The sequence below is a fragment of the Balaenoptera musculus genome, chromosome 9 (assembly GCF_009873245.2).
Source record: "Balaenoptera musculus isolate JJ_BM4_2016_0621 chromosome 9, mBalMus1.pri.v3, whole genome shotgun sequence".
In the NCBI taxonomy this organism is placed as follows: domain Eukaryota; kingdom Metazoa; phylum Chordata; class Mammalia; order Artiodactyla; family Balaenopteridae; genus Balaenoptera; species Balaenoptera musculus.
In genome coordinates, this window is record NC_045793.1 from 31,933,550 (window position 1) to 32,005,638 (window position 72,089).

The window sequence follows — 72,089 nt, forward strand, 5'->3', positions numbered from 1 at the left end:
TATGAAATAAAAGTGACAAAACTAAAATTTGATGTTCTGGTTCTTCAACTTACTTGTATTTAATTAAATATTTCATTATGTTCCATAAATAAGTCAAATTCTAACTTAGTGAAGAGATTTTTTTAATTGCTTTTAGATGTAGAATATCTATTGGTCTTTTTAATCCATGATACATTAGGTCAAATATGACTAAACCTATAAAGAATCACATCTTTAAAAAAACTTTTAAAGCATAATTTTATTTTGAAGATAGCTTGATTGAGTACATGCCATCTGAGGAAAAGAACTTAAAAAATTCAAAGATAATTCTATCAATAAAAATCGGATGTAAAATAAATAAACATGAAATAAAATGTGAGGTTATACCAACATCAAATAAATGTTACTTTTTAATAAAGAAGCATCCTTTTCTCAGTTCTTATTTAGATCAGAAGTGTTTATGTTCCACATGAACAATAATTTCGCCAGTGTTAAAAAGGGCACTTCATTAAAATTTGTTATACACAGTTGAACAGCAATAAACAATATTGGAATTTTAATATAGTTAAACTTAATTATATTACAACTCCAGTAATCATTAAACTACAGATATTAAGGAGACATTTATTATATGGAGCAACTCCGTAACAAAATATATAATAGGTATGTTATAATATAAATTAACTACAGAGACAAATCATACCTACTGTCTGCTTATCTTGCTTCTGAATTCTCTGACAGATCTCCTTCAGCTCAATAAGATAGAACAAACATTAGACTGAACAAAATTTCTATTGAGCCAAATTATTTATTTAACAAATATTGTTGCCATGTTCTTTCTAGGTGCTGAGCTATAGCAATAACATAACATGTGTCCTCATAGATTGTATATTCTAATGGACAAAAATTTGGTATATTAGCTAGGGTGGTAAGAGATGACTGGGAACTTCAGTTTTAGGGGCATGATCAGGCATTTGGTTTTGGATCTGTTATACTGATAATGTCTATTAGTGATCAAACTGGAGATGCTTAGTAGATATTTGTGTCTGGAGATCAGATTACATTACAAACAAGATGTGTACATTTGAGAGTCACCATCATGGATAGGTAAGGCTTGAAGCCATGATATTGGATGAAATGAGGGAATTAATATAGATAGAAACAGAGGTCTGAGGACAAAGATCCATGGCACTGCAAGGTAAGAAATCAGGTAGATATGGTAAAACCAGTAGAGATGACTTGGAAAGCATAGCCAGTGACATAAAAGCCAATTATTCCATGATCATTTGTTTAAAAAAATTATCCTTTCTCCACTGAATTGCCTTTATATCTTTGCCACAAATCAGTTGATAAAGGTCTAGATCCAGATAGGTGTGAGTCTATTTCCAGATTCTCTATTGTTTCATTAATCCATATTTCTATTTTGTAAAGCCACACTTTCTTGATTACTGTGACTTTTAATAATCTTTGCTATCAGATAATATAGCTTTATTATTTTTCAAAGTTGTTCTGGCTATTCCAGAATGTTTGCACTTCTATGTGAGTTTACAATCAGCTTGCCAATTTCTACAAAACAAAACAAAAACACTTTTTGGATTTTTAATTGGGATTCATTTGAATCTATAGACCAATGTCAGGAAAATTAACATCTAATGAATATTCCAATTAATGAACACAGTGTATCTCTTTATTTAGATACTCTTTCATCTTTTCTCAGTAATGCTTAATAAATTTCACCATGATGGTGTTATACATTATTTCTAAGATATGCCATAAAGTAGTGAATAATTTGATGCTTTTTTGAATATTTCATATTTCAGTATCTCATTGTTTATTGGTTGTACATAGACATACAGATGATTTTTGTTAGAGTGTATTTTGCAACTTTACTAAACTAATTAGAATATTTCTAGTAGAGTCCATGGATTTCCTACATAGATGAACATGCAGTCTGCAAGTAATGAGGATTTCACTTCTTCCCTTTCAATATATAGGCCTTTTGTTCATTTAATTTGGATTTATTGAATCCTCTATTGATTTCCTTTTTTCTATCTCATTAATTTCTCCTCCTTACTATTTCCTTCTTTCTCTTTCTTTGGTGTAATTTGTGTTTCATTTTCTATTACTACAATATAGAAGCTGAGGTGTTTAGTGTTACAAATTTCCCTCTGTGTACCACTTTTACATACCTGACATTTTTAAGGCATTATATTCATATATTCTTTTATTTCATATTTTTCTCTAATTTGCCCCCCCCCCCTTTTTTTCTTCTTTAACTTTTGGGTTATTTAGAAGTGTATTGTTTAGTTTCCAAATATTTGGGGATTTTCCAGATATCTTTTTTAAACTAATTTCTGATAGAATTTATTGTGGTAAAAGAACATGCTTTATATGAAATTAATCCTTTAAAATGTAATTTGTATGGCCATTGGTCAAATCTTTTATACATTTATTATTAATTTTCTGTCAACTTGTTCTATGAATCATTAAGAGAGAAATGATAAAATTTCCAACTATTACTAGGGATTTACACCTTTTTTGCAGATCTGTGAGTTTTTGTTTTATGTATATCTGGGTTCTATTATAGGAGTTTGCAAATGTTTAAAATGGTTATGTCCTCTATCCCCAGTTACTTTTTTTTTTGGCTCTGAAATCTACTTTGTGTACTATGGGTATAACTACTCCAGATTTATCTTGTTTGGTGTTAACATGGTATATTTTTTCCATACTTTTCTTGCAACTTATTTGTGTCTTGATCTTAACAATTTGTTCCTTGTAAGCATTATACATTTAAATTTTGCTGTTCAAAAAAAATTAAATTGGCAACATCTGACTTCTAGTTGTTATATTTAGATTATTTAAATTTAATATGATTACTTACATGGTTTAAATCTGTCATCTTGCCATTTGTTTTCTATACATCTATTCTGCTTTGTTCCTTTTATCTTCTTTTTCTTGTACTTTTGGATTAACTGAGTAATTTTTATGATAGCAATTTATCTCCACTATTGGCTCATTAGTAATAACTTATTTTTCCCCTATTTCAGTGGTGACTTAGGGTGTATAGTGTATATGTTTAACTTATCAAAGTCTACCATCAAGAAATATTATACTTACTCACATATTATACAGGAAACTTACTAAAGTGCACTAACATTTTTCCCTTCCAGTCTTTGTGTAATTGTTGTCATACAATTTAAAATTGCTTATGTTATAAACCCCAAGATACATTGTTATTGTCTTTGCTTTATACAATTCATTACCTCTCAAAAAGATTTTCTTAAGTAAGTAAAAATGTACTTTATTTTTACTCACATGTTTAATGTTTCTGGTTCTCTACATTCCTTTGCATAAAATCAGAGTTCCATTTGACATCATTTTCCTTTGTCTGAAAGACTTCACCGTTTCGACTTCATCCATCATCATTCAGTTGACTCCCTTTACCCATTTTGACCTCTCTGCAACTTACCCTCTGGTAATCACTACTCCGTTCATTGTAACTATTTGTTTCTTTTTGTTTGGTTTGGTGTGTTCATTTATTTTGTTCTTTGTTTTTTATATTTCACATATGAGTGAAATCATACTATTTGTCTTTCTCGTCTGACTTATCTCACTTAGTGTAACACCCTCAAGGTTCATTCATGTTGTTACAAACGGCAAGATTTAATTTTTTTTTTATGGCTGAGTAGTATTATGCTGTATGTGTGTATGTGTATGTGTGTGTGTGTATACACATCGCATCTTTATCCATTCATCTGTTGATGGACACAAGGTTGTTTGCATATCTTGATGATTATAAATAATGCTGTGATGAACATAGGGGTGCATATATCATTTTGAATTAATGTTTTTGTATTCTTCAGATAAATACCCAGAAGTAAAACAGCTGGATCATATGGTAGTTCTATTCTTAATTTTTTTGAGCAATCTCCATACTGTTTTCCATAGCGGCTGCCCCAATTTACATTCCTGCCAGTGACACATGAGGGTTTCCCTTTCTCCACACCTTTGCCAATAGTTGTTATTCCTTGCCTTTTGATAACAGCCTTTCTGACAGGTATGAGGTGATATCTCATCGTGGTTTTGATTTGCATTTCCCTAATAATTAGTGATGCTGGACATCTTTTCATCTGCCTATTGGCCATCTGTATGTCTTCTTTGGAAAAATGTCTATTCAGCACCTCTGCCCATTTCTTAATAGGACTGTTTGTTTTTGTTGTTGTTGTTGAGTTGTGTGAGTACTTTACATATTTTGGCATATTAACTCCTTATCAGACATATGAATGCAAGTATCTTCTTCCATTCAGTAGATTTTCATTTTGTTGATGGTTTGCTTTGCTGTGCAGAAGCTTTTTAGTTTGATGTAGTCCCATTTGTTCATTTCTCCTTTTGTTTTCCTTGTCTGAGGAGGCATACCCAGAAAGATATTGCTATGACCAATGTAAAAGAGTATACTCCCTATGTTTTCTTCTAGAAATTTTATGGTTTCAGGTCTTATATTCAAGTCTTTGATCCATTTTGAGTGGTTTTTGTGTATGATGTGAGATAGTGGTCTAGTTTCATTCTTTTGTATGTGGCTGTCCAGTTTTTCCAACACCATTTATTGAAGAGACTATTGTTTCTCCACTGTATATTCTTTGCTCTTTGATTGTAAATTAACTGTCTATATATGTGTGGGTTTATTGCTGGGCTCTCAGTTCATTCCATTGATCTATGTGTCTGTTTTTTCTGCCAATATCATGCTGTTTTGATTACTATTGCTTTGTGATATAGTTTGAAGTCAGAGACTATGATACCTTCAGATTTGTTCTTCTTTCTCAGGACTGCTTTGGCTATTCAGGGTCTTTTGTGGTGCCATATAAATTTTAGGATTTTTTGGTTCTATTTCTGTGAAAAATGTCATTGGGAGTTTGATAGGGATTGTACTGAATCTGTAGATTGCTTCATGTAATATGGACCTTTTAGCAATGCTAATTCTTTCAATCCATGTTGCATCTATGCTAATCAGAGATACTGGTCTGTAATTATTTTTTTTGTGTTGTCTTTGTCTGGTTTTGATATCAGGGTAATGTTGTTTTCAAAAATAAGTTAGGAAGTGTCCCCTCCTCTTCAATTTTTTGGAAGAGTTTGAGAAGGATAGGTATTAAAATCTTCTTTGAATGGTTGGTAGAATTCCCCTGTGAAGCCATCTGTTCCTGGACTTTTGATTTGGGGGAAAGTATTTGATTACTGTTTCAATCTCCTTTTTGACTGGTCTATTCAGATTTTCTATTTCTTAATGATTCAGTCTTGGGAGGTTGTATGATTCTAAGAACTTGTCCATTTCTTCTAGGTTGTCCAATCTATTGGTGTATAGCTCTGCAAACTATTCTTTCATAATCCTTTGTATTTCTGTAGTATCTGTTGATATTTCTCCTCTTTCATTTTTTATTTTATTCATCAGGGACTTCACTCTTTCTCAGTGAGTCTAGCTAAAGGTTTGTCAATTTTGTTTATCTTAAAAAAGAACAGTTCTTATTCTCATTGATCTTTTCTACTGTCTTTTTAGTCTCTATTTCATTATTGCCACTGTGATCTTTATTATTTCTTCCTTCTATTGACTTTGAATTTCTTTTGTTCTTCTTTTTGTAGTTCTTTAAAGTGTAAGGTAAGTTTGTTTACTTGAGAGTCCTCTTGTTTTGAAGTAGGACTGTACTGCTTTTGTTACACCCCATTGATTTTGGTATGTCACATTTTCATTTTCATTTGTCTTCAGGTATTTTTTAATTTCTTCTTTTATTTCTTCATTGACTTGATAGTTATCCAGTAACATGTTGTTCAGTCTTTACATATTTGTGATTTTTCCAGCTTTCTTCTTGTAGTTGATTTCTAGTTTCATACCACTGTGATTATAAAAGATGCTTGATATGATTTCAGTCTTCTTAAATTCACTGAGACTTGTTTTATGTCCAAACATATGGTCTATCCTTAAGAATGTTCCATGTACACTTGAAAAAAATGTGTATTCTGCTGCATTTGGATGGAATGTTCTGCATATGTCTGTCAAGTTCATCTAGTCTAATGTTCCAATTAAGGCTGTTGTTTCCTTGTTGACTTTCTGCCTAGATGATCTATCCAATGATGTAGATGGAGGGTCAAAGTCTCCTACTATTATTGTGTTGCTGTCAGTTTCTGCCTTTATGTCTGTTAATAATTGCTTTATATATTTAGGCACTCCTATGTTAGGTTCATATATACTAATAACTGTTATATCTTCTTGATGATCCCTTTTCTTATATAATGTCCATCTTTGTCACTTTCTATCTTTTTTTGGCTTGAAGTCTATTTTGTCTGATATGAGCATTGCTACATCTATTTTCTTGTGGCTGCCATCTGCTTGGAGTATCATCTTCCATCCCTTCACTTTCACCCTATATTTGTCCTTAAGACTGAAGTAAGTCTCCTGTAAGGAGCATATAGTTGGGTCTTGTTTAGTAATCCACCCAACCATTCTGTGTCTTGATTTGTGAATTCAATCCATTTACATTTAGGTGATTATTGACGGATGAAGACTTAGTACTGCCATTTTATCTTTTGTTTTCTGATTGTTCTATATCTCCATCATTTCTTTTTCCTTGTGTTTCTGTCTTCCATTTTAGTTTGGTGCTTTTCTACGATGTTTTTCTCAGTTTCTTCTTTTTTATATTTTATATCTCTGCTTTAGATTTATGTTTTGTAGTTACCATGAGGTTTGCATAAAACGTCTAATAGAGATAATAATCTTTTTCACTAATCTTTTTCACTGATAGCATCTTATCTTCATTTGCCTATACAGGTTCCTTCCTTTATCTCTTCCCCTTTTATATTTTTGCTCTCTCAAATTATCTCTTTTTATGTTGTGAGTTTTTACCAAACTGAAGTAGCTATAGTTATTTTTACTGCTTTTTGTCCTTTAACCTTTATGCTATAATAAAGTGTTTTAAAACCTATTCTGATATAGAGTTGCAATTTTCTGATTCTGTCTATTTATCACCTTACTCAAAGTTTTGAGTACTTCTGTCTTTTTGTTTTAGGCAGAAAAGCATCTTTCAACATCTCTTATAAGGTCAGTCTAGTGCTGATGAACTCCCTCAGCTTTCATTTGTCTGGGAAAACCTGTATTTCTCCTTCATATCTGAATGATAACTTCATTGGATAGAGTATTATTGGCTGACACGTTTTTATCTTTCAGTATTTTGAGAATGTATTTCCACTCTCTCCTGGTCTGTAGAGTTTCTGCTAAGAAATCTGCTGATAACCTGATGGGGGTTCCTTTTTGGGTTACCAACCTTTATTCCCTGGCTGCCTTTAAAATTATTTCTTTGTCAATGACTTTTGACAGTTTTAATATAATGTGCCTTGGAGAAGGTCTTTGTGCATTGATAGGGGATTAGGTGTCCTCAGCTTCATGGACTTGTATATCCAGTTTCATCCCCACACTTGGGAAGTTCTCAGCTATTATTTCTTTAAATGAACTCTTTCCTCCTTTCTCTCTCTCTTCTCCTTCTGAGATACTCATTTTCCTAACGCTGCTCTTCCTAAAAGAGTAAGATAGTTCTCGTTGAATTTCTTACTTTTTTTTAGATCTTAATTCTCTTCTCTTCCACCTGTATTATTTCTAGATTTCCAACTCAACTTCTCTAATTCTCTCTTGCATATGGTCTTTTCAACTTCCATTGCTTTCTAATGCATTCTTCATCTCATTTCATTGAGTTCTTCAGCTCCAGAATTTCCGGTTGGTGTATTATTAAAGTTTCAATCTCTTTGCTATTCTTTCTATTCATTAACTTTATTCCTGAGCTCATTGAACTGCCTTTCTGAGTTTTCTTGTAGCTTGTCGAGTCGAGTTTCTTCATGACAGCTATTTTGAATTCCCCATCAGTTAGATTGCAATATTCCAGACTTTAATTTCTGGAGAACTATCATTATCCTTTCATGATACAATGTTACTGTGGCTCTTCATGGTGCTTGATGAGTTGTTCCTTTGCTGGTGCATTTGAAGTAGCAAACACTTTTCTTCTTTAGGTAAAGTTTTTGTTGTTGTTTGTTTTAACCTGATTCTAAGATTAAACAGGTTAGAAATGTCTTTTGGTTGCCAGTAGATGGCACTACAGTACAAGTTTTTGGTTTCTCTTACCTGAACTTCCTCTGGTTATACTTGAGAGTCTGCACTTTGCACCTTCTACCACCTCTGCTCCCCCTTTGGCCATAGGTATTGCTGTGGCCAGGAGGCTGGAGTTTTGTGTGCTGCCTCTCCTGATGCTACCAGGTTCTCTGGGTCTGTGGGTTCAGCCACTGCAGCTGGGTGTCCAAGATCATAGGCACTGCCTCCACTGTTCCCCTGGTTCTGGCTCCTCTCTGTGTTCTAGTCCACCCACCTCTAGATATACAGATGTGTGGAATTCTCTGGTGTCCTGGTGTGTTGGGCAGAGGCAACTTTGTTGAGTTGTGTATTGTTACTGGTTGTAGATTTAAGGGGAGAGACAAAGGAAGTGTTCCACTCCACCATGATGCTGACGTCACTCTTGAGCATATTTGAGTTTCAATTTTGATAGTTTCTCTTGCTATGCCTTCAAGTTTACTAATCTTTGCTTCTGCAGGGTATAATCTGTTATTAACCTCATCTATTGTATTTGTCTTTTAAGATATTGAACTTTTTATCTCTAGGACTTTGGATTGTTGTGATATCTTCTATGTCTTGGCTTAACATGCTCAATCTTTCCTCTACCTTCTTGAACATATATTACAGTAATAATTATTTGTGTCACTATGTGTCTGTTCCTATTGAGTGCTTTTTCTCCTCATAATGGGTCATACTTTCCAGCTTTGTTCATAATTTATAATTTTTGATTAGATATCAACGTTGTAAATTTCATATTGTGTGTAATTTATCTTTGTTTTCATATTGTGTGTAATTTGTCTTTGTTTTCCTGTAAATATTCTCATCTTTTGTTCTAGAATAGAATTAAGTTACTGGGTGGTAGTTCAATCATAAGTTTTTTTTTTTTTAATACAGGGACAGAGAGGCCTTTAGGGACAATTTTGCCTCAATATCGATGCAAAGAACTTCTTTGTATGTTACCTAATGTCCCATGAATTATGATTTTGTCTATTGGAAATATGAACTATTTCTTGTCTTCTCTAATTCCAGGGAGTTTTTTTCTTCTGTTCCTTTTGAGTAATTTTCCCTGGCCTTGTTTAGGTTTCTCACAGGTATGCACTGATCAGTACTTAGCTGAAGACTCAAAAGGGGCCCTCCACAGATCTCTGTCTCTCTTGCTGCCTCTCTCCTTTCCAGTACTCTGCCATTTGAACTCTAGTTGCTTTGGCATTCTGTCTTAACCCTGTCTATCAAACTCAGGACAACTGTCCCATTCCCCTTCCCTGTTCTGAAGCCTAGAAACTCTGTTTAGTCAGCAATCTGTAGCAGTTGTAGGATTCACTTTGTTTCCCCTCTCTCAGGGATCACTGTTCTGCGCTGCTTGAAAAACATTTTTACATATATATTTTTGGTTGTTTCAGACAACAGCGTAAATCTGATTAAAAAACAAATTCCTCACTCAATTTTAAGTATATTACTTGTTGTTTTCTTTGATAGCCAAGGAGTATTTTCCATATTTTTTCATTAAATGAGAGCTTCCTGTTTCTGGGTGCTTTTATTTCAAACTTAGACCCTTCTTTTCCTTCTTTTCAATTCTCCCTAGTTTTTGTTCTCTCCAGACTCTGCCTTGTTCATCACAAAGTGCTGAAGTGAAAATAAAGAAATATTTGAGCTTTAAATGCTATTTTTTTCTACGGGAGATCATTTGAAATTTGTAGAGTTCCTGGTCTTCCAATTATATTGAATGCATTGGATTTATATGCTTTTGTTTATTTTTCTTGTTCTGCATAGTTTGAGAGGATGTGTTGGAACATTCAGTTTTGTGTGGAAATACTACCTCAGCTACTCAGGAAATCTTTATTACATTTTTAAATTAAGTGACTATAGAAACAATATAAAAGACAGAGAGAGAGCAACATATTTGTTCAGTGATGGAAGAAATGTCCTCAAATAACTGGGCATTCTATAATAAACACTCAATTAAAGGAATTTAACATATATAATTGCACAGTTCTATACTTTGATTTCAAAGACAGACACATGTATACTGAATGTGGTACACAAGGCTAAAAAAACACACACTTAAAAGAACAGTTACAGGTTTTACTGAACTACAAACTTATACAAAATGACTGGATAAAACTATGAGAAAGTTTAAGATACACATAAATTTCGACACAATGATCGCATTTTGGCAATGTATCCTTTAGATATAAAAGTAGCAGTATTTAAAGATGAATTCAAGGGCTATTATTTAAACCATGTGTTATATGCAAAACAAAAAAACCACAAAGAGTAAATACCCATCAACAAGGGAAATGTTGAATAAATATCAATAGATCCATAGATCCATACATTTTTACAAATATTAAATGAATTGTATCTACATTTCAATAATTTTTTCGAAGAGAAGCACAAGTTGAAAATTAAAATGTAAAGTATGTTTAGCATCAGTTTTTCATTTTCTAAAAATAATTTTGATTTTGTACATTTCTATATATGTGTAGGAAAGTGGGAAAAATTGAAGATGGATACTCATAGGCCATTGACATTAGTTAGGTCTGGCAGTAGTAATGGTCTTAGAGGAAACAATATATGCTGTTGTATTGTTTCACTTGCTAAATTAATTATTATTTTAGAATTTAAATATGTATATATATACACAACATATGATAAGAAAACATTAAATAAATGGGCATACATTAAAAAGTTACATTTTGCAACCAATATGAAGCTGCACAAAGCAAAAATGAGGGAAGATTTGACCTAATCTAAACTAGTCAATGAAAAGCCCAAGAATCATATTTGTTCAAAATCTGAATGAAGCAGTTGTTGCTCATCTAGAAAAGAACAGACCAGTCACTCAAGACTGGCACAAGAAGATGTCAACAGCTCTCCACACTATGAATATGAGTGCTGTTTCTCATTTTGAAGTGAATGTTATATTAAAAGAAAGGATCCATAAAATATCAAATGGATTGTTTCAGGAAAAAAACTAGACCAAATGAAAAAAACTAAAAATATTCACAGCTAGTAAGCTTTGAGAGTAACAGGCATGAGAAACTTAATGAGTTTCAACAAATATTTAAAGAATGATTAGAATTTCACTGACACATTTTCATTATTTTTCACAGAAGAAGGAACAAGAGAAAATAAAAATGAAATCATAAATGTTTGGTTAGACATTAAGTACGATTTCTTCACTGAAAGGCAATTAACAAATGAAAGGTGTTTATTAAGAAGCTTAGGAAATAATTATTCATAATAATAAAATCCCTAATTCTTTATGTTAATATAAGCTAATAGATGTCTTGCACTATGTATTACATTGTATTTTCAATTTCTTTTGAACTTCAGAATATATAATAAAAAGGACACATTATAATTATTTCTATGTTGGAGGAAGTAAGCTGGGGTCACATATCCTCTTTTACTAAAAAAACAAATTTTTCTACTGATTATTGATTACATCTTTTCTACAAAACTGGAAGCATATTTGAACTCACTTTCCAATAGCCTGTTAATTGATTCTTCTGTAGTCAGCACATATTGCAAGTAGACTCTCAGCACAGCATAAATACAGTAAAGAAATAGTATGTTTTTAATAAAATGTTTGAAGTCCTTCTATTCTATTCTGCAATCCTAATAGTAAAATTACCTATTTTAAAAGATGCACTGATGAATTAGATAAAATTTCCTTCTACAGAAGGACACAACTTTACTGAAGGAACAATGTACAGTGTAAGGTTGGCAAGAAGCATTCAGTATTCCAGTACAGTTTCCCTTCCATTATTCCTCACCACAGAAAGAAGGGACCATCTATCAGAAGTTTCCACATGCTGTTCAGTGGTTTGTTGCATCAGAATCCCCTGTATGTCTCTTACAATATAAATTGTTAAGCTGATCTCAGAGATATTGATTCAATATACCTTGGTGGGCTTCTAGAATCTATATTTTAACAAGTGTTTCCATTGATTTGGAATCCAATATGACTGATTTGAATTTTATAATTTTTTATGTTTTGGGGAAATAATAAAAAATATGTTTTCAAAAGGATAAACATTTTCATATGTTTATTTAAAGAAAAAATGTCCAGATTTTATGTCATCATAATTATCTATAGAATAACCACTATGTATGCTCTAATTCAGCCCTATCAAGAATATAGAAGATACATTAATTCAAGAAAACTAGATATGAGAGTACCTCTGACTGCTGAAGCATACCACGCAGGCATTATTTTTTAAACTAACACACTATATGAAAAAATAAAAAAAATAGGGTCCCTGGTTGGGTTCTCCAGGAAGCAGAATTTGAGATGGAATTCAACGTGCAGAATGCCTGTAAGGGAATGCCTTTGGGAGATCAACAGCTATAGGAGAGAAAGCAGATTTGAGTAGGTAGAGAAATGGAAGTAAATTGGCAGTTGGTAAATGCCTCCTCTGGCTCTATAGAAAGCTCTGGAGCAAGTATGGCTCATCAGAGTTGTCCTGGGTTGGTCTGAAACGGCTAAGCCTTTATAATCTCTCATATAAGTCACTGAAGGTGGGCTGCACAGGGAAGGTCATGACTTTTAGAAAAGAAGTTCTCCACATCTGAGGCAATTGCTAAAGGCCCTGACAACTGAAGGATATCTACTGACAAATGCTCCCAACAGCTGGGGCAACAAATCCTTCCTGGAGAGCAAATCTTTGCTGAGCTTTGCCATATCAACTACAAACAGTTGTGAGTTGTAAAGTGTGAGATATGAAAAACAACTGTCCTAACAGAGCACTAATTATACACTTGAGTAAGACAATAGAAAATAATAGTTTCTTTTACCACTGGACGTTAATTTAAATAATATTATTATTGTCATTACATCAAGTTGTAATAATTCATGGATTTGGATTTTTGTGTCTGATCTGTTTTGTTTGGTCCTGGAGGGAGGGATCCTTCTCTTTTGGATTTTTGTTGTTGTTGTTGTTTTGGTTTTGTCTGGTTTTTCTCCTAAAGCAAGCTCCCTTATTCAACATACCTGGTATGTAATAGCAGAAAAAAAAATAAAAGAAAAAATTTATTCAGGAACTTAGAAGTTTTATATCAAAATATCTGTTACACTCGCAGATTTATCAGTTTTTTTAAAACTGACTTTTAATGACTTGGGGGTGGTTACTGACTAAGGAAGTATCATAAACGTGCTACATTACCATCTTTTTAGTGATGTCCAGAGCAATCTACATTGGAAATACACTTTTGTGATATTGCTGTCTATTGCATATTAACCAAAATCAATTTGATGATTCAGGAATTATTAGTTTCCTTTTGGTAATTATCAGTCCTTTCTATAGAGGTAGGTAATGGATATAGGCCTCCCCACTAACAACCTATCAGGAATAAGGTTACAATTATAATTTTCACTTGGAATACTACCACGTATAGCTTTATGAACCAACAGAACCAAAATACATTGATAGCAGCTATTCTCTAACCGTACTGCAGTCACAGTTCTTTGTTCTTTGGGTGTTACAACAGCACCTTGTATGAAAAATTCATTCAAGGCAGGTGCAGCTGTATTCTCAGCTGAGCATTTACACAGAGTCATGTGACAAAGGATCCTCTGAGTCAGTTTCTGGACACTAAACCAGTTGGAATAATAAACCCAGGGCATCGTTCCAAATGGTATAAGTTATAGGGTTGAATACATTCTTAAAACCCTATTCTTGCAAGGGTAAGAATTCCTGTTCAACATTTCTGGCAATTCACACACTATGAAACTCATTTCATCAATTAAAGAAATCATTTCTATGATCTAGTATACTAACACATCCTCAAGTGTTGACTGAGTGTCATATTAGCAGAAATATTTAGAATAGCTTATCCTGCATTATGGACTTCTAAATCAAATTGTTTAAATGCATCCTGTGGGGAAAGCCTTCCTAAGGAGGACAGTTCAGAAATTAGCTGTTCATGTTGGTGGGAAGGGTAGGCTACAACTAACCAATACACACAAGTATTTCTCACCCAGGCTTCAATATCTTAAAGTAAATTATAGACAATTTAACATGGGCACAAGAATACAAAAGTAAAATTAAACTCAAGAACACAAAACAAAACTAAAATGCCAAATAAAGCAGAAAATGTTATTATTGTAACTAACTTTGGTAACTATAGTCATCACCAAAATGTATCACGAAGATATTATACATTGTTTTCAGTATGTACGCCACTTAATATGTGACACCACGTCCAGGACCAAGGCAGCCTATTAGATATCCCTACCTAATTCACTCATTAGGTCCACAACTAAACACTGAGATACAGATTCCAAAATATACCTGACATATAACTCCAATGTTTGATACTTCTGTATATTGCTTTGAATAACTAAAATTTAAAATATTTTCAATGAAATGATAAAGTAGGAAATAAATCTTAACTAAAAAAGAAAAGGAAACGTGTACATGTGTAAGAGATTATGTGATTGTGTGTGAGTATGTGTGTGTATGAATGTGTGTGTATTTATTTCCATAACGGAAAAAAATTCTCTGGGCACTAGATTATATTGTAAAGACTAAATGTCTAATGTCATGTATGAGAACAAAAAAGAGAACAGAATTTTAAGTAATGAGAAAACTATTATGAGGATAAACAACTTTTCACATGGTTAAAAATATCAAAAATGTTAAAATATCAGAGTGCTGCTCAAAGCTACTTGGAATGTATATAAAGCTAGGACAATAAATGCATGTCACATTTTGTTATAAAAGGTTTTCTAAAGATGATTACCCTGCCATACAGGATGGTGGGTGCTGTTTGGTTCACAACAGAGTGATTACTATCTTTTCTATGATTGATGTTATTACAATGTTGCCTTGTGGTTGGGGGTCCCCAACAGAACTCACCCTAACATAATCAAATTCAAGACTTTTATCAGAACAGAAAACTAAGTCAACAACCACAGTCAGCCAGTGTTCTGAATGAGTACCAGAAACTATCATTTGGGCAAGTCATTTTAAAATGACCTCAGGTCTTTACTCCTAGCTGTGAAGCACAATGAAGAGAAAGACAGTACAACAAACACATAAGCACAGCCTCTTAGAGACAGAAGGGTCATGTAGTCCAATCTCCATCTCAATGAAGGAATACCTTGTACATCATGCTTAAGAAATGGGAATCAGTCTCCCCTACAATGAGTCCACGGCAGGAAGTGTTTGGTGCAGAGGATTCCTTTATTTGGAAAGCCATTATTCTCAGAAAGTCCCTTATTATTTGGAGTGAAAATGTACCTGCCCACTGTTCCTAGTTCTACATTGTGAAGAAACAAAAAATACAACTCTTTCTTCCAAATGAAAGTTTTTTAGATATTTTAAGATACAATAATGTCTCTGGTTTACCTTTTTTTCTTCAGGTGAAGCCTTCACAACCTCCTTGCCTGTCCCACACATGGACCCTCCAAACCCTGGGGAAATCTGCTCGGGGAATATTACTTTGTCAATTTTCGGTTTTTTGCGTGGCACCTACAATGGGATATAATGCATCATCAGTGGAATAATAAAGAGTCATGGTCAGAGAATATGTTTTCTGTACCCGGACACTATTCTGCTGCAACTTTAGCTGGATGTGGATATTTTCAGAGCAGTGTGTGGATGTCTGTCTACTTGCTCGTTTTCACCGGGCACATCACACATTCTTTCCATAGAACTTGTAGCCAAACAAAAATCCTCAATTTGCATCTAGATTTCCAGTCATTCTGCAAGAATGTCATTTATTCTGAAAATCAAAATGCAAAATTTTATATCTAATCCTCCTATATATGCTGGTTGGTTTCTGTTCATCATACAGCTCTTTATGACCTTCAAAGTCCAGGCATAATGAACTTCACATACACACAGGTAAGTCACCTCTGCTCAAGGCCTTTGTTTGTACTATTTCTGCTTCCTGGAAGACCCTTTCCAAACCCACACCCATCCACACTCACTTTTCTTAACTTCTTTCAAGTAGTTCACTAACTTTTGCTTATTCGTCAGTTCTGACTTCAAAGATCCTCCAGAACAGCCTCAATGAACAGCGCGTTTATACACTGAAGGGCTCCTTATTAACATTCAATGTTCTTACTAAACAGCCAACACTGGTCTCCCATGTTAGACAGAGTATTCTGTAATTTGCACTCATATTTTCTGCCCTGTTTTTTACGATGTATAGCTTTTCTTTCATATTTAAACAGTGATGCATTTAGCATAAAAGAGAAAAAAATATAGAAATCTTGCATTTCTGCCTGTAATCTAATAAATCATATTTTATTACCACATGCTTTCTTTGTTCATTTTATTTCTATTCCTAAGGATTCAGACATACTTTGTTGCTTTTAGCATTTTTCAAATTCCCCAATTTGTGCATTGGATATCCTGAAGCTATTCTTAAAGACTCACAACAATGTATAATATTTTTCAACATTTATATATCCCTCTTTCTGATGTTTGAACATTTTTTTGCAAGTTGAGCTTATAGTATAGAGTCAATAATTTCTTTAGATGACTATCTTTTCTCTTTTTCATTTGAATTGTTTTCAGCTGCAGAACTTGAATTATATTTTAGAAACTCTCATTTTTCTTCAGCTATATTCCTTTTTAGAGTTTATAATCATAATACTCTACCTAAAGTGTTTAAGTCATTTTTATAAAGCTTGTTAAAGTATAATCTAAATATGAAAGTGAAAAAGTCATAAGTGTGTGACTCAAACAATTTTCACCAAGGAAGTACATCCATATAACCAGAGAAGTCAGAGAGATTTGAAGAAGCAGAGATGCACTCCTGTTTGCCTTAAAGAAACAAACTGCCCTATGAGGAGGACCACATGGCAGGAAACGGTGAGAGACCTTTAGGACCTGACGTTCTTGGTTCTACAACCACAAAGAAGTAAATTTTTGCCAACAACCAATGAGCTTGACAGAGGATTTAAAGTGTTATATGAGATTGCAGCCCCTTGCAATACCTTATTTTCAGCCTGATAGGCCACTGAGCATGGGAGTCAGGTAAATCATAGTCATAATCCTGACCCACAGAAACTGTAAGATAATAAATATGTGTTGTTTTGAACTATGATGTTTGTGGTAATTAGTTACACAGCAATAGAAAACATAAACATACTAAGTCAGAATCTGGATTTTTAACAAGAATCCTAGTTGACCCTCATGTGCTTTAAGTTTGAGACATTTCTATGTAGTCTACGCTGAAGAAACTGTCAGCAGCAGCTCTAGAAAAGGGGATGAGAAATAACAAGGATCACAAAGCTACTTACCATGAATCTTAATGGTTAAAAATTAGCATAAAAGGTTAAAATCTGAACATTTATAACTTCATCACAAGTGTGATTATTATATTTTGCACATCATAAATTATACATGAAATGGAAATATAAAAAGTTGAAATAAACATAAAATAATGTTTTAAATATTTAATTTTCTATTTTATGGTATAAAATATTTTTCTCACTAAGTTTATTAGTAATGATGTTAATAACATTATTATATCTATTTTATATATTTATAATTCTTACATGGTAATATTAGTGACCAAATTACTAAATGTTCAGTTTGTTTGAAAATTGTTGGTTTACATTATTGTAGAGAAATCTGAATGTAAGTATATACATTCAGTTTATATCTATGCTTAAATTTTATGGGTGCAATAACTTTTAAATTGAGAAATTTACATACACTGTAATATGTAGTAATAAACTGACAAGGGACAAAAAGCACACAGAATGCCCAGATCTTGATTTCTAATACTATTATTCAATAATAGGAAGCAGGGATCTTTGGATAAACAGCTGATTCCAGGACTGGGACAGGAAATACAAAAGATGAGCCTGAATCTTCTAGAGCTTCTTGTAGGGCCAGAAAGTAAGGAAGTACTCAACAAATAAAACAAACAAAACACACACACAATAAAACAAAACCCCACAATGATGCAATATATCTAAGGGACATAGGAGCTAACTGCGTCCCTTTGCCAGTAGCCAACACTGGAAAAATCTGAGCAACAAAAGAAATAAAGAAGTATTGGATTATAACTGAAATTATAAAATAATTCAGTATGAGTTCATACTGACACAAATGACTGAATAAATAAATGGGGGACAAAAGACAAATCTCCAGTGCAGAATTATTCTAAATAGTTTATTTAAATACTTTGCCTTCAAGGATGTGGAACACATAAGATTCTGAAAAGCCAAAACAATCTTGAAAAAGAAAAACAAGGCTGGAGTCATCACACTTCCTGATTTCAAAATACATTATAAAGCCACAGTAATTAAAAGAGTATGGTACTGATATAAAGGTAGACATATAGACCTATGAAACAGAATATAGATGGTCAACTGATTGTCAACATGACTGCCAAGCATACACAATGGGGAAAGAATAGTCTCTTCAACAGTAAGTGCTGGGAAAACTGGATATCCACATGCAAAATAATGAAAATGTATCTTAAACCATACACAAAAATCAACTTGAAGTTGATTAAAAACTTAAAAAGTAAGACTGAAACTGTAAAACTCCTGGAGGAAAACACAGGGGAAAAGCTTCTTGACATTGGTCTTGGAAATAATTTCTTGGATATTGACACCAAAAGCACCAGTGACAAAAGCAAAAACAGACAAGTGATACTCCATCAGGCAGGTAATCAAATCATTCAGTCAGTCTATAATTTGTTTTTGGGTCTGCTGATTAGCAAAGCAAGGTTGCAAGCCAGCCCACATACAATAGGAACTCCATGTATACTTGTGGTGAAGTCATATGACCACCACTGTCCTTTCCCATAGCAGCCTGGTTAGGGAGGGAAGGTAAACGCATGCAGAAATGAGATTGTGAAGCAAGTCAATGTGCAGTAATAACTTCAATTTATTGAATATCTATTATATGCCAAGGAAATTTTAGCTGCTTTACATACCTAGTCAAATAGTAACAACTCAGTAAACTGGACATTATTATTCTTATTTATCTGTAACTGAGACCCAGAAAGATTAAACAATATGCTCAAGGCATGTCCTCACAGGTACTAAGTCGCAAAACCTGATATATGAATCCGGGAAGCAGTTGGGCCCTTGTTCTTAATCACCAGGGTACACTGACTACTGATACAAATATAACAGATATAGTAAGGGACACAGTAAACATGTGCTTTGATAATCATGCTGTGCAAGTGATTTTTCTTTCTTACGTAGCAAAATGTGAGCATTCTTTAACAAGAAGAAAAAAGACATTTCTTATATACGTACAAAGGCTACTCAAAGGTCTACTCTGATCTTGCTACCGAAGAGGCACACAAATGAGATCTCAAACAGCCAGAAGCTGATGGTCAATTTGGGGTTTACTGTGAATCCCTGAATTCAATGACTACTTTATTTTACTTCCCAGTGTGATCAGGTATAAAGTTAAATGACCTATGACTAATGCTGGCATAAATTTCCAGCTGCTACTCAGATATTTGGAAGTTGCTTATCACTAGAGCATGAGTTTTCTCACCCCACTTACCTCTCTTTTCTCAACTACCTACTATTTCTTTGTCTTTATAAGAGAAACATAGCAAACAAAAACAAATTCATAGAGTTCTCTTCTGCTTTCCAAATGGTTTTTGTGTACCAGGTGAGAAATCCAGTAAATCAATGGATGCATGCTGCTAAATATCTGCTTAACCTTTCCCCTACAGAATGATATTAGGAGATTCATGTAAAAAGTTGTACATACTTTACATGTTATACAATCTGATTTTAATAATTTCTCATCCCACCAATCATAGTTGAATTCTTGGATCCCAATTAAAAATACCACTAAATTATGAGAGCAACACCTACATAATAAGAAAACAAAAATGTGGAGGGATATTTATAGTTTCTGGTATATTAGTGTTACCATGTTAGCTCAATAGCATCACCCAATTAGGTTTTAAAAAAATGCTTTAACAGTGGTCTTTGCAAAGATAAATCTGAAAGCACTCCGGATATACAAATTAATTATCCTGTTTAAACACAACATTTTTTGATAAATTAAACTGCTATAGGTGAAGTTAATAAAGGTATCTGGAAACCAAACTACATAATAAACGAAAGACTTAAAGATATGGTTAGAAAAGAGAAAATGGATCGGTGCAATAACTGTCTTCTTTAAACATTTGAAAGTCACTTCCATTCACTTCACTCTGCATGCTAACTATAACCTTTTTTGAAATTCATGTTCCCCTTTTCTGTTAGGCCTTCATACTTTTGTCTGCATCAGAAACAGCTGCTCTAGGTAAAGGTCTTTTCCTCTTTGAAGACTTTCTTGACATCCAACCTCAGTGGTGAAAGGAGTACTTTCCTTAGCTTCTATAACAACTCACTGTACTTACTTCATAGCACTGATCATAGTGGCTGACTGTTTGACTTGCTCACTTTTCAGGGGCAGGGATATTTTAATATCCATTTCCACATTCAGGATCTGATACTAACTTTGGTCACCAGTTAAGTATGTGTGAATGAATGGATGAATGAGTGAATGAAGAGCATACAGAAGGTAGGGTAGTCTTGCTCTCTGTTGCTATCATGTGCCCTTTACCATTGGTTGAAATTAGAGAGACAAAGAAATGATTTTGAGAACTGTCAAGCAGGATGTAGATTACTTTTCAAGGTACTAAGCTGATAGCCTTTACTGTTTGGGCACAGGATGATGTCAGAGGCACGATGGATGAGATCCCTCCATTTAGAGGAATTTGCAGTAGATAACTTCAAACATACTTTTTGGGTCTCCTCTTAAGCTGGATATTTTGATAAAATCTGCATTAGCTATACCTAGAGTAAATCTATTTCACATTCAAATTCTGTCCATATACAAGTAGTTCTTTTAAATACAAAAAGATTATTCTCTACTGATCACATACCTGCTAGCTTCCTTTTTAAAGATAGTGTAAAGTATGGTGCATAAAATGAAACTGATATATATTTTTTAAAGTTGAGGTTAATGAAAAGTACCTCTTAATTACACTTCCACCCTTGCCCTGAATTAGTGTGCCTAGATAAATCCTCTTAACTCTGCATCCTAACAATGAAACACTATAATCTGCCTCACGAGGGTACCCTGTGTACCTATGGCCTAAATTTTCTAACTTAATCGAGATGAGATATGGCATGTAAAATGCAAAGTCATCAGTATTAATACAATTCTGTGAGAGTCACTGTTAAAACTCTTCTTTCCCTGTTTAACTTTTTTTTTTAACAAACTATGCTTTCAGAATAAATTAATAAATTCTGAATGAATAACCAAAAGGAAAAATAAAATATATTACCAATACCAAATGTTATCCATGGAGAGTTAGCAGTAATAAAATATGACATCAAATAAAATGACAGGGCCTACACAGAATTTTAATTAGCTATCAAATTATACTTAATTTTTTAAAAAAGTAAATGACAGAAACATATACAACAAACCATAAAATTGCATCCTGCTTCAAACTCTAATGTAAATATTATATGCTCTGAAAATAAACAGATATAAAAGATTTAAAATTCCCTTAAAGTTATTAGTTTGTACCATATGAAATTTTCATCTTAAAAAATTACAATTCCAACTTCATAAATCACAACAAAAAAAAGTTAGAGTATTGAAAATTTATATAATGTCTCCCATTTTTATTTTTCAGAAAACATGTTTTTCTTCAGAAAATTTTGGTTTCCTACCTAAATTCAGAACAATGAGGGAGATTTCAAGTATAACAGTCTTTAAAATTCTTCTGAAAATAGGGATGATAATAGTGTAATGCCTGTCACATAATACCTACTAAATGAGTATGAGCCTATAGAGAGAGGGGAAAAAGGAAATTAAGAGGTTAGCTTTCTGGAATAGACTTATTGTATTTGAGATGCCACCACACTTCTACTGTTCCATCAGCTTGTGTTGATGTGTGTGATGAAGCACTCATCATGTGACAGGCAGGATTCCACACACATTCGTCTATTAAACCATAAGGACAACTCTATTATTATTCTATTTATAGATGAGAAAACTGGAAAGAGAAGCATAAGTAATTTGACCAAAGTAAAAAAATCATGAAATGGAACATGAGGAATATATGGGTTCAGTCTCTAGAGCAAACCCTTCACTCTGCTGCCTCCCTTGTGTGGAAGGCCGTCAATGAGAAAGTTCCATTATTACTGGCAGAGTAAATATAACTGGGTCTTCCTATATTTGTAATTTTAGTTAAAATTAAGAATGAATTGATGGATTTCTGGCCTTCATTTAGGATATAAAAGCAAGAAGCAGTGTCACTCCTACCTAATAACAAGAAGATGAATAATCAAGAAAATCACAAGTTTTCTTGAACACCTCAACTAGAAAATGTATTTGGTCAGCCAAAAGTCCTCAACTATTTCCACTGCATTGTCTTGACCTTTAAAAAGTTAATGTTATTGTGTTCCTAAATTACTTTAATAACCTCTATCAATATACTCATATAGGAAGCCTGATTTCATATCATTCCAGCTTTAGATTTTGTGTAAATAAAAATAGTGACTAAAAATTATTTTTTTTAATTTTATATTATGGAGTCGACATTGTTTTTCACTTTGGGTTTGAGAATGGTCATAAAATATATATGGTATAGAAAAAAATCCATCACTAATATATTTTAAAACTTTATTTAGGTCAATTACAAATAAACACAAAGCTCAGTAATTACTTTGAAAACAAATTTTTATGTTTTATCTTCATCTAATTAATTTCACTTGATTTGTTATCACCAAACCCTCTATTCCCAAGAAATCATGAGTATAAAAACCTTCAAAAGTAGAAATTTTAAAATGGGAAAATATCAAAAATAGCAAATTTTCCTCTGTCTTGCTTTTATAGCATCAGTTTATCTATGTGGTTAAATTTCAGCATTCAAACTATTTATCCAACCTAAAGTTTTCAAGGGTATTTGTGAAGCATTTTTAATAGATGCCTTACATTCTTGTCTTTAAAAACAATTTTAAAGCATTTCTAATAATCATGATTTTACTAAACGTTGTGTTTTCTTTTAATATGGGTAAGGTTTTTTTTAAAGGGAAAATATTAAAGAGTTTAAAATTTTAAACAAAATACACGAGTTGCATTATATAGTCAAAGCAAGTCCTCCAAGATTCATTACTTTTTGTTTACATTAAACATTTCTAAGAGAGACTGAAAGGAAATAGGAAAGGGCTAATCACAGGTCTTTAGAAACTTTACTTGTAGTTCATTTACATAACACAGAGACTATAAATACTTGCACAGTAAATTCGTAAATAAGTGAATGAAAGTGTCAAAAGTGCTTTATTGGTGCAAAATTACTCATGGTTAACTCTGCCCTAAATCTGCACAACACATACTGAATACCACTGTACATTCTATAGTTTTCTGAGCCAACTTGCCCTAAGCTCTGGTAATAATATACCTCCTGAGTTTTACTTTAATATGATGCGTCATAATTACCATGGCCAATGATCTTGCTCTCTATAAGTGTTCCTTAACAATAACACTCCTTCAAAGGTGCGGTGTTAGTGTATTCCTCCTAGTAGACTCCTTACTCCACATCCCGAGTCCCTAAAAGTGGGGATGTGGAATAGCACACTCCTTCCTGAACAAATTGGTAGGTCTGAACACATGGAAATTCTCTGAAAAATGTGTTCTATGTGTTCTCCTGATCTTGTGAAAAGAGACTTGTCTAGGTTTCATGGCCAGCACTTGAAATAAAAGCTGCTAATTTGATAATCATAATAAAATGTAATTCAGTCTCATGGGCTTTGGACTTTTCTTGAACCATTATATACATCAGAATTGAATAATTCAGAAGATATTTTTTGAGATCTTTACTGTAAAATCTACCTATAAGGATATCTAGAAAAACTTCATTAAAGGAATGATCATAATTACAATGTTGACATTCTTCTACAATATGAGTAATGGCTATTGATTTGATATTTGAAATTTAAATCTCTGAATAATAGCTAACCTATGTTACATTCTCACAAAATTATCAAATCCTTTTTTTCATGATGAAGCCTAGTGAAAGATACTCTTACTGCATATGTTTAGTTTTTGTAAACAGTAAGGAACTCAACACACATCAGGATTCCTTCCTGTGCATGGTTTAAGGTAAAATTGGAGCCTCTAAATCCAGGATGAATACAAATTTGGGAAGTACAATCACCAGCATAGACTTGTCATCATATTCTCAAGATTCTGGGTCAGCAGAGTTAATTAATCATTACGAAGGTTTAAGAGTAAAGTTATAAATGATAACATTAATAAATACGTGAATTCATCAGTTACATAAATTGTATTGTAATGTTCAAAAACATAAGCAAAATCACTGACACATATTTAGCCAAAATAAATAAGAAAGTAAGTTACTGCTTGTCCTCAATGATCTTGATAAAATAAAATACCTATATTAAAGCATTATAGACACATAAGAAATAATTGAATCTAAAGGAAATATAATTGGAGCTAGTATACTAGATAGTTCAAGCAACTTAATAAATGTAATTTCTTGTCTGAAACTTTATACAAATACCATAGATTTTCTTTATTTAAGAGTCAAACCAATTTCTCTCTCTCTACTAGATTCTACCCATATCAATTACTTGAATTCATGCATTTAGTAATTCATTTAGCAAACATTTATTGAACATTTATATGTAGAAAAAAATAAAAATTTGTGAATCAGTCTTTTCTGCATCCACCCATTATTTGAACTGTCTATTGTTAAGGCTAGCAGCTGTATTTTCACACGGAAGAGTATTACCAGTCTTTTCAAACTGATATGATTTCTGACCCAAAGAACTGCCCATCTGTCTCTAGAATATATCTATCTCTATTATATTTTCTTACACACTGATTTAAATTATTATCTCCAGAAATCCTAGCTTAAAATGGAAACCACTCCCACACACAGAGTTTCACAACAAATTTCAGAGAAAAGAACACAAAATATTCTGAGTGAAGCACAAAGCAACATATGCAAATCTACAGAATATTAGTTTGTTTTGGAGGCTGTTAACCAGAATACTGGCCACCCTTAATGTCTTTGTCAAAGCCTTTTTCTGTAAGAATCATTGTGTAAGTAGAATTTTTATAAGAATAAGAAGTTATCCAAAGTACCTGGGCTAAGACATGCCTTGAGAGAGACAGGAACATGAAACTGGAAAACCCCAAACTGTCAGGAACCAAGTTATGGCTATTTCTATCTTTCTCTTTTTTCTTCTCTTCCCTCCTTGCTTCTCTTGGCATCCCTGCTCCATCATTTTTACTTGTCAGTGCACTTGAAAGATGGTTAGTATACAGCCAAACTAGCTATATAATTTAAGTTCAGGAAAAGAGCCTATTGCAATCTTTATCAATACGTAGGATCACATGATACAAACCTGGCTGACAAAGATCATCAGTGTGGGAAGTGGTAGGAGGCAGTACCAATTTGAGAGAAGAGGGCGTCATCACGGGCTAGGTGCACATTAAAAAGGGTGGCTATTATACTTGCCAACATTACATTTCATGGATTTTTAAGGTCTTTATACAACTTTTGAGGCATTTATTTTTCTCTTTTTAAATTCTAATTAAAAGACAAAAATATGTTAATGCTGCAGTAGTTAAGACAATGAATCTACCAGTATCTAATCTAGGACCATGTCAGCTCAGGTCAAAAAATTATTGTCGAAGGGTCTTAAAGTTCCACAAGTCTGATGGAAAATATTAATAAATTTATTCAGAAACATGAAGAAAATAGCATATTAAATTAAAAATAAGACCCAACAATATATATTTGTAGCAAATGTTTAAGGTTTATATTATTTAAGCTGGTAAGAAAACATTGATTCAATTAAAAATGACCAAAAGAAAAAAAAATAATCAAAAGATATGAAAAGACAATTTATGCAAAAGTAAATATAATTAATGAACAAACATGAAAATGCTTCATTCAGCACAATCTATCAAACTATTTTCAATACCAGGGATAAAGGATCAGTCTACTGTCCATTGCTTACAACCATGTGTCCACAGAAGTTGTGCCCAAAATGAATACTAAAGACTTATTATTAGATTTAAAAAAAGTAGAATTTCTGAAATGCAAAGTGTCTTAAATGTTATTTTATTTTGCTTTAGCCTCACATTGTATATTCCCCAAAGATACCAGAATTTAGTTCTATTTTAATTCCTCTAAAAATGTATTGTCTTTATGTTTCATAACTTCTATAAATAATAAAATAGCATTGACTGTATACTCATTTTGCAAAAATGAGACATTTATTGGAATGTTAGATTACCATTGGTTTAGTAATAATTGAGCTCTTGGCCATATTCTACCTCATTTTGCACATATAATTTTTTGATGGGACATGGAGAAACCATATAAGTGAATATCCTATTCATAAGTTCTACATGGATACTGCCTATTATTTACATTAACTATTTGTTATCTATGAAATATTTATCCTCATATATAGTATATTTATACTACATTTTCTTAATGTGCATTTTTCATCTTTCTCTAATGGGAGATTATTGAGAGATAAGAACAAGGCTTGCTAAAACCATAAAGAAATCTGATTATCTTAGGTTCAGTCCAGACAAAAAATATTTACTATAAGGGTTAACTATAAGACAGACATTAGACCAGTGGCTGGAAATGCAGAGGTGATAAAGACTCTGCCTGTAAGGATCTTAAAAATGTAGTAAGGGGAAGACAGGCAAATAAAAGTAAAATACAGTAAGGAGGAAACAAGACAATTAAAACATGGTATGGAAAAAAGCTAAAAGGAACTCTGGGACTATGGGTGAAGGACCCTTTCAGGAAATGAGGAAATAGCTGTTAGAGGAGATGATGTTCGAACTGAATCTTGCCAGGGACCTCACTTAGATGATATAATGGTGATGGCTCATATCTTGCTTTCCTCTTTTAGATTTTCATTTATAAACTATTTTAATATACATATTTGGGAGCATGACTTTCTTCTTCAAACATCAGCTATCTTCAAAGGAGAATAATCTGTTAGTGGCAATCTAAACTCAGAAATCAAGTGCAGCTTGTTAATCCTGGTTATGTGAGACCTAATATACAGCTTAATAAATGATCCAGTTTAATCAATAGCACCATTCAGAGAGTAAAAATGTCATTTTTAAAAACTTCTAGTACATGAATTAGCTGTTCTGGCCATAGTCACCCAGAGTTCAAGGATCGGTCAGCATTAAATACTAGCAGAATAACAAAATGAGTGATAAACTTTCCAAATGAAATTTCTTCCAAAAGTGAAGTCAGGAAATACTGTATAAGTTGCAAAAACTCCTATGAAAAATACTAATTTTCCGAAATATTTGGAAATATGCATTTTCTTGAAAAAAAAAAGGAATTAAACAGGTGGCTTCTGATTTACCAACATTTGATATACCGATCAAAACTGCTACCAACATTTATCACTAAAAGATTGAAAACTGATTTGTAAGATGTCATTTATGAGTCTCATAATGGGTGCCTGCAATGCCTTACTTACCCTGTCTTTCAGACTTATACCTTTTTCAGATGAAATACCTGGAAGACAGCCTCCAGACTGATACGTAAAAAGCTGAAGCATATTCACTTGACAATTATGTGTAAAGCAGCAGATCAGAAGCAGCCAAAATTCTGAAACCAGAATTTTCAGATACCAGAAGAGAAAGAATGTGAAAAATAAAATGATAGACACATAAAGACCATTAAGAGTAGAGCCCATTATTGATGGCTACAGATTCTGAGACATTGCCATGGGCATCCTTGTTTCACAGAGCTACTGAGTAACTAATGTTTATAATGGAGGAACAAAGTTATCAATAAAATGTGCAATATGCTATGTTTAAGGGGACATGGAGATGCATAATTTACTTTAGATATATTTCAATTGTAATATGAAAATGCCCAAAAATGTTTTGAATATGAAGGAGAAATGATATTTATGTAAAAGATTCACTTCTGTGTATCAGTGCAATTTACAATTTCAGAAAATAGCTGTAGAATATTATCCTCATTTTTATTTTGTTTTGGTAATTTGCACTTTATCAAGCTATGTTTTATGAATTTATGATCTTTAAATACAAAAAGCCCAGAGAAAAACTCACGCACCTATGGTCAACTAATCTATGACAAAGGAGGCAAGGGTATACAATGGAGAAAAGACAGTCTCTTCAAGAAGTGGTGCTGGGAAAACAGGACAGCTATATGTAAAAGAATGAAATTAGAACCCTCCCTAACACCATACACAAAAATAAACTCAAAATGTATTAAAGACCTAAATATAAGACTGGACACTATAAAACTCATAGAGGAGAACATAGGAAGAACACTCTGACATAAATCACAGCAAGATCTTTTTTGACCTACCTCCTAGAGTAATGGAAATAAAACTAAAAATAAACAAATGGGACCTAATGAAACTTCAAAGCTTTGGACAGCAAAGGAAACTATAAACAAGACAAAAAGACAACCCTCAGAATGGGAGAAAATATTTGCAAACGAATCAACGGACAAAGGATTAATCTCCACAAATATAAACAGCTCCTGCAGCTCAATATTAAAAAAAACAACCCAATCAAAAAATGGACAGAAGACCTTAATAGACCTTTCTTCAAAGAAGACATACAGATGGCCAAGAGGCACATGAAAAGCTGCTCAACATCACTGATTATTAGAGAAATGCAAATCAAAACTACAATGAGGTGTCACCTCACACCAGTTAGAATGGGCATCATCAGAAAATCTACAAACAACAAATGCTGGAGAGGGTGTGGAGAAAAGGGAACCCTCTTGCACTGCTTGTGGGAATGTAAATTGATATAGCCATTATGGAGAACAGTATGGAGGTTCCTTAAAAAACTAAAAATAGAATTACCATATGACCAGCAATCCCACTACTGGGCATATACCCAGAGAAAACCATAATGCAAAAAGACACATGCACCCCAGTGTTCACTGCAGCACTATTTACAATAGCCAGGTCATGGAAGCAACCTAAATGCCCATCAACAGACGAATGCATAAGGAAGATGTGGTACATCTTCTTCATCTTCTTTATAATGGAATATTACTCAGCCATAAAAAGGAATGAAATTGGGTCATTTGTAGAGACGTGGATGGACTTAGAGACTGTCATACAGAGTGAAGTAAGTCAGAAAGAGAAAAACAAATATCGTATATTAACACATATATGTGGAATCTAGAAAAATGGTACCGATGAACTGGTTTGCAAGGCAGAAACAGAGACACAGATGTAGAGGACAAACATATGGACACCAAGGGGGGAAAGCGGGGGGTTGGGGGGTTGAGGAGGGGTGGTGGGATGAATTGGGAGATTGGGATTGACATATATACACTAATAGGCATAAAATAGGTACCTAATAAGAACCTGCTGTATAAAAATAAATAAAATAAAATTCAAAAAAACAAAACAAAAGAAAGGTTTAAGGGAATAAAGAAAACTAAGGAGTGGTTAATTAATGTACATAATAGCATTTCAAAGGGCAATGATAAAGACTATCACACTGAAGCCCAGAACCTAAGTGACTAGCAAGTTTAACATAATACTAACATACTTTCTATTGAACTGTTTTAATACAATCTTTCCTCCTTCCCTGCCATTAAAAAACACTTTGATGACTCTTATCTACTACAGAATGAAATTCAAACTCTGTGGCTTAGCACTGAGACCCTCTACTGTCTGCTCTTCCCCATCTCTCATTTCTTTTGCTTCTCCCAGGACAGGATGAACTGTTAATGCCAGTGTTTGTAGATGACCACACCCCATGTTACCCGTTTGCTTTATTTTTGAAACTGCTACCTGGCCAAATGCTCACTACTGTGAACTACACTAGTAACTGTAGTAGGTGAACTACACCCCATATAGGCAGGGATTTTGTTTTGTTCGTTGCTGTATTTCCAGTGCTTGGAACAGAACCTGGCATGTAGTAACTATGTGTTGAATAAATGGTTAAAGGATTGAATCAATCATAAAAAAAAATCGTATGATTAAGCTAACTAAGAATGTTGTCATATCAAATCTTTTTCCACCTATATCAGGGGTCCCCAACCCCCGGGCCACAGACTGGTACTGATCCACAGCCTGTTAGGAAGCAGGCCGCACAGCAGGAGGTGAGCCGCGAGCAGAGAGAGCCAAGCTTCCTCTGCCACTCCCCATTGCTCCCCCTATGGCTCGCATTACCACCTGAACCACTAACCCCCCAACCCCCCCTCCCCAGTCCGTGGGAAAACTGTCTTCCACGAAACCAGTCCCTGGTGCCAAAAAGGTTGGGGACCGCTGACCTATATCCTCTCATTGATATACTACGAAACTATTAAAAAATATTTCCATTAGATAAGCTACAAAAGTTAATGACCAGTTCCATAAAGCTTAATGTAATATGCCTATTACGAGTTTCCCGAGCCTAGAACGCACTGTATTTTCAAAAAAACTCACTTTAGTATCCCTCAACTAACAATCTGGTCATTAATCATTTGCACTCTTTATCATATAAATGTAGTTTTCACTTTATTTCTTCTGTAAATGAAGTTCTTCTCTGAAAATAACGCTTATTAGTACCAATAGAAGTAAAACTTAAGCATTTTAATTACTAAGCATTTTAATACAGAGCAGAATCACTCAATTGGATAGACACCCTGAAAAAAATACTGACTTCTACATCAAGCTTTACTTCCTGAATTGCAAAGTGTCTTAAATATTATTTATATTTGCTTGAGTGTTGTATCTTATACTCATTAATTTCATTCAAATAACAACTCATTTCTGCCTTTATTCTAAACAATACCCTTTTATTCTAACAAAAGATTTAATATGTATTATATTCTCTAAAATATATTATGGATATAATTTTTTCTACAGAAAATGGAAAATGCAATGATATTTTGAAGTTTGGGGAGCATGCCAAGAACATAAAATGATACCAACTTATTTTTCCCCCCTAATATTTCTATATGACACAGAAACCATGATTTCAGTTTCTTTTTATTTTCCCCTACAAATATCTTCTTTATGACCTAAAAGTATATTGCTTCATATATCATATGAAAACATCTTATTCCTTTTGGCCATATTTTTAAAATATACTCATAACAGGTACATAGTTGAACCTAGATATCTACCCAAATTTGAAAACTTATACTCACATAAAACCTGCCCATGTATGTTTATAGCAACTTTATCCATAATTGTCAAAAACTCAAATGAACTAAGATCCTGTTCAATAGGTGAATAAGTAAATCAATTGTGATACATCCATATCATAGGAAATTATTCAGAATTAAAAAGAAATGAGTTATCAAAAACACAAAGACATGGATGAATCTCAGATTAATACTTCTATGTGAAAGAAAGAAGTCATTATGAAAGTCCACATATTGCATAATATGACATTCTGAAAAGGCAAAACTAAAGGCACAATAAATAGTCCAGTGATTGCCAAGTGTACAGGAGAGGGGTAGGGGCTGAATAAATGAAGCACAGGTTTTGCTGGTTTGTTTGTTTAAGGCAGTAAATCTATTCTAAAAGATACTGCAATGACGGATACATAATGCTATAAATAATTCAATCTTAACGTATACAATTAAAAAAATATTTAGAAGGCCAGAGAATTCTAGAATAGAATGCAAATGTGGCAAAAGAATCCAACTGCATTATAAATGTATGAAACAATCTCATTGAAGAAGATAAGGGGGAAAAAACTGCTGAATTAAGTAACTCTGGAAATGAGTGGGGTCTGTAAGACTAAAGGCAAAGGAACTAACTATAAGCACTGTGCTCAACTTGATAAAGTTGTTTCCAAAGGAAATAGGGGTTAACAATTCTGATACTGCCATACATATATACTAGAATTGAAAAACTGAGTAAATTGGTAGCAGATGGTGGGATACCAGTTTCTCAGTATTTGAGTGGGATGTCACAGATAAGCAAGGGGAGGAGGCTAAAATCATTCATATGGTAATGGATTGGAGTGGGATACATCAGTAAGAATTCATGTTTAGCATAATATAGATACAGATGAATACAAAAAGAAACATGTATAGATACGTGTATAAACTAAAGTTATTATATACACATGTATCCTTGCTCCTTGCTCTGTAAGCTAGAAGCAAAGTCACTCCAGTATCAAGGAACACATTTAGCACCCAGATCCAAGTTTCTAATACCATTATCCAACAAATGGAACCAGAGGTCCTTGGAGAAATGGCTGATTCTAGGACTGGGGTAGCAAGTACACAAGTTAAGGCTAGAGCATCTTATAATGCCAGAAAGTAAGAAAGTATTTTTTAAAAAACATAATAATGTGGTTATGTTAAAGAGACCAAGGAGCCAATTGATAAGATTCCTCAATGGATAAAGCTGAAACAATCTGAGGAAAAAATAAGTAAAGTATATTAGATTAAAATTCAAAGTATAAAATAAATATCTATGAGTCCATACTGATGAAGGAAGGAAGGAAAGCTCAAATTCATTATACAAATGAATTATAAATAATAATATTATATGCTACAACTGAAGGAGGTGAAGCATGACTCTTCACTCCTTAAATGTGGGTTGTGTATAGCAACTTCCTTCCAAAGTACAGTATGGGGAGGGAGGAAAAAAGAAAAACTTCATAGTAAAGAAAACTGACAAACACTACCTCAGGCAAGTACTGAAGATTAACACCACAAGTGATTTCATATAGACAATAGGTACACTTGATATGATGTGATGTGAATGTCACTTTAATTTTGTTGTCTTTCACTTCAAAACCAATTACGAGGAAAACATCAGACCAATATCGACTGAAGAACATTCTACAAAATACCTGACCAGTATTCCTCAAAACTCTCAAGATTATCAAAAACAAGGAAAGCCTGAGAAACTGTTTCAGCCAAGAGGAACTAAGGAAGGATGATGAACTAATGTAACACAGTATCCTGAAAGGGATTCTGAAACAGTAACAAAACATTAGGTAAAACAAAAGATTTTATCCAAAAAAATCTGGATGAAATATGGACTTTAGTTAATAATAATGTATACTGATGCATGATTCATTAATTGTGAAACATTTATGATAGCAATGAGTTAATAAGGGAAACTTGGTGTGGCGTATATGGAATCTCTCTGTACTATTTTTACTACTCTTTTGTAAGTTTAAAACTGAAATAAAAAGTTTATTAAAATGAATGAATTGAAATGTGTATACACAAATATCTACATAATGGTAATATGCCTCACGCATAGTCAAGCCTATATCTATCACTCAAGATTCTAAAGTAACCTACAACAGTGCTATTATATCATTTAATAACATTAATCTAACAGTAATTAAAATTCTAGACTTGTAAGGTGATCTCATTTTAACAAACATTTGTTCTTTAATTAGAGACTATAACCACCATATTCTACCAGGAAATTTTTTTTGATGTGTTTTCTGCCCAAATTGAATGATAAGTAGAACAACCCATTCAATGTAGATTTTCTGTACAGCTTGATTAAGTTATTGTAAACTACTCATCTGTGTATTATTATATAAGATTATAAGCTTTTGAATAAACCCCACATAGTTGACGAAGTTGGAATATATCTAATTATGTCCTCAGTTTACACAATGATCTTGTATTTCAGTTAAAGTTTATTGAATGGATAGTGTATTTCAAATTAATATCTTATCATATGGTAAATACTGAAGATTAATTGAAATGACTATTTTGTTAATGCAGTAGACATATTTGAACAATGTTAAAGAAAATAATTATTCTGACACTTGTCAAAGTGATAAGACTTTATACAGGACTATTCTGATAGGTGTCAAGACTATGACAAGAAGGGTGAGATACAGGGCTCAAGGCTGAATATAGCAAGGAAAAGTGAGGATTTATAGCCAAGGAGCACAGTGTGAGGTTAGTAGATGGAAAATTACTAAGAGGAGACATAAAGGGTAGGGAAATTTTTGCTAAACTGACTTAAAATTCTTGCTGAGGCAGGCCAAGATGATCAGATATCAAGGGTGGGGAATAAGAAATTTGATCAGATATGGAGGGGGATCAGGTATTCAGGGTAAAGGATTCTTGTTGCACCTGAACTAGGCAAACCAAAGACAAGGCCCAAAGAAAAGGCTTAGATGAAAAGAGGGCTCAAAGAGTCTGTCTTAAGTTTGGACAGCCGAGACAACCAATTTACATACTCATATTAAGTCAATTAAGACAACATGTAAGCCATATTTGTTATTTTTGAGGTGACTTCAAAGTCAATTTCATATTTTCAAACCAGGTAGCTGTACCCAATATGAGTCTATTTTTAGACACAAATAAAAAATAAGTTTCTGTCATTAGGTTTACAGTACATAAAAAAATATGTTCCTTTTAGAAGTATAACTTCTCGGACCATATTAGAAAACTGGGTGATCATTTATTTTAATCACAAAAACGTTCCATGAAGAGCCAGCTACCTAACATTTGTCCTGCCCATCAGCCTGCCCAAGGCACACACAGAAGAAAAGCAGAGGGAGGGTTTTCCAGTTCTGTCGTACCTGCAGCAGTGATCTGACTTCCTTCAAATGCCTGCTACCAGCCTCAGCTGATCTGCACCCCAGAGGAATGATCTAGCCTTGCCTGGAGACTGTGGAGCAGCACTGACTTGAACTACCCAGTAATCTTCTCTGCCACCCAGTGGACTGCCACTGTAGCTTCTTTAATAAGGTTTGAAATCCTCTTCTAAATTCACCATTTCTTGGGTCCTCTCCTTCATCCCTAGAGCATCTTTCAGAGTTCTATTTCCATCTTAATTATCACTCTCCTTATCACAGCTTAATAATCCTCTATAGTAACTTTTCTCTATTTAAAGTACTGTGTGCTTTCTCTTTCCTGGTTAGACCGAGATTGATATGTCTTGTAAAACCTTCTCCCTCAGAATTTACACAAATAGAAGATGGATCGATGAATGAATGGACAGATGGATGGATGGATGAAAGGATAGAAGATGACAAATAGATAGATAGATATTTACATATATATTGTGTTACTTTGTATTGTGCAAATGAAATGCAATATTTATTAACAAATTGAATCAAATACACTGAAATCCATTTTGACTTCCCACCTAATTCCCTAAGCACCTGCATAAATAGTCCATAAAATTCAGCACTATAAATTAGATATGGAGAGGATTTAGTTAGAAAATTTAAGATGTCTGCATAAAAAACAAACAAACAAACAAGAAAAGCAGGACTTGAAAATATCCAGTGTATTTCTTCTTACTTATTAGGAAAAAAAAAAAAAAAGCCCTTGATTGACGCCTTTGGAATGAGGTTTTTTTTTCGGAGATTCAAAATAACAAGTGGTACATATTTATTGACATGTCTGTAAAAAAGGCAGTAAGGTGGACCTTCCCTTAACTTCCTTAAGACCCAAGAAATGATGGCGCCACTAGACTGTTTGTTCCATAAGTATGTAAATACAGATCTGTTCTGAGTCCCAATTTATGAAATATATATATATTTTATTATCTAAGTATTAAAATACATTTCATTTTAATATATTCAATCAGAGATGATTAGTAAATTCACTTAATTATGAAATTTATTCATCTTGAAGGAAGTTTAATATAAAGACTACACTCTAAGAAGAAAATACTCCATTAGAGGATTTATTTGGAAAGCAAGTAAAATGAATCCATATGATTAAAAGCTAACTGTAAGTATACCAAAAAATCCATTACAACTAGTCACCCATATTAGCATAATCAATTTTTTTTAAGTAAAATCTATTTTCTTTTTAAATTTTATTTTCACCACATGCATGGAATTTAATTCAAGCAAAACCAAATCTCAATTACTAACTGGAAAGTATATAAAAATTTCCTGGAAGTGCCTTATGTTTTCTAAAATATGAATTAATTAAAACATTATAGAATATTAACTATTAAATGTATTTCTAAATTAGAAAGAAAAGTTTAGATTATTTTTGTCTGAAAATATAAAGCATACCTCCAGTTAGGAAAACTTTTCAGTATTATTTAGAACAAAGAATTCTAAATATCCTACATTCTCTAAGGTGTGTATTGCTATGTCAGACACCCCTTATGAAGAGGATTTGTTTTAATCTCTCTGAAAACAAATATTCATGAAAATATTATTGACAAAATTAATGTGGTTAATGTTCATAACAGGACAATTTTTAAATCATGATATGTGTGTCTGTAGACATTTTCATAATTAAAGTTTACACAAATAAGACTTTTACAAAGACTATTAATGAATGTATTTATCAATGTGATAAACCAAATGTCTGTGTATAAATTTGGGGGAATTCAAATATACACAAAACTTGCAAATAGCATCCATTGACTCTTGGTCAATAATAAGGCAGAATCTATTGCTAAAAGTATAAACTTCAGCAATGAAAGGTCAAGAAAACAAAATTCATGAACTAGCCAATTTTTTTTTTTTTTTGGCTGTTACTATCAGCTATAATTAGGTATATATACTGCAATAAAACTTTACAAACCATGCTTAATGAACATTGTATTATGTCGATGTAATGTGAACTATCTTTGGGGAAAAGGTTAAAAAACATGGCTTAAGGTTCCTTTAAATTTTATTACACTAAGATATATCTAGTGAAGGATAGCATTTAGTTGAGTTAAATTTAAATTTAATAAAAGAAGAATCAAGCAGCTGAAGAGAACAATGACAGATACCCCACTCCTGAGAATAAGAAAAAGAGATTAATGAAGTTAGAGTGTGAGAGATAATGCCCTGTGCATTTTTCTACTCTGTAAAAGGGCTGAACTGGGGATAGACTGTAACTGTAAGGTCTATGTGATTTTCTGAGGTTGCTTCTCAAGAATGGTGAAGTTGAGGATAGTGTATTTGGATCTCCCCTCACTTGGTTACACTAGGATCCATCGCTTTATGTTATAGCCAAGGAAACTGAAAGAGACGCATTTCTAATTTAAAAACTTTAAAGCTACTATAGAGTGATTATTAGCAAAAGAGTCATGTAAAATATTTATGTAAGATATTAAAAGATAGTTAACACTTACTCAATGCATATAATGTTCCAACAAACTATTAATGCATATTTACCACAACATATTTATGAGACATTCAGACCTAATATTTTGTTAAGCCCATTTTACTCATGAGGAAACTAAAATATAGAAAATATTATATTAAAATTTCCGTAAATAACAGGCAGAATTTATTTGATTTCAAAGGCAATTTCCTAAGGAATTAGTTTTTATTTCTATTTAAAGTTTACTGAAGTATAATTACATAAAATGACATGTAGTATTTTTAAAGTATGAGTTTTAATTTCATTTTCCCTTTGTTCATGACAGTATATAGAAATACAGTTAAATTTTTCTATTGATCTTGTATTTTTTCATCTTACTAGTTCTAGGAGATTTTTAGAGCTGCTTTCTCATCATGCTCCTCTCCCTCCCTCTCTTATTTTTATGATCCCATTTATATATATTAAGTACAAAACAAGTAAAAATAATTTATGCTTTTGGGATGTTCCAGTTGGTGTTACCCTTGGGGTGGGAAGTGACCGGAAGGGACATGAGACTACTGGTAATGTTCTGTTTCATTGTCCAGAAGCTGATATACAGGTGTGTTCAATTTGTCATGACATCCATTGAGCATTATACTTATTTATGTTTCTCTATAGGTACACTGCATTTCAGTAAATACTTTTCAAAATAAAAAATAAAACAAAACTAAAAATAGTAATACTGTTACTGCCGTATTTATATATTTTTCATCCAAAACCCTACCAATAATCACTAGGCTTAAAGCTTCATAAACACTGAGTTAGCATTAACAGTCTAACTTTTAAAAGCTGCAAGCAGACTTCAAATACTAAAGAAAAAAATATACAGTAAGGTAAACTTTAAGACAGTTTATTGAAAATGATGACATTATTCATTTCAAGAAGATAATAATATCATAGTCTACTAGACATTAAACTAACTCTATCTTTTCTCAAATTTCTCAAGTATTCAACATTTTCCTGGTCAACCAAACTAACACTGGATTTGATTTCATGCGAATTGGCATTAGACTTTTAATTTGTATATCATGTGACATGTAAAGGGCAGAGCACTTTCATCATGTGCATTAATTTTTAGTATAATACAATAATCAGTAATTAATATCCAATGGAGTTGGGACTTGGAAATGGATAATAAAATGTTTAATGTGTGACAAAAATGAATACAAAGGGCATGATTTAAAAGAAAAGGAAATGTCATTAACAAAAAAAAACAAAACTATAACTTAAAATAGGCTGAAAAAAAGAATGGAGTCTACCCGACTAATTTTGTGAGTTTTAACCTGTCAGTGCTTCTTCAGCTCCAGTTGTTAGACTTTCACTCCTGCTTTCTTACCTAGAATTATTTAAACTTCCTTGTCTAATTTTGGACTCCACAGGAATATCCAAATTCTTGAGAGGACATACAGTGATTTAGTCTGGTAGTTACCTCTGTCAATATAATCTGATATAATATTTAATACATGCCACATTCAACCCAAATGTCACTTTGGACTTATCTACCATTCGAGAATTTAAGAAAAACTAATTTTAAACATCAATTTTGTCATCTGTGCAAATATGGTATCCTTCTCAGAAACTCTATAAATCCCAAACCCACTTCTTTTTTTTTTTCCCCTGTCTCTCCTCATCTATAGAGATATCTTGATTTTGCCCCAAGAAAGCCTATAAACATATATTGGCTCTTTTGTTGGTTTACAATAGAATAACTGGCCAAATAATCAGTTTGAAAACTTTACTGGAGACTTAAAGAATTTCATAAAGATATTAGGTCACAAAACAGAGAGCCTTCTACAATATCCTTGGTTTCTAGTTTACCTTCTAATGATTTGAGGTTGGGATCCGCTGTGTATGAGTTTTATTACAGGAAATTCTTGTGAGCAAATAATTAGGTAGAAGTGATCAGAAGTTTGTAGAGACATGAGAAGGCAATGTAGCTCTGACCATTGTGAAGGAGAGAAAGAAGGAGGAAAGACTGGATGAAAGAATCTCAGATCATGGTGCAGTCTAAAAAGTTAGGCAAGGCTGACCAGGAGTGATTGAACCAAAATTATCCATCAGAGCAATTCTGCTTCTCCCAGGAACTGCCTTAGTTTCTCTGTTGCACTCAGTCATTCACTTGCAGCAGCCCATGGGAAACACATAATCAGGAGAAATGCAGTGATGGATTGCAGAGTAGAGTAGCTCAAGTCATCAGACATTGTATTAAGAGATCTGAAGGCAAATTTTCCTGACTGGCAGAGCCCATCCCTTGCACCACACAGATAATCCACACAGGTATGGGAAGGATTGATCTCCTGGGTCTCACTTTCTAAGAGGCATGTCAGAAGAGGGAGGTTAGTGAGACTAACTGTATCCCCGATCACTGCAGTGTATTTCAGGACTATGACTGGTACTCATCCTCTCCCTACTCCACTGTCCATTGAACAGAATTTCTCCTTGACCAGACTGTAGTTAGACTTTTCTAAACACTCTTCTTGACTAAGCCTCAACTTTGGAATTCATCCTTGCCAAGTCTAACTTAAGCAAGAATCTTTCTAAGTCATCCTTGATATCTGATAACCCTTGATATCTGATCAAGTTCCTCATCCCCCACCTTTGATGTATAAGTCATTGGCCTGCCTTCAGCAAGAATCCTGTTGTTGGTTTAGCAAGAATCTCCCTAACCTTGATATATCCTTTTAGTAATCTTCCATCCATTGACCCCCTCACTCTGCTCATTGGCTGTAAATCTCCAAGTCTCCTTGCTGTATTTGGAGTTGAGATGATCTCTCTCCCCTTTTGCAGTAGTCTTAAATAAAGTTTTCCTTACCATTTAAACAAGTGTCAGAATATGTTTTTTCCTTTAACAGTATTCTGAACCCCTCTCCCCCTCATCTATCACCTTCATAGGTTTCGGTGGCTTACTTAATAGTTAAACAAAACCTCCATCCCTACAGGTTCTGGACATTTCATTATCATAAACTTCTCAGGTTGCAAATGTTGTATGTGCTCATTCATAGTTATATTAGGGCAAGGGAGTACCAGGAGAAACCTACAAAATCACTAGGTTGAAAAAAGGGCCTGACCTCTCTTACTAGCCAGTGTCAATGCCTTTGCCAGTACTGCAACACCTCTTCACACCTGCGAGTCTCTAGGCACAAAAATTCTAAAAGGCCCTGACAGCATTCAATGAAACCCTTGCAGATTTGCCTGGGTAAATGTTAAACCCTTTGTTAGGACCAGGACTTTCAACCCTGAAGAAGCCAGAGTTGTGATATACTGTGAGTGAGGTAATCAGCTCAAAAAATATTCCATTGTCTTTCTCAGAAAAAACTTCCAGTTTTTCAGGCATTCGGCAGTTAGTTGGGCCCATGTGACTAGTTATGACCAATGTAATGTTATGAATCTCTTCCAGGACAAACTAGTGAAAGACCCTCCAACTGCAGTGATGTTCCAAATGATTAAGATACAAGGTACTGGAGTCATCTTCAGCAAGGTCCCTAAGGGACTTAGGATGTAATCCCTCACTCAGTTGCATTTCTTGAGTGAGGAAAAGAAAAACTTTCAATGATTTAAGTCACTGATATTTGAGGTTTAATTTGTTACATTAGCATGACAATCTTTTCTGAGTAAAACATACCTAAATTTTTTTTAAAACAGAATTTACTGTCAATACTTTACAGAACTTTACAATATACTTATATACATATATGAATATATATGCATTTTATATAACTAAATATAAAAAATGTTGGAATGTTATTTTTCCTCAGAAAAATTCATCTTTCATATGAAGCTGACACATGGTTGTTCATATTATGTGTATATCAACTAGAAATAGGATGCCTTTTTTGTGTGTAGAGTGTAGATCTGAGTTCTCAAAACTATAATTTAAATATCCAGAATGAATGGGTGGATTATCTTCCCCATCTCTGGAAACAGAGCTTAGAAAAAACAGCCAGCCATATGTCATTATATTTAAATAATATGTGAACACAATAATGGTGATCAACAAGAGAAACATTACCTAGAAAGAACACTTACACACATAAATGCACTTACATACATACTCGTATGTATCAACATGAAGACTATCTGCACACACATTCACACAACCCATAGGCATAATAGTCTGTGAGATTGAAAATAGGGCAGTTGAAGATCAATACTTATCATATTTTCAAGACTCTCTTAGTGAATGAAGTCCTTAGTCACTAAACCAGACTGTCATTGACAAGAGCCATCTTTCTTCAACAGCATTTGACAGATGTGATTGATTAAGAAATGTCTAGAACTGTTAGTAAGCTCAAACTATACAGGTAAAAATCCAGGTGTTCTCTAGATAGTAATCTAAAATAAACTTTCAATGTCAAGCTTGCTCTACTACCAATCATCCACTTCTGACTTTAATAAGTGCATTCTTCCCCGTGTATCTATTATTCTATTAATTATAAAATGCTATATCCATACATTTTCTTTGAATACAACATTCTTTCAATGCAGACATGATTTATAATTAGAGAAGAAAGGCAGTTTATAATAATATTCTGTAGCCAGTAGCTTAAAAATCAGTTACAATTTGTGGGATGTAATGCTTCCAACCCACATATCAGAATAATAAATAAATGACTAAAGAAACTCAGGAATAATATGTCTATCAATCCATATACTTGAAAATAAAAATCTTCATGCTATACAACACAAACCATATTTATTGTTAATGAAGAGCTTTTACTGAAACAATATCCTTCTTCTTAGGGCAATATTACCTTTCCAAAATGAACCCTTCTATTAAGCAAAAAGTAAGCTAAGTAGTTAACTCTGTATCCCTGTTTCCTGTGCCACAACTGGTTTTATTTAGGGTCTTTCTTAGATTATGACAAACTATAAGATAGTGGAGAAAGTTATGTTTTCCAGAAGACAAAATATTAAAATCATTATTTACATTTATATTGAAAAACAATGTCTCCGTTTTGGGACAAATTCCAAAGGAAACTCTCCTTAGAGTGAAAATAAAGTTCAACCCCAGACATCTGTGCTCATTCAGATCAACAACACTAATGCCAGCAGTCTGCACTATTGATGGCTCCCCAAGATAATCCAGAGATGCTCCTGGATACAGAGAATGAGCTGGTCTCAGTTATTACATAACAACTTATCCCACTTTATGCCAGACATGTTTGTGATTAGTGAGTAAACTATTTTTGTAAATAAAAAGATTTTGTCTGCTAACTTATATGTCAACAGAAATTTCATCTTAATATCTCACTAATTTTCTATCAGCAGCAGCTGTCACCAATTTCTTAAGTTTCTTCAGTCCCCAAGCATTCTACCAAAAAGTTAATTTTGTGTTTGCAACACTCTCTTAAACCAATTAGGGGAATACATTAAGGAACTCCACAGGAAACAATTTAAGAAAAATTTCTCATGCTTGTGTTCTTCTAAATTTTATTCTTTAGAAGTCAGGTTTCTTTTATTGAAGCCTACTTGTTTTTAAGACTTTACTTTTTAGAGCAGTTTAAGGCTCATAGCAAAATTGAGAGGAAGGTACAGGGATTTCCCATATTCTACCTGAGCTCAAACATGCATAGCTTCCCTCGCTATCAACATTCCCCATCAGAGTGGTACATTTGTTACAACTGATGAACCTACATGGGCACATCATAAGCACCCAAAGTCCACAGTTTTACCTTAGGGTTCACGCTCAGTGTTGTACATTCTATGGATTTGGACAAATGTATAATGACATGTATCCATCATTATAGTATCATACAGAGTATTTTCACCGCCCCCCAAATTACTGTGCCCCACCTATTCATCCCTACCCCTCCAACTTCTGGCAACCACTGGTCTTTTTACTGTCTTCATAGTTTTGCCTTTTCTAGAATGTCATATACTTGAAATCATATAATATGTGGCTTTTTTCAGATTGGCTTCTTTCACTCAGTAATGTACATTCAAACTTTCTCTATGTCCTTTTATGTCATGGCTTGACAGCTCATTTCTTTTCAGTGCTGAATAATACTCCACTGTCTGGACGTACTACAATTTATTAATCCATTCAGCTACTGAAGGACATCTTGGTTGCTTCCAAGTTTTGACAAATATGAATAAAGCTGCTAAAATCTGTGTGCAGATTTTCATATGGACCTAAGTTTCCAACTCCTTTAAGTAAATACCAAGGAGCACAATGACTGGATTGCAATGGTAAGATTGTTGTAAGACTGACAAATTATCTTCCAAAGTAGCTGTACTATTTTGCATTCCCACCAGCAATGAATGAGAATTCCTGTTGCTCTACATCCTTTCCAGCATTTGGTGTTACTGTGGTTCTTTAGATGAAAATATATTTATTCTTAGAAGATTAGTTAATCTTGAAATTTTTAGCATAGTTGTAGCATTAAGTTCATGCTTTCAGAGGAAATGATCTAAGCACATTTTGAAGAACAATAGCAAATACATTGAATTGTAACTAGGAATTACATTTATTTAGTCTTTCTATAAGTACTTATTGAGTGTCTTCTATATCTCTGATGCTATGGGGTTAGTGCTATGGAAACAAAATAAAATAATGATTTTGTTCTCAGGAGGCTTACATTGTCATGGGTGAAAGAAAAACAAAATCAATTAATAAAATTATATTATTATGCCAGAGTATAAAATTAAACCATCATTCTAGAGAATAATTTGTTAGTAATTAGATAAATTAAGTGCATAAGCATATTGCTAGCAGAAAGTGAGATAATTTAGGTGTCCATTACTAGCATATTTCATCAGTAAAAATGGTGTGACTTACAGTGGAATACAGCCAGATGTAACAAACTAAAGGTACATATAGCATAAAGTTTGTTGACTCAAAAAATTAGAAAATCAATGAGAGCTATAACACAATACTTTTTACATAAATTTAAATATATACTTAACCAAAACTGCATTATACATTTTAATAAAATAGCCATACTTCATTCATTTACCAAACATCAGAGTGTGATCCCTGAAGAATCAAACAAAGAAATGACAGCAGAGATCCAAGGAGAAAAATAAATAATAAAATAAAAATAATAAAAAATAATACAAGAGAAGGGACTTGTACACAACATTAATGATAATTTCCCATGGATTGAGAAATATTTCCAACTAAATCCTCTATGTCAGAGATTTGCAAAAAATACAAACAACAGAATAACATGAACAGACAATTTGCTCTGTTATCAGGAAATACAATGCAAAGCAATGGTAGGCTACTGGTTTCCTTCTCTTAAACTGGCAATAATGACAAAGTATGCTAATATCCAGTATTAATGAAAATACAGGACAATATAAATTCTATAAAGTGTTGAGGGGGGTATAAAATGATGTAATATTCTTTCAGGACAAAAATTTTAATGGTACATGCTAAATGATCTAGCTATTTAACTTCAAGAGCTGTATTATAAAACTAAATGTTCCCCCATGATTTTAAAAAATACTGTGTTTCCACTTCTGGTATTGGCAGTTTTGCTCCCTTATAATAGACTTTTATGATTATAACAGCTTAAATTTTATGGATAAAATTAGAAATTTTATTTTTTTATAAAAGGTAACTTCCTGAGAAATCTGTAGTACAAACATAGAGAGGTGTATTGTTGAGGAAGTCAAAACTTGGACCAGTGATTGCCAAAATGTGTTTCCTGTATTTTTTTTAATGGATTTTCTCAGAGGTTGAGCCAAAGTCATGAAGCAGTATGGGAAATTAAAACTATGAAACCTGGAATTTTCCTTTTTGGCTGCGGGAAATAGGGAAAAAAGTCTTGGAAACCTTGATGAAGCAGATAACCAGAGAAGAGGATTTCCTAATTCTGTGTATGAACTCCACATACATATGTGTGACAGATTCAAAGAAGCACTGAAAAGGCTTAAGGCACTGAACTAAAATTTTAAAAGGAATCACATACAGCAGGTAAGGTAGGGATTAAAGATCCTTATCCAAGGAAATTAGATAGATAGATAGATAGATAGATAGATAGATAGATAGATAGATAGATAGATAGATAGATAGATATAGACATATACACATAATATATATAATATCATAATTAGACATAGACATGTATATATACACAGGCATTGTAAAAATATAGTAAATTATATTGTATATCATATGATTTCATCAAACATATCTGTAAATATCTCTCTCCCTAAAAGTGTACATGAATTTCTTAAGGTTAAGGCTCTCCAAGAAATGGTCTCATCTCTCACTTTCTTTACATACAACTGCATTTCAGCCATTATTCTCTAATAGCCACCTCCATATTCAGAGACTCAAACAGTTCTTTCTCTGACTTATATTCAGAATTTCCAGCTATTTTCAGGCATTGCTGCTAAACATTGATCAATGCTTTCTTTCTGATCTCATCCCAGGTACCTTGCCACCTTTCATTAGCAGTCTAATTTGTCAAATGAACAATACATATTTACTCTAACTGCTAAAGAACAGTTTATAAGTATTCAGATCATTGAAAGCAAATGGAGTTTATACTTGCAGAACTCCAGTAAACTGGATTACAAACAATCAAGAGTACTAGGAGCTATCAGATCTGAAAGCAATTATCTCATAGAGTACTTTTACTTTGTCAAATTCAATGCAGCATATTGTACCACCTAAATGATGCCAAACAACATGCAAACTCCACCCAGGACAGAGCATTATTGTGACATACAAATGTGTCCCTAATTATAAAGCTAAATAAACATCAGATTTTGCCATGATAATCTTCTCAGGTTCAAATAACCACAGATAATAAATAAATTAGCCAATAAGTCCTCTAAATATGTTCATGTATATGGGATCATATTGTGTGTGTGTGTGTGTGTGTGTGTGTGTGTGTGTGTGTGTGTGTGTAGTTGCTGTTACTCTTTGCCCAAAATGTAGCATCAGCAATTTTGGCAGAAAAGAATACTGAGTAACTCTGAACAAATATCATTTGTCATAACATTCAACTTAGAAAGCACTGCAACAGTTTCAAGTAAGGGCAGAAAATAAAGTCATTAAAACTCTGAAAACTCTGCCACATGGTTCCAATCCTGGTGTTCCCTTTACTGCAGTCAAACAGAAAATAGTCTTTAGTATTGAATATTCATCTACCACTAGCAATAATTACTTTTCTAATTAATGTTTTTAAGTTAACTATGTATTACAGGATAAAGAACACATCTATGTTACAGTAACTGACAGACTGCTGCCAGCCTTCTTTGTGTTATTATGCAAATCATGTACTTGATGCTAAAAACACACTGAATGGTAATTTCAGAGGTAAAACTTAACACACAGAAAGTTATCTTGACCATTTTAAATTCATCTCTCTTTAATTTTCTACAAAGATAATAACAATCCTGCAATTGGTTTAAAGCATGTAATCATAGGAATAGGACAGACTTAAAGACCACTAATAAATACCCCTCCCCTAAGAGAGAACTACATGGAAATAATTTTAGGAGGTAAAATACCCCCTTTTACAAAGGAGCTTCTACAAACTCTAAAAACTCTGACTTCCAAAGATTCCATCCTTCTTTGTCCTACCACTTGTTTCATATCATTGCTTAAGTCTATTTTCTTTTATTCACTTTCAATACAGAGAGGAGTACTTTCATTTTCAAGAACTATATTTGAACTCTTCCCAGCCAAATATTCTAGTTCATCTGTAATTTTACATGAACAGGCTAATTCCTAAATTAACTTGAGTTTTTTGATGACTATTAATTTTGACTAAAAACTACAGAAGACACAATCACTGCATATGACATAATACCTCACTTTGAGAAATTAATACTCTTGTTGCAGGCAATACATATACTATAAGGTTATCAAGAATTTTTTAAAGCAAATAGAAGACCCATAAAATTCTATATAAACAGATTCCAAATATATTTTAAAGAAAATAATTTATATTCAGATTTAGACATATGAGAAAGAAACATATTGTTTTATCAAGGCATGCTTCTCAGAACATTCAGAACTGGAAATAACCCTTCAGTAACTGGTAGATTATTTTTAAGTGAAGAGGGGAAAAAAGAAAACATTTCACGTGACAGAAAAAAGATATAACACTTGATGTTCTGCAGAGATAAGGGGTGATGTAATTTAATTTGAAAATCATCATGTCTAGAGTGTTGCTGAATAGTAGAAAGTGCAGTAGGACAGCTTCAGAGAAGGGGGTTTAGTACGACTGGTATGAAGTGTTTGAGCTCATAAGAAATGAAAGATAACAGCAGGTTCTTAAATGAGAAAGTTACTCTTTTATAGCAATGCTTCTGGCATCATTTTATAGATTTCATTCCAAATAATTTCCATGTAATTAAAATTGAACCCTAGCTTTTATTAATTTCTGGTTATGAAAAATACCCCCAAAAGGAAAATTAATTTCTTCTTCAATGATCTATTTAGAGATTTCTATTTCAAGTACATGTGAATAAAAGGAAAGACATGAGGTTCTTTGCCAATTAATCTAATACATAATCTTCTAAAGAAAGTTAAAAGTTCAAAAAATATATACTGAGATACAAGTTAACATTTTTTGCAAAACTGACAGAAAAATTTAAAGTGTGTAGATATGGATGTTAGGAGACAAGAGGAGTAGAAGCAAAGTAAACAAAATGTATCCTCAGGGGCTTTCTAAAGGAGAAAAGTTTCCTTCAGAAGAGCTGTAAAAGCAATGTAGTAGATATACATTATTCTGAATTGCCTTTGGATGGTACTGCTTTTGTTTCTGGGACTAAGGCATTTTTACTGAAAAATTATTTTAATGGAATGATTATCCTGAAGTGCTATAGACTATTCTACAGCTTTATGGTTTTTCCTTTTACAAAACTACATTCACATATTTTCTGTCATTATTTTAATCAAGTAATTTATTATTCATTCCAGTTTTTTAAGTGACAGAAAGTCTATTAACAAAAACATTTCTTATGCAGACATCAGAAATACATTTTTGACACATTGCTAAGGGGCTCAAAAAGAAGCATGTTTCTAATGAATTGGCTCTCAAGGTATGATCCCAAGACTAGCAAAATCAATCTCACCTGGCAACTGCTGGATGGAAAACTCAGGAAACAGAACCCACCAATCTGATTTTACAAGCCTTCAGTGTGATTCTGATGTTTGAGAACAACTTAGATTAATGTTGTATATTTATATATCTGTATATTTATATATTGTATATTTATATATTGTTTTAATAAGATATAATTTAAAAAGATATAATTAATGAGATTGTATCCTTTTTTGAATAATTATTATAATGTAGTTATTACTCTTTTTTTGCATAGCAATGCATTTTATCTGCCACACAAATAACCCTTTTATGAGAAATTTGAATTGACATGGCGCAGAGTTGTTCTAATAGTTTATGAGTAAGAATAACATACTAAAAGTAAGGGAAATGTGTACATTATAAATAATATAAAAATCTTGATTAACATAATACCTATATAAAGATGCATGATTCTATTTTATAGTAGAAGGTAAATTTTAGCTAAGACACATACCTAACCGACAGGTATGTATGTATATACGTATGTATGTATACATGTATGAATACAGGTATGTATGTGTATATATGTCTACACACCTGACACATATACCTGACAGTATATAATTGCCAAAATTATTGAATTATACACTTAAAATTGGTGAATTTTATCCTATGTCAATTGCACCTCAATAAAAGTAATAAAAATTTAAAGTATCCTTTTACAATTCCACATAAATTCCTCTCTCCCATATTTGTACATCTCCACAGAAATTCCTTTTATCCTGAGTTAAATGTTATTTCTAAATTATATCATAGGTTTACCAACCTAGATGAGCCAAGCAAAGACAGTCATGGGAACATTTCAGATTTGATACATAATTTAGTTTTGAATGTGACAAAAGTAAAGTAAGCTGACCTAAAAGATCGAGCCCTAGATATTTCAGAGGAAACAGGAAATTATTCTCTTATTGATGCTATCACAATGAACTCATGAACAGAGAGATCAGCACTTTCCTTAATAAGGATAGAAAACTTCCTGCAACACAAACTATATAAGCATTGTCATCCACCTTGTGACACTAAAGATGTGCCTATAGAAGGTACAGGCTTTTAAGTCAGATAAACATGGCATGTAACACTAACTCTCCAAAGTGTAACAAATATGGTCAAAATACTAAACCTGAGCCTCAATATTCACATTTGTATATTAGGATTAAATGTGCTAACATCTGAATAATACCTAGCATAATAGTATGTACTCAGTAAGCAGACAGCATTGTTATTTTTCTTTAGCTGGCACCTGTGGCTCTATCGTTCCCCCAACCTCATTATTTCTGATATAACCAGACTGGCAATTGCATTCTATTCTTCTCCCAGGTACTCAAATAGGGATGACCCCAAAGCTTCTTAGCTCTTATCTTCCAGTGAGGAAGACTGGAAGGCTTGAAGGCAGGGAGGGAAGGAAGCAAGAAGCAGGTAGGTGAGGGCAGGTCCTCTACCTTCAGTATTCTCTGTGCCTGACTTCCAGTACTGGGCCAATGAAACGAATGCCAACTCATGGGGTTATTTCTGGAATGGCTACTGTGCCCCTGGAAGTCCCTGCCAGTCACAGGAATCAGAACAATCTCCATACATAAGGAAATAAACAAAAGTGGAGAGCTGCCTCCAGGTAGTGTCCATCAATAGCCAGGACTTGAATGGATTTCACCTACCCAGCCAGACCCCTAGAAATTCCAGGGGCTAGCTGGACAGGCTCATTCAGTCCTTTCATTAACCCTGCAATAAATGCATCTTTACATGATGAAACTTTTTAAACTCTGCTTATTACATTATGATAGGGTTTTATTCTCTGTGATAATGTAATGATCATGCCTTTTATTTTCTATTTTTCTAATGCTTTGACATTCTGGGGCCTTGCTGACCCTGGAGAGACTGTCCCTTCCAGTGCTAGCCAATTCCTAGAGACAGTAAAGGACTCACCTTTGAACATGGCTTTCATATGCAAACTAATTAATACAGAGCCCATTCCACCATGTCCTCCTTTATTGGGCTCTTATACTCCAGGCCACAATCCTCCTGCCCTAATGACCCCAGGGCCAAGTACCAGACAACTTAATGACAGCCTCTATACCCTCTACCCCATGGAGCCCACTGAAATTATTCAAACTAGTAAATCCTAACACTGCTTATCCTGCTTCGCCTTGCCTTTCCCAGGGAAACCACAGTAAAGGTTCTTGCCCACGTTTCCCTGTCACTCTCTGTGCTTCCTGATTGAACCTGCTGCTTCCCTGTATGCTACCCTGCACCGCATGGTGAGTCATGGGCATGCCTTCTCCTCTTGGGAACTGTAACAAACTATCTTTTCAATGGCAACAGTCTCCTGATCTGTTGGCCTCACCATTCCTGAACAATAATAAAATCTACATTTTAAAACAGATAAAAAGTGTGACAAGATATTTAACCAGTACTTCTCAAACTTTAATGTGTAAAAAAATCACGTGCACATCTTGTTAAAATGCAAATTCTAAATTAATAAATCTGGAGTGGGACACTGCACTTCCAACAAGGTAATGCCAAAGCTTCTAGTCTATAAACCACACTTTCCATAGCAAGATACTAAACTAGACACACCCAGTTTCAATATTGTTTTCTGTGAATTTTGCCTAATTATTTTACCTCTTCACAAATGGTTTCTTTCTTTGTAAAATGGAAATTAAACACAGTGCCCACTTAATAGGCTATTCTAAGGATAAAATGAGGCAATATGGATAAAACAACAAACATTTATTAAACTCTGTATATAAAACTATGAATAGGATAAACTTCCACATGAATTACTTCAGAACATAAATTACTTGTATTTCATTATTAAATATTACAGAAATAGCAATTTACATTTGAAATGCTTGTTACAGATTTTCTGTATCTGTTTATTAAAGTAAGTCTCTGAAGATTACTTCCCTTTGACATTATTAACATTCTTTCTTATTTTTACACAAAGTTGGAAGTAATAAAATTAAATCTCACTAAACATACAAATATCATTGACAGCTCTCAACTTCAGAAGGAACTTCTTCAAAATTTTAACTGTGTTTTTGAAGTTGTGTTTCCTAGAGCACGAAGTAACTCAAAGTGTAACTTGTCTAGCCTATTCACAAGTTAAGAAAGGCATTCCTCAAAAAAAATACTTATAACAACGTTCTTTAAGCCGGAGTAGTAATAACTGTATAACTTACTGTAAAAAAATAAAAAATAAAAAAAACCAAAAGAACCTTTGAGACTATTTAATGAAGAACTTAAATCAATCTTTGTAATAAAACTGAATTTTACTAACAACCAAGTAGGTATAATTCAGTTAAACAAATATAAATCAACACTCTATTGTGTGTAAAACCCCACAGTAGCATGAGGAAGAGGAGTGGAGACTGAACAAGGCAAATGTCTTATGAGAAAAATAAATCCAGTAATGGTGATTTTCAGAAAACTTCTTGAGGATAAGATGAGCTTAAATAAAGAAATGTGTAATTTGAAATTCTTTATAAATCAGTTTCAATTACAGATAAAAAAATGAAAGATAAAACGGGGTAAAATCAACAAAGACATGAATGTGGGAGCTATTGGACATGGTGAGGGGAAAATGGGTCAGGTTTTGCAGTTCGGTAACATAACACCAATACAATAAAGTATCTATACAACAAGATATAAACTAGAAAAAAAAAGAGGCTGGATCTAATCGTAGAAGACTTTTGATGTCAGGTGAGGTCTCACAACAATACGAAGCCAGCCTATAAAAACAGTTTGACTTTGTCAGCAAACAATATGTAATGGTGAACATAAAATAATAAACTGGAGAATTGGGGCATTAAAAGAATCTATAAGAATCATTAGGAAAGAGAACAAATCAGGGCCAAGCAGAGATGCTTTACAGAATATTTCAAATAACATGCTACTTTTGAAGGGTAAAATTTAAGGTTGAAGAAATAGCATCAGCCTTTAAAAATTATGCTTAGGGAGATTAAGAACAGTAGCTAAAAGTAATAAAATTTAGGACAATTTTCAGAAATCAAAATATAAATGACTAATAAAGTTGAAAAATAATCAACCTTTGAAAAGCATGAAGAAGTAAACACATAATATTTTTGCTTATGAAATTATCAAATACTAAAGTATGACAAATCCAGAATTTTCAAGTATCCAATGCATGATGAGAATTATCATACTATGCTAAGCATGTAAATTCTGACAGGTTTTCTTGTAAAGAACTTTGGCATTCAAGAGGCTTAAATAGGTTCAAACCCACTGTCCTAGTCATTTCCAGTCAAAGAAAAGTCTATTATAATGAAATAATCAGAAACTCGAAAAATATGTACAAAGACATTAATCATAATATTTTTTATTAGTAAAGCAATAAAATAATTTTAATGTTCAACCAAAGGAAAATAAGGTTTTAAAATATGAATAAACGCAACTCTTTACTCTTTATTCCATTTCCTACACCTCAGGAATTGACTTTCACATTCCCATAAACTAATCATATTTAAAAATTATCATCTACACCATTCACATACTCGAATGAGGGGAGTATTCATTTAATTTCCATCAAACCCCATGGTCTGAAGCATACTCTCTTGTACAGCAGAGGTCCCAGAATGAATACGTATATGAGAAATGCAGGAGATAATATGTCTAAAAGGGGAAAAAAAGCAGATATAAATACCAAAAGTATGGTTATTGGTAGATAACTCTGCTAATTATTTGAAAGAAACAAATGGAAAAAACGTCCAAAAAGAAAATAAATCAGGTGATTTATGCATTGTTCAGCCTGAAGGAAAGTGATGCGATTCAAAAGTAAACAATACTTCTTTACTCTCAGATAATTCACAATCTAGTAGAACTATTATAGTGCTTGGCAAATTTACGGTAATATATATATTAATTGCTGGCAAATACAGTCACCATCTACAGAAATGTATCTCCTTTCTTTTCACTAAATAGCTTTCCCTGACTTATCTGAAACATGAAGTAAATTTTATAGTCCCTACAATTCATGTATTTTGAGGGCATATGTGCTTTCACAAAATACAAGAAATGATAAGAATAATGAGATGCATAATAATAGGGTATTAGGATTATTACCTATTGATCTCCTACTTAATATCAAGACATAGAGGGTAAAATGTCCATTTAATGATACGGGCTAAAATTACATTCACCTTTAATTCTGAGAGACATCATGATGTTTTGGAACTAGAGCTCTACTATAAAGGGAACCTCTTATTTCTCTGACCAGTTCTGGTTTTAAAATGTCACTTGATCTCTCCTGGCCTGAAGGGAGACTTTAGAATAAGATACTGACCTAAAGAACTTCCAACTCCCAGACCTATGATTGGTGTGCAGCACTTTTAACCTAGTAACTTATTAATTAGGTCAGGTCAATTTTTCCATGAAAAGACAAGCTAGGTACAGAAAATAAATTAGAATGATGCATATTCTGAGAGTAAATCCAATAGGAAATGTTAGTTGATTTTTAAAAACAACCTTTTTTAACATTTATAATATTACAAATGTTTCAATGTGTAAGTTCAGAAGCACAAGGAGACTCTGAAATATTTTGCTCACTATGGTATTGTTCCCTCTAAAATTTTGAAATGCTACCTGATTAAAACACTTTAATTTTTATCGTGCTCTAGGTAGCAAGTATATAAGCATTGTTATACCAACTATAATAACTAATTGTTCTGACTTGTTTTCTTATGAATTATAAAAGCAGCAGTAACATGCTGCTCTTTAAAACAATGGCAGCATATTTGTGACAGAAAAATTATCTAATTACTTTCCCTTTGCAAGATTAATTACCAATCAGTTAGTCCATCCTTCTGAAAACACATTTCTTTGGTAGCCATTTAAATTACAGGTATATTGATAGGGATACTGGGTACTATAAACCTTGAAAAAATTCAGTGTCTTACCTGTTATTTTGAAAAGAAAAAAATAGTCTAATTTTCAAAAAATATTCAGGACCTATATTTAAGAGAAAATATTTCATAGAGTTTGGGGACACTTATTTTGACTGAGTTGTATATTAAGTTTGTTTTTAATTAAAAGGCAAAAGACTTCCTCTATAGCATAGGACCATTACTCATCTAATATTGCTTAAAATATTGCTGTTTGATTTTTTTTCTTTTCAGATAAGAGCCCAAATAAGAATATAGTGAATTTGAACAGTAAAGTATTGAATATTAATGTTGTAACTCAAAGTGAGGATGAAAACTATTTTTAGATTTTCCTTTTCAGTTCTGCTTAGAGTGATAACTTATTTTCAATCATTAAGGACTTCTGCATGGTAAAACTCACTCGTATAGTCACAAAGGTAAATCTACCTCTAAAACATATAAAACATAATTCCATAAAGCTAATAGCATTACCAAAGCTTTAAATGAGCTATTTTCCAATAACTCATTATGCATCAAGCCAGCTAAATCCGATGGTAATTAGGTTCCAACTATATAAAAAACTAAATAACAGATAACATTTATTTATTATGTTTTGTTCTGTAAAATGTTTGGAAAAAGTTCTTGAAATGATACAGTCAGAAAACAGATACCAAAGACAGATAAGGACACTAAAAGAAAAGAAAACAACAGGCCAATATTCCTGATGAATACAGATGCAAAAATTCTCAAATATTAGCAAACTAAATTCATTAATACATTAAAATGATCATATACCATGATCATGTGGGATTTATACTTGTGATTAGGATGATTCAACATACCCAAATTAATAAATGTGATACACCACATTAATAGAATGAAAGATAAAAATCATATGATAATCTCAATAGAAGAAGGAAAAGCACTGGACAAAATTAAACAATTGTTCATGATAAAAACTGACAACACAGTGGGTATAGAAAGAACATACCCCAATATAATAAAGGCCATATAAGTCCACAGCTAACATCATACTCAATGGTGAAATGTTGAAAATTTTCCTTCAAAGATCAGGAACAAGGTAAGTGTGCCCACTATCAACGTTCCTATCAAACATAGTACTGGAAGTCCTAGTCTAAGCAATTAGTCAAAAAAAAAGTAGCCAAATTAGAAAAGAAGAAATAAAGCTGTCTCTATTTGCAGATGACATGGTGTTATATAGAGAAAATCCTAAAGACCCCACCAAAAACTCTTAGAAGTAACCAACAAATTCAATGTTTCAGGATACAAAATTGACATACAAAAATTATATGGAGCCAAGGCTTACAAAGTCCCCCAGGAAATCTGGCCTGGTGATTGGCTTACAGGACCCTAGGGCTGTAAAAGGGCTGAGGAAAGTCATCTGCAAACAGAACTGGAGTTTTAGCATATTTTGCAGGGCTCATAAGTAACACAATTCTCCCATATATATAAGTACTACACTTGAAATCTTGTGAAGAGTTTCCTTGAGTGAGTTTGCTAGTAAACTGACAGAAAAGCTAAAAATAGAGGCTTTAAAAATCCCATACAAGATTCCTTAAGAAAATTCTAGACAGAAGTTCATTCTGTAGCCTTCGAAGTTGATTGTTTTTTGTTTGTTTGTTTATGGTTCTACATTTGCAAAACAAACTTAAGAAGAGCTATATGGATAATTAAGAATAGTACTGTGCCCATGAAATAATCAGGACAAACCTAATGAGACTATACTTTTTAATCAAAAATAATCATTAGAAATAATTTATGTTGACAAGGAAAAACACTGGCAAGAAAATTTATCAACGATTTTGAAATGAACAAAAGAGATTACTAGGTGTCCTTTCAGTGTAGTTCTGGTACTCCAAAGAATGTTTTAGGTACTATCAGACTGTGTAAAAATGTGCACCCTGATTGTTCCTCTGTTGACTGTGCTAATTTACATCTCTGCAATTTTTTTTTAATTCAAATTCCAATTGTTCACTGCTGGCATATAAGAAAATATTTGAATTTTGTATATTGACCCACTATCCTGCAACCAAGCTATACTGGCTTATTACTTCAGAGAGTTCCCTATAGATTATAAGGCATTTTCTAATAGACAATTATGTCATCTGTAAATAAAGACAGTTTCATTTCTTTCTTTCCAATGTGTACACTTTTTAAATTTCCTCATTTTTTATTGATTCCTTGTTAATTTAACTGTGGTCTGAGAGGATACTTTGTATGATTTCTATTATTTCTATTCTATTATTTGTTAAGCTGTGTTTTATGGCTCAGGATGTGTTCTACTTTGGTGAATATTTACGTGAGCTTGAAGAGATTGTGTATTCTGCCAATGCTGAATGAAGTATTAGCCAATTAGATCAAGTTGACAGTGATGTTCGGGGCAACTATAGCCTTACTGATTTTTCTACCTGTTGGATCTGTGGGATCTGTCAATTACTGGTAGAGGGAAGTTGATGTCTCCTATCATAGTGATTCAACTATTTTTCCTTTCAATTCTATCAATTTTTTCACATGTACTTTGATTCTCTGTTGTTAGTTGCATACACATTAAGGATTGCTATGTCTTCTTGGAGAACTGACCCCTTTACCATTATATAATGCTCTTCTTTATCCTAATAATCTTATTTACTTTGAAATCTGCTTTGAGATTCACATAGCTGCTCTGGCTTATTTTTATTAGTGTTATCATAACATACATTTCTCCATCTCTTTACTTTTAACTTCTTTGAATCTTCATATTTAAAGTGGGTTTCTTGTAGTAATACATGGTTGTCTCTAGTTATTTAATCAACTCTAAATAAACTGGTGTGGCCACACCATTCACATTTAAAATAATTATTCATATATTTAGATAAATATCTAACACATTTGTAATAGTTTTTTATTTGTGGCATTTGATCTTTTTCCTCCAGTTTTATTTATGTATAATTGACAAATATTGTATATATTCAAGGTGCGAAACATGTTTTGATATACATATATATTGTGAAATGATTACCACAATCAAGCCAGTTAACATATCCATCACCTCACATAGTTAACATGTTTTTGTGTCAGGCGGACACTTGAGATCTAATCTCTTGGCAAATTTCAATGACAAAATACATTATTTTAAACTATAGCCACCATGCTGTACATTAGTTCTGCAGAACTTACTTATCTTAGAACTCAAAGTTTGTACACTTTGACCAACATCACCCCACTTCTCCCAGCCCCCATCCTTAGTAAGCACCATTAAACTCTTTGTTACTATGAGTTCAACTTTTTATATTTCAACATAAAAGTGAGATCCTGCAATATTTGTCTTCATGTGTCTGGCTTATTTCACTTAACATAATGTCCTCTAGATTTATCTGTGTTGTCACAAATGGCAGAAATTCCTTTTTTAAGGCTGAATAATATTACATTATATACAGTGTATACATATATATATATATATATATACACACACACATATATATTTTTTGTCTTTATCCATTGTCCATTGACAAGCACTTAGGTTGTTTCCATATATTGCCTATTGTGAATAATGGTGCAATAAAAATGAGAGGGCAGATGTCTCTTCAAGAAACTGATTTCATTTTCTTTGGATATATATCCAAAAGTGAGATTGCTTTTTTAGCTTGATGCAATTCCACTTGTTTATTTTGACTTTTGTTGCCACAGCTTTTGGTGTCAAATCCCCAAAAATCATTGCCAAGACCACTGTCAAAGAGCCTTTTTCCTTATGGTTCCTTCTAGGAGTTTTATGGTTTTCAGGTCCTACATTTAATTTTTTAGTCCATTTTGAGTTGGTTTTTGTGCAGTGTGTAAGATAAAGGTCCAATTTCATTCTTTTGATGAGGATATCCAGGTTTCCCAACACCATTTATTAAAGAGAATGTCCTTTTCCCTTTGTGTATTCTTGGCACCTTTTTCAAAGACTAGTAGACCCTATATGCAAAGATTTATTTCTACATTATTTATTCTGTTCCATTGGTCTATGCATCTCTTTTTAGGTTATTACCATACTACTTTGATTAGTATAGTCTTAAAATGTATTTGAAATCAAGAAGTCTGCTGCTTGCAACTTTGTTCTTGCTCAACACTGCTTTTGTTATTCAGGGTATCTTGTGGTTCAGTTCGATTTTAGGATTGTTTTTTCTGTTTCTGAGAAAAATGCCATTGGAATTTTGATAGAGGTTGTGTTGAATCTGTACATCACTTTGAGTAGTATGGATATTTTAACAATATTCATTCTTCCAATCCATGAAAATGAGATATCTTATGTGTCTTTTTAAAATTTCTTTAATCAATATTTTACAGTTTTCAGCATATGTGTCTTTCACTTCCTTGGTTAAATTTATTCCAAAGTATTTTACTCTTTTTGATGCTATCGTAAATGGAAGTATTTCTTAATTTCTTTTGTTATTAATGTACAGAAATGCAACTGATTTTTGTATGCTGATTTTCTATCCTCAAACAAAAAACTTTTTTTTTAATTTGGCAAAGTTTCTTTTTTAAATTTTAAATTCAAAAAAAATAAAACATCCACTTACAGAAGAGATTCAACTTATCTGCTTTGAGGAAATATATATTAAAGAAAATGGAAGGTTAAAAAAATTCAAACTTCCAATAACAATGAAAAATAAATGTATCCTCTGTAAAAATCTGGACTAAATTTTAAGTCATTCATATTCATTCAGTATTCAGAGCAGGAGGTGAAATACCAGAGTACTGAAAAAAAAACTTGAAGACTTTACCATTTTACTTTACTGAATCAACTTCACTGTCATTAGTTCTACCAGGGTTTTTTATTGTTTTGTTTTGTTTTTGTTTTTGCTAGAGTTTTCTCTACACGGAAATATAGTTTTCTATATATCTTCTTAAGGTTTCCTATGTTTCTTATGATCATGTCATCTGCAAAGAGAGATAATTTTACTTCTTCCTTTACAATTTGGATGCTTTTAATTTATTTTTCTTGCATAATTGCTCTGCCTAGGACTTCCAATACTATGCTGAATAGAAGTGGTGAGATTGGGCATCTTTGTCTTGTTCCTGAGCTTACAGGAAAAGCTTTCAGCTTTGCACCATTACTATGTCATATGTGGGCTTGTCAATATGGCCTTTGTTGTACTGAGGTACATTCCTTCTACACCTAGTTTATTGAGTCTTTTTTTTTTCATGAAATGGTGAATTTTGCCAAATGTTTTTCCTGCATGTGAGATGAACATATGATCTTTATCCTTCATTCTGTTCATGTGTTGTATCACATTTATTGACCTGCAGATGTTAAACCATTCTTGCATCCCAGGGATAAATCTGACTTGACCATTGTGTGTGAGCCTATTAATGGTGAATTTGGCTTGTTTATATTTTGCTGAGGATATTTCATCTAAGTTCATCTAAGTTCATTTGCAATATTCCTTTATTCTAATATCCATGTTTAGCTTTGGTATCAGGGTAATGCTGGACTGGTAAAATAAGTTTGGAACTGTTCCTTTTTCTTTAATTTTCTAGAAAAGATTGAGAAGGAATGGTATTACTTTTTCTTAAATATTTGGTGGAATTCACCTGTGAAGCCATCTGCTGCTGAACTTTTATTTGGTGGGAGATTTTTGATTAATGATTCAATCTCCTCACTCATTATCAGTCTGTTCAGATTTTCTATTTCTTCATGATTCAGTCTTGGTAGTATGTTTCTAGGATTTATCCATTTCTTCTAGGTTACCCAATTTGTAGGGTGCAATTGTTCATAGTGACCTCTTACAATGTTTTGTATTTCTGTGTTGTCAGTTGTAATGCCACCTTTTTAATTTCTGATTTTATTTATGTGAGTCTTCTCTCTTTATTCTTAGTTACTCTAGTTTAAGATTGGTCAATTTTGTGTATTTTTTCAAAAAATCAACTCAGTTTCACTGATCTTTTCTCTTGTTCTTCTAGTCTCTAATTCATTTATCTCCCCTCTGATCTTTGTTATTTGCTTCCTTCTGCTAACTTTTAACTTAGTTTGTTCCTAATTTTCTGGTTCTTGAGGCATACAGATAGGTTATTTGAGATCTTTCTTTTTTTCTTAATGTAGGTATGTATTGCTAAAATATTTGCCTCTTAAAATTGCTTTTGCTACATCCCATAAGTTTTGGTATGTTGCATTTCCATTTTCATTTGCCTAAATATATGTCCTTATTTTCCTTTTGATTTCTTCTTTGATCCACTGGCTGTTTAACAATGTGTTGTTTAATAACTTCATATTTGAGAAATTTCCAATTTTGCTCCTGTTATTGATTTCTACTTTCATACCATTGTGGTAAGAAAAGATAATTGAGAGGAGACTTCAAGATGGCGGAGAAGTGAGACGTGGAGATCGCCTTCCTCCACACAAATACATAAGAAATACATCTACATGTGGAACAACTCCTACAGAACACCTACTGAATGCTGGTAGAAGACCTTAGACTTCCCAAAGGGCAAGAAACTCCCCACGTACCTGTGTAGGGCAAAAGAAAAAAGAAAAAACAGAGACAAAAGAATAGGGATGGGACCTGCACCTCTGGGAGGGAGCTGTGAGGGAAGAAATGTTTCCACACATTAGGAAGCCCCTTCACTGGCAGAGATGGGAGGTGGTGGAGGGGAAGCTCCGGCGCCATGGAGGACAGCCCAGCAACAGGGGTGCAGAGGGAAAAGTGGAGAGATTCCTGCACAGAGGATCGGTGCCGGCCAGCAATCACCAGGCCAAGAGGCTTGTCTGCTCACCCACCAGGATGGGAGCTGAGGGTGGGGGCTGGGAGCTGAGGCTCGGGCTTCGGAGGTCAGATCCCAGGGAGAGGACAGGGGTGGGCTGCGTGAACATAGCCTGAAGGGGGCTAGTGCACCACAGCTAGCCGGCAGGGAGTCCGGGAAAAAGTCTGGACCTGCCTAAGAGGCCAGAGACCATTGTTTCGGGATGCGCAAGGAGAGGGGATTCAGAGCACCACCTAAACGACCTCCAGAGACAGGCGCAAGCTGTGACTATCACCACAGACACCAGAGACGGGCATGAAATGCTAAGGTGCTGCTGCAGCCACCAAAAGCCTGTGCACAATCACAGGTCACTAACCACACCTCCCCTCCAAGGAGTTTGTGCAGCCCGCCACTGCCAGGGTGCTGTGATCCAGGGACAACTTCCCCCAGAGAACACACGGCACGCCTCAGGCTGTTGCAACATCACGCTGGCCTCTGCCGCCACAGGCTCGCCCCACATTCCATACACCTCCCTCCCCACGGCTTGAGTAAGCCAGAGCCCCCTAATCAGCTGCCACTTTAATCCCATCCTGTGTGAATGAAGAACAGATACCCTGAGGTGACCTACACGCAGAGGCAGAGCCAAATCCAAAGCTGAACCCCAGGAGCTGTGTAAACAAAGAAGACAAAGGGAAATCTCTCCCAGCAGCTTCAGAAGCAGTGGATTAAATCTCCATGATGAACTTGATGTACCCTGTATGTGTGGAATACCTGAATAGACAACGAATCATACCAAAATTGAGGTGGTGGACTTTGGGAGCAATGATATACAAAATTTTTTACTTTTTTTCTTTTTGTGAGTGTGTGTGTATGCTTCTTTGTGTGATTTTGTCTGTAGAGCTTTCCTTTTACTATTTCTCCTAGAGTTCTGTCTGTTCATTTTTTTGTTTTGTTTTCTGTTTTTTTTTTTTTTTTAATTAGTATATTTTAAGCACTTGTTATCATTGATGGATTTGCTTTATGGTTTGGTGGCTCTCTTCTTTCTTTCTTTCATTTCTTTTTCTTTTTTGTTATTACTTTTTAATATTTTTTATTTTAAATAATTACTTTTTATTTTAAAAACTTTATTTTATGTTTTTTTTTCATTCTTTCTTTCACTTTCTCTCCCTTTTCTTCTGAGCCATGTGGCTGACAGGGTCCTTGTGTACTGGCCGGGTGCCAGGCCTGTGCCTCTGAGGTGGGAGAGGCAAGTTCAGAACATTGGTCCACCAGAGACCTCCTGGCTCCACATAATTTTAAATAGCAAAAGCTCTCCCAGAGATCTCCATCTCAACACTAAGACCCAGCTCCACTCAATGACCAGCAAGCTACAGGGCTGGACACCCTATGCCAAACAAGTAGCAAGACAGGAACAAAATCCCACCCATTAGAAGACACACTGCCTAAAATCATAAAAAGGTCACAGAAACCCCAAAACACACCACCAAACGCAGTACTGACCACCAGAAAGACAAGATCCAGCCTCATCCTGAAGAACGCAGGCATGAGTCCCCTCCATCAGGAAGCCTACACAACCCACTGAACCAGCCATAGCCACTGGGGGCAAACACCAAAAACAACGGGAACTACAAACCTGCAGCCTGCAAAAAGGAGATACCAAATACAGTAAGTTAAGCAAAATGAGAAGACAGAGAAACACACAGCACATGAAGGAGCAAGGTAAAAACCCACCAGACCAAACAAATGAAGAGGAAATAGGCAGTCTACCTGAAGAAGAATTCAGAGTAATGATAGTAAAGATAATACAAAATCTTGGAAATAGAATGGAGAAAATACAAGAAACGTTTAACAAGGACCTAGAAGAAATAAACAGCAAACAAACAATGATGAGCAATACAATAAATGAAATTTAAAATTCTCTAGAAAGAATCAACAGCAGAATAACTGAGACAGAAGAACGGATAAATGACCTGGAAGGTAAGAGTGGAAATAACTACTGCAGAGCAGAATAAAGAATGAAAAGAATTGAGGACAGTCTCAGACACCTCTGGGACAACATTAAACGCACCAATATTCGAATTATAGGGGTCCCAGAAGAAGAAGAGAAAAAGAAAAGGACTGAGAAAATATTTGAAGAGATTATAGTTGAAAACTTCCCTAATATGGGAAAGGAAATAGTCAGTCAAGACCAGGAAGCACATAAAATAGACTTTAAAATAAAGACTACTACAAGAGACAAAGAAGGACACTACACAATGATCGAGGGATCAATCCAAGAGAGTCCCAAAGAGGATAAATCCGAGGAAAAACACGCCAAGACACATATTAATCAAACTAACAAAAATTAAACACAAAGAAAAAATATTAAGAGCAGCAAGGGAAAATCAACAAATAACATACACGGGAATCCGCATAAGGTTAACAGTTGAACTTTCAGCAGAAACTGTGCAAGCCAGAACGGAGTGGCAGGACATATTTAAAGTGATGAAAGGGAAAAACTTACAAGCAATATTACTCTACCCAGCAAGGATCTCATTCAGATTAGACAGAGAAATTAAAGCCTTTACAGACAAGCAAAAGCTAAGAGAATTCAGCACCACCAAACCAGCTTTACAACAAATGCTAAAGGAACTTCTCTAGGCAGGAAACACAACAGAAGGAAAAGATCTACAATAACAAACAAAAAACAATTAAGAAAATGGTAATAGGAACATACATATCCATAGTTACCTTAAATATAAATGGATTAAATGATCCAACCAAAAGAAATAGACTGGCTGAATGGATACAAAAAGAAGACCCTATATATTCTGTCTACAAGAGACCCACTTCAGACATAGGGACACATAGAAACTGAAAGTAAGGGGATGGAAAAAGATATTCCATGCAAATGGAAATCAAGAGAAAGCTGGAGTAGCAATTCTCATATCAGACAAAATAGACTTTAAAATAAAGACTATTACAAGAGACAAAGAAGGACACTACACGATGATCGAGGGATCAATCCAAGAAGAAGATATAACAATTGTAAATATTTCTGCACCCAACATAGGAGCACCTCAATACATAAGGCAAATGCTAACAGCCATAAAAGGGGAAATTAACACCCTACTTTCACCAATGGACAGATCATCCAAAATGAAAATAAATAAGGAAACACAAACTTTAAATGATACATTAAGATGAACTTAATATTTATAGGACATTCCATCCAAAAAAAAACGGAATACCCTTTCTTCTCAAGTGCTCATGGAACATTCTCCAGGATAGATCATATCCTGGGTCACAAATCAAGCCTTGGTAAATTTAAGAAAATTGAAATCATATCAAGTATCTTTTCTGACCACAATGCTATGAGACTAGATATCAATTACAGGAAAAAATCTGTAAAAAATATGAATACCTGGAGGCTAAAAAATGCACTACTTAATAACCAAGACCAAGAGATCACTGAAGAAATGAAAGAGGATATCAAAAAACAGTTAGAAACAAATGACAATGAAAACACGATGACACAAAATCTATGGGATGCAGTAAAAGCAGTTCTAAGAGGGAAGTTTATGGCAATACAAACTCACCTCAAGAAACAAGAAACATCTCAAATAAACAACCTAACCTTACACCTAATGCAATTAGAGAACAAAGAACAAAAAAACCCCAAAGTTAGCAGAAGGAAAGAAATCATAAAGATCAGATCAGAAAAAAATGAAAAAGAAATGAAGGAAACAATAGCAAAGATCAATAAAACTAAAAGCTGGTTCTTTGAGAAGATAAACAAAATTGATAAACCATTAGCCAGACTCATCAAGAGAAAAAGGGAGAAGACTCAAATCAATAGAATTAGAAATGAAAAAGGAGAAGTAACAACTGACACTGCAGAAATACAAAGGATCATGAGTGATTACTACAAGCAACTATATGCCAATAAAATGGACAACCTGAAAGAAATGGAGAAATTATCAGAAAAGCACAACCTTCTGTGACTGAACGAGGAAGAAATAGAAAATATAAACTGACCAATCACAAGCACTGAAATTGAGACTGTGCTTAAAAATCTTCCAACAAACAAAACCCCAGGACCAGATGGCTTCACAGGTGAATTCTATCAAACATTTAGAGAAGAGCTAACACCTATCCTTCTCAAACTCTTCCAAAATATAGCAGAGGGAGGAACACTTCCAAACTCATTCCATGAGGCCACCATCACCCTGATACTAAAATGAGACAAAGATGTCACAAAGAAAGAAAACTACAGGCCAATATCACTGATGAACATGGATGCAAAAATCCTCAACAAAATACTAGCAAACAGAATTCAACAGCACATTAAATGAATCATACACCATGATCAAGTGGGGTTTGCTCCAGGAATGCAAGGATTCTTCAATATACTCACATCAGTCAATGTGATACAGCATATTAACAAATTGAAGGATAGAAACTATATGATAATCTCAATAGATGCATAAAAAGCTTTTGGCATAATTCAACACCAATTTATGATAAAAGTGCTCCAGAAAGTAGGCATAGAGGGAACTTTCCTCAACATAACAAAGGCTATATATTACAAACCGACTGCCAATATCGTTCTCAATGGTGAAAAACTGAAACCATTTCCACTAAGACCAGGAACAATACAAGTTGCCCACTCTCACCACTATTACTCAACATAGTTTTGGAAGTTTTACCCACAGCAATCAGAGAAGAAAAAGAAATAAAAGGAATGCAAATCAGAAAAGAAGAAGTAATGCTGTCACTGTTTACACATGACATGATACTATACACAGAGAATCCTAAAGATGTTAACAGAAAACTACCAGAGCTAATCAATGAACTTGGTAAAGTAGCAGGATACAAAATTAATGCACAGGAATCTCTTGCATTCCTATACACTAATGATGAAAAACCTGAAAGAGAAGTTAAGGAAACACTCCCATTTACCTTTGTAACAAAAAGAATAAAATACCTAGGAATAAACCTACCTAAGGAGACAAAAGACCTGTATGAAGAAAACTATAAGACACTGATGAAAGAAATCAAGGAAAATACAAACAGATGGAGAGATATACCATGTTCCTGGATTGGAAGAATCAACATTGTGAAAGTGACTATACTACTGAAAGCAATCTACAGATTCAAAGCAATCCCTATCAAACTACCAGAGGCATTTTTCACAGATCTAGAACAAAAAAATTTCACAGTTTGTATGGAAACACAAAAGACCCCGAACAGCCAAAGCAATCTTGAGAAAGAAAAACAGAGCTGGAGGAATCAGTCTCCAAGACTTCAGACAATACTACAAAGCTACAGTAATCAAGACAGTATGGTACTGGCACAAAAACATAAATATAGATCAATGGAACAGGATAGAAAGCCCAGAGATAAACCAATGCACGTATGGTCACCTTATTTTTGATAAAGAAGGCAAGAACATACAATGGAGAAAAGACAGCCTCTTCAATAAATGGTGCTGGGAAAGCTGGACAGTAAAAGAATGAAATGAGAACACTCCCTAACACCATACACAAAAATAAACTCAAAATGGAGTAAAGACTTAAATGTAAGGCTAGACACTATAAAACTCTTAGAGGAAAACATAGGCAGAACACTCTATGACATAAATCACAGCAAGATCCTTTTTGACCCACCTCCTAGAGAAATGGAAATAAAAATAAAAATCAACAAATGGGACCTGATGAAACTTAAAAGCTTTTGCACAGCAAAGGAAACTATAAACAAGATGAAAAGAGGACCCTCAGAATGGGAGAAAATATTTGCAAATGAAGCAACTGACAAAGGATTAATCTCCAAAATATACAAGCAGCTCATGCAGCTCAATATCAAAAAAACAAACAACCCAATCCAAAAATGGGCAGAAGACCTAAATAGACATTTCTCCAAAGAATATATACAGATTGCCAACAAACACATGAAAGGATGCTCAACATCACTAATCATTAGAGAAATGCAAATCAAAACTACAATGAGGTATCACCTCACACCAGTCAGAATGGCCATCATCAAAAATATACAAACAATAAATGCTGTAGAGGGTATGGAGAAAAGGGAGCCCTCTTGCACTGTTTTGGGGAATGTAAATTGATACAGCCACTATGGAGAATAGTATGGAGGTTCTTTCAAAAACTAAAAGTAGAACTACCATATGACCAAGCAATCCCACTACTGGGCATATACCCTGAGAAAACCATAATTCAAAAAGAGTCATGTACCACAATGTTCATTGCAGCTCTATTTACAATAGCCAGGACATGGAAGAAACCTAAGTGTCCATCATCAGATGAATGGATAAAGATGATGTGGTACATATATACAATGGAATATTACTCCACCATAAAAAGAAACGAAATTGAGTTATTTGTAGTGAGGTGAATGGACCTATAGACTGTCATACAGAGTGAAGTAAGTCAGAAAGAGGAAAACAAATACCATATGCTAACACATATATATGGAATCTAAAGAAAAAGAAATGGTTATGAAGAACCTAGTGGCAGGACAGGAATAAAGACGCAGATGTAGAGAATGGACTTGAGGACATGAGGAGGGGGAAGGTTAAGCTGGGACGAAGTGAGAGAGTGGCATGGACTTATATATACTACCAAATGTAAAATAGATAGCTAGTGGGAAGCAGCTGCATAGCACAGGGAGATCAGCTAGGTGCTTTGTGACCACTTAGAGGGGCGGGATAGGGAGGGTGGAAGGGAGACGCAAGAGGGAGGAGATATGGGGATATATGTATATGTATAGCTGATTCACTTTATTATAAAGTACAAACTAACACACCATTATAAAGCAATTATACTCCAATAAAGATGTTGAAATAAATGTTGGAGTAAAAATGTTGGTAAAGCAAGATGTTGGAGTACAGATGTTGGTAAAGCAATTATACTCCAATAAAGATGTTAAAAAAGAAAAGAAAAGATACTTGATATGATTTCCATCTTCCTAAATTTATTAAAACTTGTTTTGTGGCCTAACATATGATCTATTCTGGAGAATGTTCTGTGTGTACCTGAAAAGAACGCATGTTGGAGAGAATGTTCTGTATGTCTGTTAGGTCCATTTGGTCTAAAATATAGTTCAAGTCTAATATTTCCTGATAGGTTTTCTGTCTGGGTGAGTTATCCATTGTTGAAATCGGGGTACTGAAGTCCCATATTATTATTGTATTGCTGTCTATTTCTCCCTTCAGATCTTTTTATATTTGCTTTATATAGTTTTGTGCTCTGATATTGGGTGCATATGTATTTGCAATTGTTATATCTTCTTGATGAATTGACCCCTTGTCATTAAGTGACCTTCTCTGTTTTTATGAGATTTTAGGAATTAAAGTCTATTTTGTCTGCTATAAGTATAGCCACTCCAGATGTCTTTGGTTTCCATTTGCATGGAATATCTTTTTCTAATCTTTCACTTTCAGCCTATGTCTGTCCTTAAAGCTGAACTGAGTCTCTTGTAGGCAGCTTAAAGCTGGATCTTGTTTTTTTTTGTTTTGTTTCACTTTTTTTTTTTTAAATCCATCCAGCCACTCTGTAATTTTTAATTGCATTTAATTCATTTACATTTAAGGTAATTATTAATACATAAGGACTTAATATTGTGATTTTTGTTAATTGACTTTTGTCTGTTTTGTAGTTCCTTTTTTTCCTTTCTTCCTCTTTTTCTGTATTCCTTTGAGATTTGATGATTTTCTGTAGTGATATGTTTATATCCCTTCTCTTTATCTTTTATGTATCAACTTTACATTTTTGCCTTGTTGTTACTATGAGGTTTACATAAAACACCTTATAGTTATAACAGTGTATTTTAAGGTGATAAAATCTTGACTTCCTTCATATACAAACCCCCCCACACTTTTACTTCTGCCTCCCACATTTTCTGAGTTTGCTGCCACAATTTACATATCTTTGTAAGTGTATCCATTAATAAATTATTATGGCTATAGTTATTTTTAATACTTTTGTTTTTTCACCTTTATACTAGTTAAAAGTGGTTTAAAAACACCATTACAGTATTAAAGTATTCTGAATTTGACAATATGCTTACCTTTACCAATGAGTTTTATACTTTCATGTGCTTTCATGTTACTAATTAACATCATTCTGTATCAGCTTGATTAACTTCCTTTAGTATTTCTTGTACAGTAGGTCTAGTGGTGATGAGCTATATGTTTTTTTTATCTGGAAAGGTCTATCTCTCCTTCACTTCTGAAGGACAACTTTGCTGGGTAATACTTTTTCTTTCTTTTAGCACATTGAATATATCAATCCATACTCTCTTGGCCTGCAATGCATCTGCTATGAAATCTACTGACAGCCTTATGTGGGCTCCCTTTTAAGCCTTTTTTACTCTTGTTGATTTAGAAAGTCTATCGTTGATTTTCGACAGCTTGATTATACTGTGTCTTGGTGAAGTCTTCTTTGAGTTCAACCAGTTTGGGTATTTTTGATAGTCACGTATCTGAATTTCTATATCCTCCCAGATATGGTAAGTGTTCAGCCATTACTCCTTTAAATAAGTTTTCTGCTCCTTTCTCTCACTCTTCTCCTTTGGGGTCTCCCATAATGCAAATGTTAGCTGTCTTTATGGTGTTCCATCAATCCCATAGGCTTTCTTCATTTCTTTTTGTTCATTTTTTCTTTATCTTCTCTGACTGAACAATCTCAAATGACCTGTCTTCAAGTTCACAGATATTTTCTTCTACTTGATCAACTCAGTGATTGAGGTTCTTTATTGCATTTAAAATCATATTTATTGTATTCTTCAGTTCTAAAATTCCTGTTTGGTTCTGTTTTATGATTTCTATCTCTCTGTTAAACTTATTTTTTTTCATGTATTATTTAGCTGATTTTATTGTGTTGTCTTATCTGTTTTCTCTGGTAGCTTTCTGAGCTTTCCTAAAACAATTATTTTCAATTTTTTGTCAGATCTTCATTTCTTTGGAACTGGTTACTGGAAAAATATTGTGTTCCTTTGGTCGCATCATGTTTTCTTGATTTTTCATTTCTTTTAAGTCTTGTGTTGTTGTCTTCACATTTAAATAAGGAGTGAGTCTCCTTCTCCAGGCTTTACTGACTGGCTTCAGGAGAGAAATATCTTCACCAGTCAGCCCAAATTTGGTTTCTGAAGCTCTCTTAGACCTTTTCAATCTATGTCTCTTGTTCCCACTTGGGGGGAGGGGAATTAAGTATGCATGCCTTCTCTCAATCCTGCAAATCCAGACAGTGTCCTAAGAGCTTCCATTTTGTTGCACTAGAGTGGTGCCCTGAAACACTCAAATTTCAGTACCTTCTCCCAATGCCACAGAGTTGATTTTATTTTTGCAGATGCTCATGAGCCATATCTAAGGGCTCACAGTCACTATCCATGAGCTTGCATGCAGGGTACCAGCCACAAGGGTGCAGTTGAGGTGTTCAGAGAGTTGGGTGTTACTGTGGGCCACTTGGGGGTACACAGGTATGGCATTCCAATCAGCCCTTGGTCAGACTTGCTGATGGAGTCCAAGAAGCAATATATAGGATCCTTGGCCCTTTGTTGAATTCTGATTTCTGAGATCTGCAATTTCCCATTTCCCTTCTCTGTTCCCAGTAACTCCCTATCTCTCAGCTGTGCCAATAACTTCCATATTCTGGGTGGAATGAGGAAGAAGTAGGCCTCATGGGTAGCACCCCATAGCTGGGGAAGTCAGGCACTCAGTACACTCTCTTACCCCAGTGGGAGAAATTATGGGTTGAAATATTACTCAGGCATAAAAAGGAATGAAATAATGCCATTTGCAATGCCATGGATGGACCTAGAGATTGTCATACTGAGTGAAGTCAGAGAAAGACAAATATCATATGGTATCACTTATATGTGGAATCTAAAAAAAATAGTACAAATGAACTTATTTACAAAACAGAGAGTCACAGATGTAGAAAACTTATGGTTACCAAGGGGGCAGGGGGGGAGGGATAAATTGGGAGATAGGGCTTGACATATACACACACTATATATAAAATAGATAACTAATAAGAACCTATTTTAATGCACAGGGGACTCTACTCAATACTCTGTAATGACCTATATGGAAAAGAATCTAAAAAAGAATGGATATATGCATATGTATACTATAACTGATTCACTCTGCTGTACAGCAGAAACTAACACAACATTGTAAATCAACTGTACTTGAATAAAAATTAATAAAAAGAAAAAAGGAAAGGAATTATTTCTCTTGGCACTAAACTGTACTGCCTTGAGGGAAGAATGACAATGGGTAAAATGAAACTGTTCTTCATACTTTCCTTGATACATGTATTCTCAGATTTTTTGCTCTAACAGCGTGCTGGAACTTCTCTGCTGGACTCCCAGACCCCCAGAACAGTATTCTTGTCTGTGAATCGTTGTCAAAATCAATGTTCTGCAGAGGGATAACAGAGAAAACTCCTGTTCTGCCATCTTGCTGAGGTCACTCCCCTGTTGCCCTTTATTTTCTCTTCCCCCTCTTTTCAGACTTCTTTGATTTTAATGGACTATTTTGTGTGTTAAATTAGCGTGTCTGCTTTCTTAGACCATAAATAATTCTTAATTTTTTAGTGGATGCCATAGATCTTACAACAACTAATCTTTCAAGTATCAATAGCATTATACTGCTCCAAATACTGCTGTGTACCTTTTATGCAGATACCTTTTATCAGAATATTTCAAATTCCTCCTTTTTCATGTTATTACTGTTGTTCATTTCAAATATCCATATGCAAGCATCATTTAATACACTGTTACTTAATTTATTGCTTAAACAAATAATTCTGTTTTAGATCAGTTAAGAATAAAAAAAAAAATTAAGTATTTTCTTTAACTTTCATTTATTTCTTCTCTGATGCTTTTCCTTTCTTTATTAGATTGAAGTTTCTGACCTATGTAAGTTTCACAATGCTTGCAGAACTTCTTCTAACATTGTAGATGAAGTCTGCTAGCAATAAATTCTCTTTGCACTGCATTCCAGTTTGGAATTTTTCATTAACCTGTGTTGTTCAACAGTATTTTCTTTAACCTTCATTTATTTCTTCTCTGATGCTTTCCTTTCTTTATTAGATTGAAGTTTCTGACCTATATGAATTTCACGATGCTTGCAGAACTTCTTTTAACACTGTAGGTGAAGCCTGTTAGCAATAAATTCTCTTTGCATTGCATTCCAGTTTGGAATGTTTCATTAACCTGTGTTGTTCAAATTCACTAATTATTCTCTTAGCCATGTCAGGTCTACTAATG